At 42.2% G+C, this 72,089-nt stretch overlaps 1 protein-coding gene and 1 pseudogene across 2 annotated transcripts; one reads left to right on the forward strand and one right to left on the reverse strand.

Annotated features, from left to right (window-relative positions):
* The first annotated feature begins 4,131 nt into the window (after positions 1-4,131).
* Positions 4,132-35,985, forward strand: ZNF131 (zinc finger protein 131). Of its 2 annotated transcripts, XM_065874853.1 has the most exons (8): positions 4,132-4,322; positions 4,540-4,678; positions 5,660-5,761; positions 13,220-13,364; positions 24,368-24,728; positions 24,831-25,053; positions 33,423-33,553; positions 34,200-35,985. In XM_065874853.1, exons 2-8 carry the CDS (start codon positions 4,549-4,551, stop codon positions 34,884-34,886), a joined length of 1,779 nt encoding a protein of 592 aa, XP_065730925.1. In that variant the 5' UTR covers positions 4,132-4,322; positions 4,540-4,548; the 3' UTR covers positions 34,887-35,985. The 2 variants fall into 2 exon arrangements, with proteins under 2 accessions (XP_065730925.1, XP_065730924.1); XM_065874852.1 differs by lacking the exon at positions 4,132-4,322 and having other exon boundaries at positions 4,555-4,678; positions 24,368-25,053; positions 34,200-34,886.
* LOC136120973 (actin-related protein 2/3 complex subunit 1A pseudogene) lies at positions 30,494-31,697 on the reverse strand (annotated as a pseudogene).
* Positions 35,986-72,089: the final 36,104 nt, after the last annotated feature.

The following is a 72,089-nucleotide window of genomic DNA, read 5'->3' on the forward strand; positions in this document are numbered from 1 at the left end:
GATAGCAAAGATCAATAAAACTAAAAGCTGGTTCTTTGAGAAGAGAAACAAAATTGATAAACCATTAGCCAGACTCATCAAGAAAAAAAGGGAGAAGACTCACATCAATAGAATTAGAAATGAAAAAGGAGAAGTAACAACTGACACTGCAGAAATACAAAGGATCATGAGAGATTACTACAAGCAACTCTATGCCAATAAAATGGACAACCTGGAAGAAATGGACAAATTCTTAGAAATGCACAACCTGCCAAGACTGAATCAGGAAGAAATAGAAAATATGAACAGACCAATCACAAGCACTGAAATTGAAACTGTGATTAAAAATCTTCCAACAAACAAAAGCCCAGGACCAGATGGCTTCACAGGCGAATTCTATCAAACATTTAGAGAAGAGCTAACACCTATCCTTCTCAAACTCTTCCAAAATATAGCAGAGGGAGGAACACTCCCAAACTCATTCTACGAGGCCACATCACCCTGATACCAAAACCAGACAAGGATGTCACAAAGAAAGAAAACTACAGGCCAATATTACTGATGAACATAGATGCAAAAATACTCAACAAAATACTAGGAAACAGAATCCAACAGCACATTAAACAGATCATATACCATGATCAACTGGGGTTTATTCCAGGAACGCAAGGATTCTTCAATATACGCAAATCAATCAACGTGATACACCATATTAACAAATTGAAGGAGAAAAACCATATGATCATCTCAATAGATGCAGAGGAAGCTTTCGAGAAAATCCAACACCCATTTATGATAAAAACCCTGCAGAAAGTAGGCATAGAGGGAGCTTTCCTCAACATAATAAAGGCCATATATGACAAACCCACAGCCAATATCATCCTAAATGGTGAAAAACTGAAAGCATTTCCACTAAGATCAGGAACAAGACAAGGTTGCCCACTCTCACCACTCTTATTCAACATAGTTTTGGAAGTTTTAGCCACAGCAATCAGAGAAGAAAAGGAAATGAAAGGAATCCAAATCAGAAAAGAAGAAGTAAAGCTGTCACTGTTTTCAGATTACATGATACTACACACAGAGAATCCTAAAGATGCTACCAGAAAACTACTAGAGCTAATCAATGAATTTGGTAAAGTAGCAGGATACAAAATTAATGCACAGAAATCTCTGGCATTCCTATACACTAATGATGAAAAATCTGAAAGTGAAATCAAGAAAATACTCCCATTTACCATTGCAACAAAAAGAATAAAATATCTAGGAATAAACCTACCTAAGGAGACAAAAGACCTGTATGCAGAAAATTATAAGACACTGATGAAAGAAATTAAAGATGATACAAATAGATGGAGAGATATACCATGTTCTTGCATTGGAAGAATCAACATTGTGAAAATGACTCTACTACCCAAAGCAATCTACAGATTCAATGCAATCCCTATCAAACTACCACTGGCATTTTTCACAGAACTAGAACAAAAAATTTCACAATTTGTATGGAAACACAAAAGACCCCGAATAGCCAAAGCAATCTTGAGAAAGAAAAACGGAGCTGGAAGAATCAGGCCTCCAACTTCAGACTATACTACAAAGCTACAGTAATCAAGACAGTACGGGACTGGCACAAAAACAGAAATATAGATCAATGGAACAGGATAGAAAGCCCAGAGATAAACCCACGCACATATGGTCACCTTATCTTTGATAAAGGAGGCAGGAATGTACAGTGGGAGAGGGCAGCCTCTTCAATAAGTGGTGCTGGGAAAACTGGACAGGTACATGTAAAAGTATGAGATTAGATCACTCGCTAACACCATACACAAAAAAAAGCTCAAAATGGATTAAAGACCTAAATGTAAGGCCAGAAACTATCCAACTCTTAGAGGAAAACATAGGCAGAACACTCTATGACATAAATCACAGCAAGATCCTTTTTGACCCACCTCCTAGAGAAATGGAAATAAAAACAAAAATAAACAAATGGGACCTAATGAAACTTCAAAGCTTTTGCACAGCAAAGGAAACCATAACCAAGACCAAAAGACAACCCTCAGAATGGGAGAAAATATTTGCAAATGAAGCAACTGACAAAGGATTAATCTCCAAAATAATAAGCAGCTCATGCAGCTCAATAACAAACAAACAACCCAATCCAAAAATGGGCAGAAGGCCTAAATAGACATTTCTCCAAAGGTATGCAGACTGCCAACAAACACATGAAAGAATGCTCAACATCATTAATCATTAGAGAAATGCAAATCAAAACTACAATGAGATATCATCTCACACCAGTCAGAATGGCCATCATCAAAAAATCTAGAAACAATAAATGCTGGAGAGGGTGTGGAGAAAAGGGAACACTCTTGCACTGCTGGTGGGAATGTGAATTGGTTCAGCCACTATGGAGAACTGTATGGAGGTTCCTTAAAAAACTACAAATAGAACTACCATTTGATCCAGCAATCCCACTATTGGGCATATACCCTGAGAAAACCAAAATTCAGAAAGAGTCATGTACCAAAATGTTCATTGCAGCTCTATTTACAATAGCCCGGAGATGGAAACAACCTAAGTGCCCATCATCGGATGAGTGGATAAAGATGTGGCACATATATACAATGGAATATTACTCAGCCATAAAAAGAAACGAAATTGAGCTATTTGTAATGAGGTGGATAGACCTAGAGTCTGTCATACAGAGTGAAGTAAGTCAGAAAGAAAAAGACAAATACCGTATGCTAACACATATATATGGAATTTAAGGGAAAAAAATGTCATGAAGAACCTAGGGGTAAGACAGGAATAAAGACGCAGTCCTACTGGAGAACGGACTTGAGGATATGGGGAGGGGGAAGTGTGAGCTGTGACAGGGCGAGAGAGAGTCATGGACATATACACACTAACAAACGTAAGGTAGATAGCTAGTGGGAAGCAGCCGCATGGCACAGGGATATTGACTCGGTGCTTTGTGACTGCCTGGAGGGGTGGGATCGGGAGGGTGGGAAGGAGGGAGACGCAAGAGGGAAGAGATATGGGAACATACGTATATATATAACTGATTCACTTTGTTATAAAGCAGAAACTAACACACCATTGTAAAGCAATTATACTCCAATAAAGATGTAAAAAAAAAATTCCCTAATCCTAATATTTCTTTTGAGAGAATAGAATAAGTAAGTCTTGACTATCTCATTCTCACAAAGCCAATTTCAGAGGAATGAATGAATGACCCGATCACGTGAGGCTGATTATGGGTCACTGGCCATTTTAAGCGCGGGGTTTGGGGAATGGAGAGCTGCAGTAATAGCACCATGCGTAAATAATCTTGCAGCTACGGGTCCTAAGCCCAGCAAACACGTGCTGCCCGCCGAGCACGGAGAGGGCGGGCACCCGGGAGGAAGATCCTAGGCGGCCGGAACGTGCTCGCGCCCGTGGCCGCCGCCGCCGCCGCCCGCGCCGCGGCCGTCCGGGTCTCGGAGGGAGCCCACGTGCGCCGGCCGGACCCAAGCAGAGGGAGCGCCCGGGCACTCGCGAGGAAATGGCGGGCGAGGCGCTGTTCAGGGTTAGGGAAAAGTGTGGGGCGAGTTACGCCCCGACAGGGGAGAGTAGAGAAGGTAAGGCTTTCGGGACGGAAAGGAGAGAGGGAGGATCGTGAGCTAGGTAAGGCGTCCCGACCTAGGCCTTGGGAGGAAAGGGGGCGGGGGGGGGGGGCAGCGGTATAAAGGTACACCTGAAACTGGCTGGGAGTTTATTCTAAGGTCCGGGTCGGAAGTGCTCACACCTGGAGTCTGGCGCGGGTGGGTGGAAGGTGGAGCCCCACCCAGACAAAGGCAGGCCCGCCACCGGCCCAACCCCACCACAGCTCGACTTCCTCCTCCCAGCGCGGGCGGCCTGCCCTTCTCGAGCGCCAAATCCCCTCAGCTAGCTCCGCCCCGCCAGTAGAGGAGGGCGGGTGGGGGCGTGGCCCATCCACTCCCTCGTCTGCGCTCAGTCGGCGTCCGCGTCAGCCGGAGCCCGACGCGTTGACGCGGCACGTCGACGTATGTGACGCGCAGGCCCGGGCCGCTCCTCCTTCCTTGAGTGAGTGCCGGCCCGGTCTGGGCGGGGGAGAAGAGGGCGGGCGGGGGAGGGAGAGGCGACCCGGGAGTCGTAGTGGGCCGCGGGCCGGACCGGGTCCCGGGGCGGCGGGAGCCAGGGCCGGGCCGAAGGGCTTGGCGGGCCGTTAGAGGGCCACGGCGGCTGTCGGGTCTCCTCCCTTGCCGGACTTGCGCGCCCCGGAGCCCGGAGCCTCCGGCGCTGTGCCCACCCCGCTCCAGCTCGCGTCTCCCGACTCCAATTAGGTCAGGCTCGGAGTTCCGCGGCCGCGGCTCCGGCCCCCAACGCGCGGCGGCCGCCCGGCTCGCCTTTCTTTCTTCCCTCGCCTTCCTCTCCTCTTGTCTCACCCTCCCCCCTTCTTTTCGCGTTGCTGGGGTTTTGTTTTTTGTTGTTTTATGCTTTGGGGGTTTTGTTCCTCAGCCCGAGCTCATGGGTGTACATTATCATGCTCCTCTTTTGTAGAACAACCCGATGGCCATGGAGGCCGAAGAGACGATGGAATGCCTTCAGGAGTTCCCTGAACATCATAAAATGATCCTGGACCGATTGAATGAACAGCGAGAGCAGGACCGGTTTACTGACATCACCCTGATTGTCGACGGTGGGTAGCGTGGTGGGCCGAGGAGCGAATTTGTGGCTTCAGATCTTCTCTCCCCTTCCCCCATCCGCCTTTTTTATCCACCTTCTGTGGACTCCCTATCGAAAGTCTGCGGACGGTGTGCTCTGGAACCCGAGGACACTTATCAGTGTCCCTTCACGTAGACCATGCTGCAGAAGGATAGTCACGCTTTCAACATAATCATGGCATTTTAAGTTCTTGCAGCCTTTTCAAGTGTTCGCATTGTACACTTGAATGCAAGGTGGCGGGGATAGGGAGGATGTCTCTAAATGTTTGGTTAGTAGACTTCTGCTGTTAAGCTGCTTTGAGCAGTCTTTCACAGGAGTCATTTGGGAAGTGTTCTTTCTAGTTTCCCAAATGGTCTTGGAGGGAAAATGTGAGAGATTCCTTTGCAGCACTGGTACCCCCTTTGGTAACCCCCAAAATATAATGCGGTCTTTACCAGTCTTAGGAGTAGTCATTATAATGGATGCAAACCCAGCTTGGGTATCTTTTGTTTAGTGAAAATAGACTTCTTGAGGCAAGCTATACTTTATTATAGCCTACAGCTGGTCTGCTGTAGGTTGAGTTTCCAAATATTAGGCATACTAAAATGTTTTCCATAGCAAACACATCCAGCTTGGTGCTTATTCTGTGGCTTTTTCTTCTCTTTTCAAATGACGTATAACCTTTTGGGTTGTGTTTATATTTAGCAGTTTCAACTGAATAGGATATGCCTTTGACTTAAGTGGTACCTCCTGAAATGTTGTAAGGTGGCCTTTATAGAGCTGACTTAATAAGGCCCTTGAGGTAAAGATCCTGCTTCATGTCAAATTGAGATTTAAATTTGTGAAGATAGCTGTCCAGAATATAGTTTTATAATTATATTACGAAAGACCTATTTTACTTTAATTTCTTAACTTGTTTTATAGTTTTATATTTGATTTTTGTGAATATGATGATTTTATTTTGTTTTTTCTCTAGGACACCATTTTAAGGCCCACAAGGCTGTTTTGGCTGCTTGCAGCAAGTTCTTTTACAAATTCTTTCAGGAGTTTACTCAGGAACCTTTGGTGGAGATAGAAGGTAAATGCTTGTTTTAAATACAATATTTAGCAAGCATTATAATTTGATGAAGAAGCTTTAGGCAGTTAATTTAGCAAGGTACCATGGGAAACAGGCATCAATGGTTTCTATTCGGTGACTGGATAAATTGTTCTTTTGACACCTGAGAATTCTTACTTTTAGTAACGTGCTTCGTAAAATGATCTTCCAGGAAAAACTCTTACGTTAAATGGTTCGTCTCTTAAAGGAGTCTTTTTCATTGCTAATACCAGTGATCACTGTCTTTTGAAAACATGTATTAAAAGTGAATTTCCATCTTATTTAGTGGGCTTATGTTTCAGACTGGTCCAGATGCTGCAGGCCTCTGTATAGCAGCATGACACGCACAGTGTGAAATGGGCTGTCATAATATGGAAAAGGCTAGGAAAGATTAACTGAAGTAGCATTCAGAAGAAGTTCTAGTGGCTGTAGAAAGTCTAGGATGGAGGGGGGTCATCTACTAGATACTGTCTTAAAATAGAAATTTTTATACTTGTTTGACTTTTTGTAATAATAGCCCACCAAGTGCCAGGTATTATGCTGTGTAGTTTGTGTGCATTTTCTGAGGTTCACAGCAGTGCTTTGAAGTAAGTGGTTTTACTTCCAATTTACGTATCAGGGAGCAGGCTCTAAAAGGTTACTTGTCTGAGGTTGCCCAGCTAGCAAGGGATTCAGTTTATTCTATTAATTCTGCTGCTACGATACCTAGCCCTCTACCCCTCAATCCAAAACTGTGGGAAATAAATCAGCTTACCTACATAGATACAGGGTTCTTGAGTTTGGGTTTTGTATCTCTCAGTGTGTATATATTCTCTGTTATGAATGGGTTGCCTAGAAACAGTATTCCCTTGGAAAAATTTGGTGTCTAGGGGAGTAAAGAAAACATAGAGTTAAGAGTATTCTCTTATTTTGATAGTTCCAGCTTACCTAGCATTCTGGCTGATATCCATAGATAGATTATCTTTGATTATCTGTGATGGACAGAGCACAGGCATGATGGAAATCCTCAAAGCTTACTAAAGTGAGAATCCATCAGCCTAGATGGTATTTCTGTTACAAGCCAAAGTTTTGTGCATTTATTCACCTGAGGTACTGAGACCCCAGGCAGGTTACTTTATCTCAATTGCATATTTGCCTCTTCATCTGAAAAGTGGGTTAATAGGCTTGTACTGTTGTGCTAATGATTAATTGAAATGGCATCTGCAGAGTGCCTGGCGTAGTGTTTGGTGCACTGTCAAAGCTTAATAGATTGGGGTTGTTTATCAGATTTAATACCTATTATAATATACCATGCCAGACCCAGGAAATGAGAAATTGATTAATAAGACAGCCCTTAGAGAATTTGCAAATTTAATCATGGATAAGCAACAGTTAAGGAGTGCAAAAAATGTTGCAGAGAATTTTGTTGCAGAATGGTGTCACTAAGGAGGGAGGATGAGTGGTTTAGTTTACTTTAGAGAGAAGGAGGATTTCAAAGATGAGTCAACTTCTGGGCAGAATCTTAAGTTAAAAAATAAGTGGCCCAGGCTAGAATATGCATTGCTGGTGGAGTGTGGAGTACTGACCTACCTGGAGAAGTAGGGTCTTTTCTTCTGAAGGCTAATCACCTTGGGATTATCTCTTGTACTTCTGATGTGCTCTGTCCATTATAGTACAGGACACACAACTTTCAGTATTTAAACTGTAGAAGGTAAGAAAGAAAAATGTAAAAACATTCTTTCTGTTTTTGTTATTTGCCAGATTAAGGTTTAAAGAATCAATTTGGCTCAAATTGATTGTCTTCTTAAGCCCTTAACTTTGGAATTGCTGTACTATCTGGCTAGGTCACCTGGTTGTAGAGAAAGCCCTGGGCATGCATTTAGAAAACCTGACTTGTATTCCCAGCTTTACTGTTTGTCAATTGTGTAACATTGGACATCTTAGCTTCCTTTTTTCTCTTTTAATCTGCAGAAAATGTCAAGGAATTTTGGATTATGTCATGGGCATTATTTTTTTCCTTTTTTTTTTTGGTCTGTGTCAGGTTGTTGAGGCATGTGGGATCTTTCGTTACGGTGCAAGGTTTCTTTGTTGCGTGTTTGGGCTTCTCTAGTTGTGGCGTGTGGGTTTTTCTCTCTCTAGTTGTGGCACATGGGCTCTGTAGCTTGCGGCACGTGGGCTTAGTTGCCCCGCAGCATGTGGGATCTTAGTTCCCCAACCAGGGATCGAACCTGCATCCCCTGCATTGGAAGGTGGATTCTTTACCACTGGACCACCAGGGAAGTCCCTGTCACGGGCATTTTGAATATTATGTTTTGACCCTCTGTGTGCTGTTAGAATCATCTGGAGAATGCTTTTGGTTTTTGTTGTTGTTTTGATTTTGTTTTGTTTTAGCAGACAATCAACCTGATTAGGTTCAGACTGCCTTGTGTGGACTGTGGATCCAATTCCAATTTAGTTTTCAAAACTTTTGTTGTTTTGTTCAGGTCCCAGGTGTGCCGACCTGGGTGGTAGTCCACACCACAGTGTAATTCTCAAAGCCTTTGCTGTGCTGCCTCACGTCATTTTTGCACACGTGCAGCTGGGTGGTGAGCTCAAGACTACATACACAGATTTAAAGGACCTCTCTCCAGCTCCCTTCTGATGGCCTCTGTACTTAGCTCCCCTGAGCTCCCTTTCCTGGTCCTTTGGCTGGAAGACTAGGAGGTTAACCTTCCTGTGCTGTTGTACATTTTCTGCAGTGGAATCCATTTCCTGGATAATAACATGGTGAGAGAAGAAAATAACAAGAATTCTCTCCATGCTCTTCAGATGATAATCTCTTTCCTAGTTCTCAGCCAGAGAGAACTTTCTCTTAGGGTTGAGTTGCCTGCTTGGTGGCAACTAGCCATAGATGTGCAGCGTCAGACTGGGGCTTGTCTTGAGGGAGGGCTGAGAGAGAAATAAAAACCAGCTATTTTTCCCCACCCCCACACACTCTCCATCCCCTTTGCTGGTTCTCTAGCCGGAAAGAGTTTCTCCTGGAGCTTTTTCTGTCTGCATCTGCTACCCAGTTACCGGAGTTGGGCTGTCCTCAAGCTGGGTTATGTGGGAGGAAAAATATAAAACGAGGAAACTTACTGCTGTTCTTTGAGTTTTGATTTCTCTCCCCAGTCTCTTTGCTTCTGTTTTTTCTTCGGAGTCCTTGTATATTAGCTTTATGTATTCTTTTCAGAATTTTTAGTTATAATCAATGGACAAGATAGGGTGGCGTATACATTCTTCATCTTAGCTAGAACTAGAACTCCCATCTGTAAAATAGGGATGGTTCTTGTCTTTAGCCGCTCACTAGAAACACCAGGGGAGCTTTTGCAAGTACTAATACCCAGGCTTTTTCTCCAGATCAATTAAATCGGTCTTTGAGGGGTGAGATCCAAGCATCTGTATTTAAAAGTTCTCTAGGTCCTTGTTATCCAAGGTGTGGTCTGAGGATCAGTAATGCGTGGGCATCACCTGTGAGCTTGTTAGAACTGTAGACTCTCAGGCTCCACCCTAGACCTACTGAATCAGAACAGAATCCTCAGATGATTCCTTTGTACAGCAAAGTTAGGGCAGCACTGCCCTAAGACAAGTCCAGTATGCAGCCAGTGTTGAGAACCACTGCCTTATAGGGTTTTGTAAAAGCAAATGTATGTAAAGAGAATTTAAATTGAAATATGCTCTATGAGTATAAACTGTCATTAGATGCAAGCTGAGCCAGCTCTCTCCCTGTTTTCTGGGTCCCTGGTGAAGTAAGTTATCTTTGATTAGGACTGCAGGTTCACCTTTGATTTAAGTCAAAATTGTTGTCCTTGAAGCCAGTTGCATCCCACCTCAGCTTTGTGACTTGGATTCACACCATATAACATCTTCAGCAGACATTCACTCCCTTGTTCAGAACACAACAGCCTTCTCCTAACCCGAGCCTCCAATTTTCCAAATCCATTCTTTACTTCTCCTGAAATCACAGATCCATAAGCACCTAGTTTCTCTCAAACAGCAACTCTACCATCACGTCCAAAATCTTAGCCCCTAATATCAAGGACAAAACATCCAAGCACATATTCATACATCCTATTTGAGTAGGAGTTTTCCACCAGTTGAGGAATTCTATAAGACTAGAGAAATTCCAGAATGCCCACCCCCCACTTTTGCCTCTTCCTAAGGGGAAAAATGACTCAGGTCAAGGTGTTTATATTAACATTTTTCTTAGATACTTCCTGAGAAAAATTGTATATTATGAAAGGAGTAAGGAATTGAGAAAATGGGCTGAAATTTGAAAGTTACTAAACTAGTCCTAATAGAGTATAAAATATTTTTGCAGCTGTACATCATCTACCAACCCTTCACTTACCTGGGCAGGTGTTATAAGTTTGGTTCCCGTTAGCTAATTAAGTCAGTGGCTTATTCCTAGGACCAGTGTTGGACTGGCCACATAAGAAGCACTTAGGGTGGGCTTCCCTGGTGGCTCAGCGGTTAAGAATCCGCCTGCCAATGCAGGGGACAAGGGATTGATCCCTGATCTGGGAAGATCCCCAATGCCGCGGAGCAACTAAGCCTGTGCGCTACAACTACTGAGCCTGCGCTCTAGAGCCTGCGAGCCACAACTACTGAGCCCGTGCGCCTAGAGCTTGTGCTCTGCAACAAGAGAAGCCACTGCAGTGAGAAGCCCGTGCACTGCCACGGAGAGTAGCCCCCGCCCGCCGCAATTAGAGAAAGCCTGTGCACAGCAATGAAGACCCAGCGCAGCCAAAAATAAAACAAACAAATAAATAAATTTATTTTAAAAAAGAAGCACTCAGGGTGCTTATAAAAAGGAGTTCCCTATCCCAGTTTTGATTCTGGAGATCAGGGACCCATGCTTAAGTCTACAGGTGATTCTGATTAACCAAGATTGGGAACTAAGTCCACAAATTCTTGGAGGCCAGTTGCTTCTTGAAATTACTAATTTTTAGAATTTTCTATGGTAATCCACTGTGTGTATTACATAATACTCCCATTGGGGTCTGGGGCAATATCCTATAAGCAAATAATAATCCAGTGTATTATTAATAAGCAGCATAGCTTATTAATATTTACTCTAAGTGGGATAAAAATTATAAATAGCCTCATGTCAGTTCAGATCAAATTTTGCTGCCAAATTTATGGGAAAACTTCTGGTTTTAAGAGATTTGGGGGACTTTGGAAATATGAGTGAAAGATTGCAGTCTTGTAGTGAATGAGACATGGGTATTCAGACGCTTCCAAGCAGGAATGTTTCCTACCATCATCCTATTTAAAAATCTTTATCATGGACTTTGGAGTCAGGCCATCTGGGTTTGCTTCTAGTATTATCACTTAATAACTATGTGACTTTCACAAGTTACTTCTCTGTGCCTCAATTTCCTCATCTGTAAAATGGGGATTATAATAGTACTTCATAGGGTTGTCAGGAGGATTAAGTCAGTTGATGATTTGTAAAGTGTTTAGAGTCCTGCCTGATATGTATAGTAGGCATACATATGTGTGTTTGATTAAAAATCAAAATCTCATTCTGCTTCAGGAAAAATTTACACATTGTTCTTAGGAAAGATTTCTGTTGCCCTTTTAAATATTTGGTCAAAACACCTTAAAAAAAAAAAACAGCAAAATCTAGTTGTCTGTTTCTCAGGCTACTCTCATATAATAAACAACATGGTTAAAAGACAACCAGGAGGGGCTTCCCTGGTGGCGCAGTGGTTGTGAGTCCGCCTGCCGATTCAGGGGACATGGGTTCGTGCCCTGGTCTGGGAAGATCCCACATGCCGCGGAGCGGCTGGGCCCGTGAGCCATGGCCGCTGAACCTGAGCATCCGGAGCCTGTGCTCCGCAACAGGAGAGGCCACAGCAGTGAGAGGCCCGCGTACTGCAAAAAACTAAATAAATGAGACAACCAGGAGAAAAAAGATTAGGGGACCCAATAAATTAGCCATTAATGAATCCAGTCATTTTTAGTTTGCTTATTTGGTAGCATGTAACTTGGTCATATTACATTATATTTTATGGTGCTTCTCAATATTCAGATTGTTTTCAGGCATTTTGAAGATGAGTTTTCTGAGGCTCAGAGGTTCTGACTTGCCCCAGATTGCACAAGTCATGGAGAGACTGAACTGAAACTTGAAAGTTGGCTTCCTGAACGATATTTTTTCCTAACACATATAGAAGATGGTGGATATTCCACCAGTATTCTTACTGTTGTCCTGAAGGCCACATTCAGGTGTATAAAGTACATGGGAAGAACATAAAAATATTTTTTCTTTTCCTATTTTTTTTTCTTTTTTGGCCACCCAGGGCGGCTTGTGGAATCTTAGTTCCCCAACCAGGGATTGAACCAGCGCCCTTGGCAGTGAAAGCGTGGGGTCCTAACCACTGGACTGCCAGGAAATTCCTGTTTTGTATTTGTAATTGTGCATATTGTGTGCAGCTTGGTCTTGGCCATTTTTTTAGCATAAAAAAATCTATAAAAACAAGTTTTCTCTTTGTTCCTGTCAATAGCTTTTCATAGCCTTGCATTAGCACACTGAAACAATATTATATAGCATTGAAGAGCACAAAGAAGTAGAGTATCATTTTGGGCCAAAATTTAAACAAACTTGCAAAGAAAGCTTGGAATTGTGGAAGCTTAATTCTGAAAGTGACTTTGGCCTTTATCCATTTATACCTACTTTGTGTGCCTGCATTTTAGGAAGCATTGTGTTAGATACTGTGAGGTGGGTGTAGAGGCAAATTTCCGTAAAGTAGCTTACAGTCAAGAGTTGTCCATGAATTTTAACTATAAGACCAGGTACAGAGTTCAGCCTGAGGGAACTATTAAAGAGGTTCATTAAAGATGTGACATTAAAATTGGTCCTTCAAGGGTGGTAGGATTTGTCGAGGTAAGGTGATAAAGCATTCAGGATGGAGGGTGTTAAGGAAGGCAAGGAAATTCTTAGAAAGTGAAGGGTTTGTTTGAGGATCAGTATATAGTGTAGGTTTGACATAGTTTAAAATTTGGAAGGAAAAATAGTGGTAAGTAGAAAAATAATGTGAAGGACCTTGAAATAAAGGCAGAATGGTACTGAACTTTATTTGCTAAGCTTTTGAAAGCTATTGATGATTTTGGAGCTGAGTTGACACAGAGCTCCCTGGCAGGCAACATAGCATGTCTGATGTAATAGCCCATTCGTGTATTTGAGTGATAGATTTTACTGTTCTGTAAGAGCCTTAGGAAGTCTTTGGGAAAGATCTTAAAGTAGTTTGCTAGTTAGTGCTGAACTTGGCTACAAAATTATTATACTGTAAATGAGAATTCTGCCAGGAAATTATCTTCCAAAGTGACAAATACTAATCATTTTCCAAACACTGGGCTTCTATTTTTTTCTTTACTAAATGTTACAAGATTTGAATCAATGTGAGTACATGTTAATGCATGTCTTTTTTTTTTTTACAGGTGTTAGTAAAATGGCCTTTCGTCATTTGATTGAGTTCACATATACAGCAAAATTAATGATACAAGGAGAAGAAGAAGCCAACGATGTATGGAAAGCAGCAGAGTTTCTACAAATGCTAGAAGCTATCAAAGCCCTTGAAGTCAGGTAATTACTTATTTCCTTAATGGGGAACAAATAGTTATATTCAGTCATGTCCACCCTGACTGTTAGTCAAGAATTTATTATGTCATGTCATAAGGGACTGATTTCCTTAGTGAGGCAGAGATAGTTATATTCAGTCATGTTCACCCTGTTAGTCAAGAATGTATTGTATGTATCATGCTGTAAAGAACTGATGTTTTGAAATTAAGAATATGTATTTAAGGATCTATAAAGTTCTACTGGTTATGATCTTCACGCTTGATTTCTTGTCCTTATGTAAAAACTGTGCTAATATTAACTCAAGTAGCATCTTTTGTTTCTAATAAAATAAGGAGGACTAGGCATCTTTTTAGGAGTTCTCTGGGTTCCTATAAACTATTCTGTGGATTCAGGTTGTTAATTGTACCAAGACTTACTCTAAAAGCGGTTTGGCTTACAAAGATTAATATGGTACTGTTTAAAAATAAGTGAGGAGGGGCTTCCCTGGTGGCACAGTGGTTGGGGGTCCGCTTGCCGATGCAGGGGACACGGGTTCGTGCCCCGGTCCGGGAAGATCCCACATGCCACGGAGTGGCTGGGCCCGTGAGCCATGGCCGCTGAGCCTGCGCGTCCGGAGCCTGTGCTCCACAATGGGAGAGGCCACAGCAGTGAGAGGCCCGTGTACTGCCAAAAAAAAAAAGTGAGGAAATGGGTGAAGATATAAGAAATAGGCCAGGTGGAAGTGATAATCAGTGAAGTTAGAAATGTGATGGCAAAAATGCATGCTGTTTAAGTCTGTACACTTGCTAGATGAGCTGAGTCTAGCTCTGAGTTCTGAAGTACCTAGCGAAAAGAAAAAGGGGAAAAAAACACCTCAGTTACATTATTTATAATAAGATGAGAACAAATCAATTGCTTAGGAGCCATTCTTGGTATTAAAACACACAGTTTCTCATAGGAAGTTATTAGGAAAACATTAAGTGATATAATGAATAAAGACCTCAGCATCTTACATAATGAATAGTGGCATGGTAGTGTCTAAGAACAAGAGCTCTGGAGTCAGACTGCCTCGGTCTGCTATCAGCTACTCAGTTTCCTTATCTGTCAAATGGGGATAAAAATGGTACTTTCTACATAGGATTATTTGTGAGGGTTGAATGAATGAATGTGAAGTGGTTAGCATGGAGTCTGGCATGGGGGTTGTTATTATCTCCTGGCTTTGTTTCTTGTGACCCTCAATATAGGTCATTGGTATACACTAATGTGCAGTTTGGTAAAATCAGTTTCACATGGGACAGAATGATCTAGTCTGACTCACTGATGTGGTTCAGTCAAAAGATATAACTTAGAATAACTAAGAAATAATTGAACTGTAGTCATCCAAAAATACTATTTCTCCTAATGAGCTTTTAATTAGTTTGGTGACAGAGTTCAAGATTAGACTCTTCTGACAAGAGCGTGGTGTGTATATTTTCTCTGATGACTAGTGCTTGGCACATAGTAGGTGTCCAGTAAACATTTATGAATGGATGAACGGGTGCATGCCCATTAAAACCAAGCCAGCATTCTCCTGCAGAGAGAGCTAAGACACGGATAGCAAAATAGAGGTGTGTTGAGGATATATACCTGATTAGGTCATACCTTCTCAATGTGGAGGTAGACTAGGGGAATATATATGCATGGGGCAACATCAGATTTGTGGTTAAATCCTGTATGAGAACTTTTTGGAAACATGTTCTGTGTGGTCCCTTTGCTGCTCATGGTAGCGAGTAGCATCTTACTACAGGGAAAGTCCTGAGTAACAGAACATTGGAATATATTCTGTGACAACGGCCCAGGTTGGATTTGGTAGGCATTTAATTGAGTTCATGTGTCTAGTCATTGGGTAAGAACAGCTGGATACAGCTGTTTTACTATGCCTATTTAGAACCTTTTAGAAAGTTTATTATTATAAGACTGGGATCCTTATAATAATTATAACCGTCAGCGCTTTACAATATAAATATAGTAGTATGTTGAATTGTTTCATGAACCAGTTAGGCATGCAGTATACTCTGAAGAATTCTTCAGAAAGATAGCAGTATTACATATTGGCTGTTTATAATTGGCTGTGTATAATGTTATACAATTTAGGAATAAAAATTACATAATGTAGTTGTGTTTAAATCAACTGGTGAAGGCAACTCTATATTGAGTAGACTATTGTATAACTGTTTTGCAGGTATGGAAGGTGAATAAGGCTCTTCTCACATTTGCAATATGCAAATATTTTTGGAATATAGTGTACACTTTTTGAATGGCACTGAAAAAAAATACTAGGACCTTATTTTGCTGAAATTGCATCATTGTTTATTTAAAACTATAGGAGAAGGTTCCTGTTATTTGTTAGGAAGAAGCATTTGCCTTACAGATTTTTTCCTCCCCAGCCTTTTAAGATGTAATTTACATATAATACAATTCACCCATCTTAATGTAGAGTTTGAATTTTGTTAATTGTACACAGTAGTGTAACCACCACCACAATCAGGACATAAAAACATTCCCATCACCCTAAGTTTTCTTATGACCCTGCAGTCGACCCTGATCCCCAGCCCCAGGCAACCAGTGATCTGATTTTTATCACTGTGGCTTTATCTTATTTAGAATGTCATATAAATGGATTCCTAAGGCGTGTAGTCTTTTGTCTTTGACTTCTTCACTTAGCGTCATGTTTTAGAGGTTTGTCCATGTTGTTGTGGGTTCCTTTTTATTGCCGATTATTATTCCATTGTATGGATATACCATCTGTTACGGACATTTAGGTTGTTTCCAGTTTTTGACTATTACAAATAAAGTGGCTATGAATGTTTGTGTGTAGGTCTTTGGACATATGGTTTTATTTCTCTCAGTAAATACCTAGTATTGGAATAGCTGGGTTGTATGGTAGATGTATTTAATTTTTTTTTTAAGAAACTGCCAAACTGTTTTCCAAAGTGATACATTCCAACTTGCAGTGTATGAGAGTTGCAACTGCTCCACAGCCTTGCTAATACTTGGTATGATCATACTTTTTCATTTTAGCCAAGTTGGTAGGTATATAGTGGTTTTAATTTGCATTTCCCTAATGATGTTGAGCATTTTTTCATGTGTTTTTTTGCCATCTGTTTATCTTTTTTGGTGAAGTATCTTTTGCCCATTTTTAAAATTGGGATATTGTCAAGAACTGACAGGTGGAAGACTTTATCCTATTTGCAAGCTAATAAGTTGGCCTGCCACATTTTTATGGATGCTGGCAGAAAACATGAAACTCATGAGTCAGAAAGGACTTTATTTCTCTCACAGCATATGGAGCAGCATGAGTTTCATGTTCATATCAACATGAAGCTCAAGCTGCTCCCCCGCCCCGCCCTGAGTCCAGTGGGGAATGATGCAGTGGCCTTGGTGTGTACCGTGCTCACAGGGTTTACATCACAGTTGAGGAACTCTGGGCTTTAGGAAACCCAAATCTTTTATAATGAGCTGTAAGCAAACCTGCCCAGCTTTTGCCCCAGAGGGGCTGTTATCTTTATTATTCTGTATAATAAATGAACCTGCCCTCCACTCTGGTGGAAGACAGGCTCTATTTTCTAAGGCAATTTGCTGTACAGACAACCTTGAAAAGATAGAACAAAAGACTGCCAGTGTGTTTGTGTATAAGATATGCAGAAACATGAGGGATCCATGGAGCGTTTTCTTCTACACTGTTTTAGCTTCTGGTGAATTTTCCCATGAGCACACTACTCCGTGACCACTCTGATTAATGTGACAAATAGGGGACTGGGACCTAATCCATTCAGTTTTTCTTACACTGGATTTAATTAAGACAACTATCAGCAGCACTCCAAGTAGCAGGATGTGGCCACCCTGCAGTGCTAAGCTTAAGCGTGCACCTACCCCCGCTAAGGTTCTGCACGCAACCAACTGAACAAATCCCTAGACAGCCAGGTGGCTTTCTCCTTTAGTTTGTGTATTGACTTTTCCACTTAGCCCTAAACATTAATCTAAGTATAGCAAGATGTTTTAGCAATTGCACAGTCTGAGCATTGGTCCACAGGGGGGACGTCTAGGGCAAGTCTAGCCTCCGTAATAACACTGGCTAGTGATTTGAGGCTGACATGAATACCTTCCAGAGCCCAAGTAGTGTCATTGATCACATTGTCTTGAGTCAGGCACAAATTTTGTACCACCTTTTTTTTTGCACGATATGCGGGCCTCTCACTGTTGTGGCCTCTCCCGTTGCGGAGCACAGGCTCCGGACGCGCAGGCTCAGCGGCCATGGCTCACGGGCCTAGCCACTCCGCAGCATGTGGGATCTTCCTGGACCGGGACATGAACCCGTGTCCCCTGCATTGGCAGGCGGACTCTCAAGTCCCCACCTTTTTATTTGGATGACTCCCATTGTAGAGAAAACTGCCCGTAGGGCTTGCATAAATAAGTCAGTTATTCCTCCAGGACACTCCCCCAAGTAACCAAGGGTAGCCTCACTTTTGGCCACCCAGGCGGCATGTGGGATCTTAGCTCCCCGACCAGGGATTGAACCCACGCCCCCTGCATTGGAAGTGCGGAGTCTTAACCACTGGACTGCCAGGGAAGTCCCAAGGGTAGCCTCATTTTGGAGAGACCTCCATGGTCATCTGAGAACTAAAGTGATCTACCAGTGGTGTTTCCCTAAACACTGGATGGTCCCTTCTTCCCACCTCAGAGTTGCAAGGCATACTTTTGGGAGGGAAGGAAGTTAGTACCTGGCTTCCATACAGGAAGTATAGTTGTTTGTGCCCCCAAAGGGGGACCTTCATCAGTCAGGGGCACAGGTTGACATTGTCACCAACGTTGTCTCCCTCTTTCTCAGCTCAGAATGATTGGGTCTAGGCCTTGTTTTTGGACTGAATGTCTGAGGGCAGCCAGTTTGGTCTGTTCTGTTTATCCTGAGCACCTGGATGCCAGCTGAATGGCAGTCAGCCACCTCGCGAACTGAGCCTCAGCTTTGGGAATGGTAGTGGGCCAACGTCTCTTGTTTTGCATGGAGCATGCAGGATGCTTGGCCATCCCGCTGCTGTTTGCAAAATAGTTCTCGGTAAAGTTAAGGGAGATTGGTGATCCAGTTGTCAGAGCCCTCTGGCGTGGGATGGCAGATCCAGCACGTTGCAACAGTTGGGGAGAGCTGCATGAGAGCCTCTTCCTACCTGAGGAAGGCTCTAAGAGTGGTTCTGAAGAACAAAGATTTTTAATGTCCCTTCTTCCCCCATACCTCCTGGAGTCTAAGAGGTTTCTCTCCAGGTTCCAGGGTGGTGGTTCTCCCTCCACCTCCACAAAATCAGTGTATCCCATTCTAGTAGCTGTAACTCAATCCCTTTTCCAGTCATCTCCTCCCCTTACCCGGACCTTTCATCTGGAATGGTCAGGGACAAGAATATTTTATAAAACTTAAGAGACCCGTTATGTCTCCCACTTTGGCTCACAAGGGCCAATCTGATTGTACTTGGCAAGCAGTATATTCAACCAAGTGGTCTTTATTCTTAGGATCTAAGATGATGTCCATTCAGTAAGAGAATCCAGATGGCTGAACTTGAACTAGGTTTGAATCTGCTAGGCCCACTTTTGACCAGGCTGTCCCAGGGTTGCCATTAGGCAGAAGGAAAAAGATCGTGTCTGAGAATGGTCGGGACAGATCCTGAACTTCCATTTAGGTTTATGTAACTTCACACCCCATTAGGCTTGATCATTACCCAGGAGGCAGCTAAAAACAGATGATCCTTTTCCGGGTAGAGCTCAGTTTGATGACCAAACTGCCTTACTAGGACTTTTGGACAAGGAGGAAGTGAGGGAAGTAGAGTCTGAAATCTTTTTGAGTCAGTAATTGATGAAACTATTGTAATTCTCTACAATATCAATATCTGTGGATGGCAGGGAGCTTGGAAGTTTTAACAATACCTTGACTAACAGCCAATTGAATAGCTTTTGGTGCATCATTATCAGACTGCAGATGGTCCGGAAAGCTAAACATATGACACAGCTTAGTTTCAAGAGCCATCTGGTGTGGCCAGAACCAACTGCTCAGACTGGAACAGCAACAGTGTAACCTGAAAAAGTGTCAGTAGTTGTGAGGCATCAGGGATAGCCCTGAGATGGGGTGAAAGGTCTAGTGTAGTTAGTCTGCCAGGTACAGTTGGACACAATGCCCTGTATGATTTGGCCTCATTCACCATGAAACAAACAGGCCAACTTTGGCAGGTGTCACAAGTCTGACATGCGGTAGCAACTTCTCCATCAGAAGCATAGGGTCTTTGACTTTCTGCTCAGTCTCTGATGCTGGATGTGTCACCATGTTCAGAATAATGTTGGGCCTAGGTGGCAGTGATGGAAGTCTGGGCAGTGTAGGTTGATAAGCAACTTGATTCCAGTTGGTATCAGAGAACAGGCTTTTACCATGAGCGTCTAATCAGTTATCCAGAGAGTTGAATCAATAGCTGCTCTTCGTTTCCACAGTTGTGGAAAGATGGGTGTCTAATCTGCCAAGACTTGCAGGTCTCCCAGACAGCTTGGCCATTGCAACAGCCCAAGAGTCAGTAAAAATACAGCAAGGCTCATAGTGGAGAGTGTCATCCAGAGCGACAAAGACAGCCTTGAGTTCTGCCTTCTGAGCAGAGCAGCCATGTCCACTCTTGGTTTTGCAAAGTTGGTGCTAAGGCGGAGCATCCGCAGCAGCCCAGTGAGTACCATCAGCCTTCAGCTTAGCCAAACCATCAGTGAATCAAAGACCCCATTGATCTGGTGGCTTTCTTTGGGCAGCAGCGTGGGGGAGCTACCACTTTCTCATGTAAAGCCGAGAGACCAGCTGCTTTCTTGACTGTCACTGTTTCTTTATGACCAGTGAGACTTGTTGGGCACATCTTACCTTGCTAGTCATGAAATCTTAGTTAACACACTCCCAAACGGCAGTATCAGGCTAGAGAGCCTCAAAGTTTCCATGGATCAGGCTTCACTTTTAACAAGAGTCCAATAGCAAGCTAATCCTTTCTTGTCAAAGGGAGTGTACCTTGTAGCCATGTCAGGGAATTGGCAAGTCCAAAATCCAGGGAATACCTTGGGGTGGAGACCACCTCCCTTTGCCAGAAGCTCTAATCTGCAAAAAGCGTCAGTCTCAGAGACTTAACAGCTCAAAGAGGTTGTTAGGGTTTTGGGGCCCGAAGGTAGAGACTGTGCCACAGCTTGATGGAAACTTCCAATTCAGCCTGTTGTTTGGAGCCCCACTTAAAAGATGCTGTTTTGCATATTGACTGATATAATGAAGAAAGTAGAATGCACAGGTGAGGCACATATTGTCTCTAGTACCTAAAAAGTCCAGTAAGATGCTGGGTTTCATTTTTGGTGGGAAGAGGGAGGAGGTGAAAAAACAGGTTTTCTTTTACTGCTGCAGGGGATTGAGTGTTGTGAATCTGCCTGTCTAGTCCCAAGAAACTTTACCTGGTGAGCAGTCCTCTGAATTTTGTTGGGATTTATCAGCAACCTCTGCTGGTAGAGGTGTCAAAACACTACGTCAGGGCCTTTGAGACTGAGACTTCTGGCTTGCCAGTCAGTAGGATATCAACAGTATAGTACAAATTTTAGATATCAAAAGATAAGACACTTGTGCTAAATCCTGACCCAGCTACTGGTGGCTAACATTAGGGGAGTTTGTTCCAGTAGCTCTTCTCTACATCTGGCTCTTCTCAATTGGGATGTTCCATCTCTGGTATTTACGGGATGAGAAGTGGTAAATGCACATGCCATACCAATCCCTGCTGTGCATTCAGATGTCAAAGCAACAACAGTATGTAGAATCAGGCCCACCCACAGGGTCAGGACAGCCTCCCTTTCCTGCTGTGAACCTTGCCCAGGCCCCATCAGTTGAATGTAAGCGCCTCCTCTCTGTGGAACCAGGTGGGATGGTGAGTTGGACACCTGCTGGATAAAACAGAGCCACGGAAGTTTGAGCCTCTCCCATTCTTGAGTTTTCCTCAGCGTACTTGGATGCATACATCGTGTCTTCACTGTTCACCCTTGGGAACAAGGAGACCTTGGCTCCAACCCTAATTATCTTTTCCAAGCTGGTGAGGTCAAGTTAGAGGCAACGGGAAGGTAGAAGGGGGGGAAGTGGTATGGAGGGAGAAAGTGATTCTCTGCCAGTGAGCAAGGTTCATTTTGGTTTCAAGCAGCACTGGAGCTGCATGTGGCTCAGCCAAACAAACCTCCAGTGTTTTCAGCCCACTCAAAGCCCTCTGTCAGGCAGCAGAGTCATCACTACTGACACTATCAGTGTCAGTTTGGGGGACCCCTTGATTCAGTAGCCCCATCCACATGGATTTCTAGTTGGGGCCATGTCATTTATGCCTTTTAGCTGACTCAGACTTCCACAGTGGTGGCTTTTTTTCAAGAGTGTAGCTTAATCTTGGACATTTGCTGCCCCACTGTCATGATAACATCTCTTACACTTTTTCCTGGTCTAACATAAAAGGGGGCTTTTCAGCAGGCCTGACCAAAGAATTTTATATTACTTTGGATCCTTTTTTCATTCCCCAGTGACTCATCTTCATCAGCATTATAAACCCAGTTGGGCAGGAAGACTCTTGCTAGTCAATGCCTCATCGTAGGAATTTGCTTCAGAGAAGTCTCTCCAAGAGCATCCACAGCACCCTTATGGCAGCCAGGACCCACTGCAAAAAAAACTCAAGCCTTTTACAGTCATCTCCAAATAGATCTCAGGTGGACATGACAAACTGCAGGAGGAGCTGAGCCCTGAGATGGCCCAGGTGTTGCAATTCTTCCTTGCTCTACAAGCATTATGTTGCCCCCTCATCTCCCGTGTGGACCAGCCAAAGTTCTAATGACTCAACTGGTTTCTGCTCATAGCAGTTGTGAATTTCCCTCCTGGCACACTTGGTTTAGGTACATGTGGCAGTAACTTGTCTATAAAGAGGCAGAACCTTCTGTCTCCACCCTCCTACTCCCTTTGAATCTTAGTGTTAATTGTTACTGTGGGCAGACTTCAGGCTGACCACCCAATTGGCAGGGAAGTCCTCCGCTGCCTCCCCCACCCCTAGCAAGTTTGCAGCAACTGGGACACCATTCCAGCAGCTGTCCTTAAACTTACTGCCCAGTACTCATCCTGTAACCACCTTCTCAGTTTTTCCTCATTAATAGGTGTCTTCGTTTCCTGGGGCTACCATAACAAAGTACCATGAACTGCATGTCTTAAAACAACACGAATGTATTCTCTCACAGTTTTCGAGACTAGAAGTCCTAAATCAAAGTGTTGGTAGGGCCATGTTCCCTCAAAAGCCTCTAGGGGAGAATCCTTCCTTGCCCTTTCTAGTTTCTGGTAGCCCCATGTGTTCCTTGGCTTGTGGCAGCATATCTCCAATCTCTACCTGTATTTTCACATTGCCGTCTTCCTTCAGTGTTTTCATATGGCCTTCTCTTCTTTGGGTCCACATGTCCCTCTTCTTATAAAGACTTAGTTAGAGTAGGGCCTGCTCTAATGACCTCATCTTAACTTGATTGCATCTGCGAAGACAATTCTAAATAAGGTCGCATTCACAGGTATCAGGGGTCAGGACTTCATCATATCTTTTGGGGGCACACAGTTGAACTCAGAGCAATAGGCAAATAAGGAGAGGACCATTTATTGCCCAGTTGACCATACAATTTGGTAAACAGGTTTACTGCCAGCTCTAGTAGGCTTCCTCAAATTCCGTTTGCTCTGTGAGGTCTCATCCTTCCTGTTCCAGAAAGCCTTGTCTTTTTCAGCATCCTGTTCTTGGTTGCCAAACTTCGGCAAGATCCGTGAGAGATCTGAGTGTTTATCCTACTTGCAAGCCAAGAAATTATCCTGCCATGGTTTCATGGATGCTGATAGAAGATGACGGGTCTCGTAGGTCAGAAAGAAGGACTTTATTATTCTCTGCACAGCAGGCAGCATGAGTTTTCTATTTGTGCCACTTTTCCCTTCCTTAAGTCCCACAGGGGTAACGTAGAGTGGCCCAGGTGAATGCTCTGCATGTGGTCGTTTTCATCACAGCTGAAGGATATCCAGCTTAGGAAACCAAAATCTTTTAGAATGGGCTGCAAACAAACCTGCCTGACCTTTATCCCACAGTGGGGAACATTATTATATTGGACAGTAAGTAAAGGTGTCCTCTTCTCCAGTGGCAGCCACTCTGTCTTCCCAGGCTGTTGGCTCTTCAGCAAACATCCTTGAAAACTAGTCCAGAACCAAAGCTGTCAATTCACAAGATACGCAGAAACGCAAGGGACTCACGGGGAATTGTCTCCCGACAGTTGTCTTAAGCCGTTGAGTTTATTGAATTGTACGAATTCTTTTTGTATTCTCTATATAAGACCTTTGACAGATACATGTTTACAAATATTTTCTCCTGGTCTATGGTGTGCCTTTCTGTTAACTGTGTATTTCAAAGGACCAAGTTTTTAATTTTGATGAAATCCATTTTATCAATGTTTGCTGAAAGTCTCTGCTTTCTGTGTGCTATTTAAGAAATCTTTCAATGTTGCAAAGATTTTTATCCCGTTTTCTTCTAGAAGTGTAATAGTTTTAGTTCTTACATTTAAGTCTATGATTCATTTTTAATTTTTTTGTGTATAATATGAGAGTAAGGGTCAAGGTTTATTTTTCCCATATAGATACCAGTTGTTCCAACACCACTGTTTTATATTTTCCCCATTAAATTACTTTGGAACCTTTTTTCAGAAGTCAGCTGACTATATATATGTAGATCTATTTCTGGACTTTATTCTCTTCCATTAATCTCCATGTGTATTCTTTCACCAATATCACATTGTCTTAATTTTGTAGCTTTATAGTAAGTCTTGAAATTGGGTAGTATAAGTCTTACAGTCTTGTTTTCTGCCTTTCCATACAAATTTTATTATCAGCTTATCAGTTCTTCCAAAAAGCCTGGTAGGATTTTGATTGATCTTATAGATTTTTTTAATCCATACATTGTGTATTTCAGGAACAAAGAAAACTCAGCTCCACTAGAGGAAACTACCACAGGAAAAAGTGAAGCAAAAAAAAGAAAGATTGCAGAAACTTCAAATGTTATCACTGAGTCATTGCCGTCTGCAGAATCTGAACCTGTTGAAATCGAGGTGGAGATTGCTGAAGGCACAATCGAAGTGGAAGATGAAGGCATTGAAACGTTAGAGGATGTGGCTACTGCCAGGCAGTCCATAAAGTATATTCAGAGCACAGGTTCCTCTGATGATTCCGCTCTGGCATTATTGGCAGATATCACCAGCAAGTACCGTCAAGGTGATAGAAAAGGGCAGATTAAAGATGAAGATGGCTGTGCCTCTGACCCCACAAGCAAACAGGTAGAAGGTATTGAAATTGTGGAACTTCAGCTGTCACATGTGAAGGACTTGTTCCATTGTGAGAAATGTAACCGTTCATTTAAATTGTTTTACCATTTTAAGGAACACATGAAATCACACTCCACTGAGAGTTTCAAGTGTGAAATATGCAATAAAAGGTATCTTCGGGAGAGCGCATGGAAACAACACCTCAATTGTTACCACCTTGAAGAAGGTGGAGTCAGTAAGAAGCAAAGAACTGGGAAAAAAATTCACATATGTCAGTACTGTGAGAAACAGTTTGACCACTTTGGACATTTTAAAGAGCATCTTCGAAAGCATACAGGTAATTAGCAAATACTTTATGTTAAAAGTATAGATTTTCCACATTCACTTGAAGCTAAGTGTCTAAATCCTTTTTTCTTATTTTAATTATCACCACAGGAACCACTTCCTGTGTTCCCTAATGTGCCGGCTGAGCACACAGTGTTTTTATAATATTCGTTGAAATATTTATGCTTTCAAAGCAAAATCAGTACTAATTTTGAAAGTAATTTTCATTCTTACATCTTGGCAATTTTTATAATTTAAAAAAAATACATAAAACAGTTGTGATTCTTTATTAACGGTTATACATTATGAGATTTTAATTACAGTGAAACTTCACTGTTAACTGTTTTTACTTTCCCTGCCTTATGTTAACAGATTACATAGATGGGTACATTTGCAAACAATCCCAAATATGTTTATACCTTTGCATACATTTGGTTATCTGTTTTGACCTGGCAGATAGTAAGGCAGTATTTGTCCATCTCCTTCATCTCTCCAAGGGCAAACATGTTAGGACTGGTGCACAGCCAGGGAGATGAAAAGGGTAAGGTCTCTGTACTCTCCTAAGAGCCATCCCAGACGTGAGGGAGATGTCCAGGGAGTCTGCCTTAGAACCTCTGGCCCTTCTAGTTCTGCATCCATCCCTGAGCCTATTTTTCTCCCTGTCAGAGTCCCTGTCCTTGGTCCCACACCCCAAGCTTTCTCTGCTAGGTCTCCTGTGCCATACACAGGAGTTACCACCACGAATGACTTGGAATCCTGGGGAGTCCCTAAACCCACTGTGACAAAGGTGTGGGGAAAGCAGTTGCTGCAGAGTGCTAAGTGTCAGACTTCTGGACATTTGTTCCCAAGTTCTTACTCTGTGAGATGGTTAAGGCTGTTGAGACTATTAATACAGTGAATACAATATAGTTATCCCACACTATTCAGAATCTTTCTCTTTGATGCTAGAGTTTGGAGAACTTTGGATGAAATTTTTTCGTAGATCCCTTGCTGTCCAGAGTTGCTTGCTACATACTGCTTGAAACTGAGAAAACATAGATTCAAATAGTGTGGGATCCCTCACTATTCAAACCCTTGTTAGTAATACTCAGGAACTGGATAAATAAGTGAACAGCAAGGGAATCTCGTAATTTACTTAAAGGCTCACTATGAATTTAGAAGGCTTTAAGGTAACTAATTTGGGGTAACTAATAGGCATTCATGAAATCTTTGGGGGAAATGCCTTCTGGTTTTACAAACATTATATGTAAAGACCTGTTGTATATTTGGAAACTGCCTAAAGGTATAGTTTTTAGTCCTTAAAAAACAAATAAGCACCTATGTTAACGGTCTTCTGATGAACATGTTTGTGGTAACTGTGGATTAGTTTTGCAAAAGCATTGGTGTACCTGCAGCACAACTTGGTAAATAAATGTTACTTGGTGACTAGCACACTTTGATAGGAGTTTCCAGTACCCCAACAGATAATCACTTCTATATTATTTCCTATCAGTGTGAAAGTAGAAACAATTGTCACTACCTAGTGACTTACCTGTTTGAAAATAGGACAACGCAAACCATTTTGGAAGTTTTTAAATATGCTTTCCAAGCCCTGCACATTGTATTTTGGATTAAGCAGAAAAGTATAGAGCTGAATCACATTATGGTTGTTTTTTTTTAATTATTTTATCCATTTTTGGCTGCGTTGGGTCTTCGTTGCTGCACACGGGCTTTCTCTAGTTGTGGCGAGCGGGGGCTACTCTTCGTTGCGGTGCGCAGGCTTCTCATTGCGGTGGCTTCTCTTGTTGCAGAGCAGGGACTCTAGGCGCACGGGCTTCAGTAGTTGCCGCACACGGGCTCAGTAGTTGTGGCTTACAGGCTCTAGAGCGCAGGCTCAGTAGTTGTGGTGCACGGGCTTAGTTGCTCCACGGCATGTGGCATCTTCCTGGACCAGGACTTGAACCCGTGTCCCCTGCATTGGCAGGCGGATTTTTAACCACTGCGCCACCAGGGAAGCCCCACGTTATGTTTTATGTCTGTGTTTCCCTTCAAAATGATGTGAGATAACTTAAGTAACTTAGTTAAGTAGTTGTTACAAATTACAGAACCAGATGCCCTTTGAAGGAACAGTTTAGTATGTAAAGCAAACTGAACTTTTATTGTCTTTTTTAACCTCGATCAATTATTGTACTAGTAATTAGTCACAAGACAGTAGCATATGTGATCAGTGATTTAGTAAATTCAAGAGGAACATAAGTAAAGTTTTTTTTTTTAATTTATTTATTTTTGGCTGTGTTGGGTCTTCGTTTCTGTGCGAGGGCTTTCTCTAGTTGGCGAGCGGGGCCCACTCTTCATCACGGTTCGCGGGCCTCTCACTATCGCGGCCTCTCTTGTGGAGCACAGGCTCCAGACACACAGGCTCAGTAGTTATGGCTCACGGGCCCAGTTGCTCTGCGGCATGTGGGATCTTCCCAGACCAGGGCTCGAACCCGTGTCCCCTGCATTGGCAGGCAGATTCTCAACCACTGCGCCACCAGGGAAGCCCCCAGGAAACAGTTTTTAATTGTGTTTGTGTTAATAAAGGGTGGATCATTTTTCACTTATAACAAACTAAGTGTAAAGATAAATGGTCCCGTTCCTGTTTCCTACTCTCAACATACACACCCCCCTCAATATCATATTTCGTATACTTTCATTAGTGCTTTGGTTTCTTGTATGTTCTTAAAGCATGCACAGTAATCCACGCTTGATTTGCAAAATTTTGGCTGTTACTTGTCCTGAATTACTTGTTTCCATTTGGAAAATAGTGATGATAATGCCAGCCTGCTAGGTCATGGAGATAAATTTTAGAGTCCCTGCCTTCAAGGAGTTCAAAGTTACGTTAGGGGAGACAAGCAGGCCCAATCAGCTAAGTGCTGATAGAGGTAAGCACAGAGTCTTATGGGAATGCCTGCTTGTGCTGTTTATGATGAAAGAGACAAGGATGGCTTCCTAGAGGGTTTACCCTATGACTCCCAAAGGAAAAGGAGTTAGCCAGGAGATAAACGTTCCAGACAAAAGAAATTAAGTGTACACAGACATAGAGGAGAGATAAGTCACTCATTTGGAGTACTTGCTAGCAGGTTGTTATGACTGGAGGATTGGGTCCGAATGCCAGGAGATGCAGCTAAAGAGTTTGGAGGGCTGACCATGTGGCGTGCACTTAGGCATCATGGACGATCTCCCAGTGGTTCAAGGACGAGAGAGAAAGTGATGGGAGATGAGGCTAAGATCATGTAGTTATTTTCATTTAAGTGCTGTAAATGAGTTTGGATTTTTATCTTGAAAGACTCTGGGTTACTTTAAATAAATTTAAGCCAGGGAGTTTTCTGATTAAATTTATGCTTTAGAGAGAGAGAACTGGCAGGATAGATTGGAGTGGGTGAAGCCTACTGGGTCTAATTCGAAGGCTGTTGGAGTAATCTAAACAAGGATGGGGGATTGAATAAAGGCAGTAATAGTGAAAAAGGGTTGGAGATACAACATTAAGTAGGCAGAATCAACAGGGTTTGGTGATTGGTGAGGTATAGGGGTAAAAGAGAAGGTGACTCCCAGCTTTCTGATTTGGGTGGCTACATGATTGGAAGTTTATTAATTTAGAAAGAAAAATATAGAAGGGTAAGATTTGTGGGTGGGGGGAGAGAGCCAGATATATTGACAGATATGCCTGTGGAACACCGCATGTGAAAGAATCCAAAGATGACCTGTAACCATGTTTTCAAGTAATTGTTCCCTAGTTGCCCAGAGAGGTAGTGTGGAATTGTAGGAAAAAATCTGGGTCCGGAAACCATAATTAGATTCAGGCTCCAGTTTTTTGTGTTTTTTTGTTTTTTTTTGTTTTTTTGTGGCCACACTGCGCAGCTCGTGGGATCTTAGTTCCCTGACCAGGGATTGAACCCTGGCCCCGGCAGTGAAATTGCCAAGTCCTAACCACTGGACCGCCAGGGAATTCCCAGGCTCCAGTTCTGACATTTGTCGGTTTGATGAACTTTATCTTTGGGCCTCTTTCCTTGTCTGTGTAAATAAGAATAATGACACCTACTTTACAGGGTTGTGACAAATAAGAGAAAATGATAAAAGCACTTGGAAGACTGTACTTTCTACACATCTAAAGTATAATCAATCTCTTACAATTCCTAGATTTTATTGGGCTTATTAAACTAACTTTTTAAATAGCAGAAGCTCAAAAGATGTGCACTGAAAAGTGAATCTCTTTCCTACTTAAATAGATATCCCCAGAAGCAGTTACTGACATCGTTTTCTTATTTGTCCTTCCAGATATATTCTTTGCATTTTCAAGTAACCATAAACAGGCACACACAGACGTTTTGAAACAAACAAACAGGAGCATGCAATACAATGTTACGCCATTTAATTTATCTTGAACTCTTTTTAATGTGTGAAACATTCATGAATCTACTTAATTTTTTTCACTGTGGCTGCGTGGTATTTCAGTGTTTGGGTATACCATAATTGACTTAACCACTCCTGTGGATACACTTTTAGGTTGTTGCTAGTCTTTTACTATTACACACTGCGCTGCAGTAAACACACCTGTACATAATCTTTGTGTACATGTTCAAATAACTTAATTTTTGACAGCAGAATTGCCAAGTCACAGAATATGTGCATTGTAAATCTTGGCAAATATTATCAAGTTGCCCTTTAAAGAGGTTATGACAATTTTCATCTGTAGGCTTCATTTATAGTGAAAAATTATACACTATTAAAACTATTCTAGTTAGCAGTATCTCCCAACATTTGGGGAGTTGTAAAGGAGTTTCTATACCAACAATAATTCTAGGTGATTAGGTCTTCTCTCTCAAATTAATTTTTTCATCTCATGAAAATTATATAAAAAATAAGCTATAATTGTTTTGTCAGGGATAAAACACAGCTCAGAGTTACTTGACTGTGTCTGTTCCACATGAGTATGAGGGTCATGTCTAGGACCAGATCATCACTGAGGTTCCACCTCTGAAATCTTAGTCCTGTTCTCTACAAGCATCATCCTGTCTCTTGAATTCTCACTGCTTTCCTTACTTTGACTGTGGGAGTCTACCTCATTTAGCCTTCCTGTCTTTCCATACCCCTTTCCACATTCAGTATTTTTATTTAATTTTTTAGCGGACAATTTACATACCTCCCCCACCCCTTCCTTTAAGTTAGTGTGAAAATTTTCCATAATAAACTACTTAAAGAGAAGCTTTGGTCAAGAATGGAATGAAATAGCAGAACAAAACCCAAATCACTGCTGCTCTTTAAAAAGCCAACACTTTCACCAATTGTCCTCAAACAAAACACACAACAAGGTTTGCGCCATATGTGTCTTCAGTGTTTCCTGGCGGCCGGCTCTCCTGCCCAGGATGCAAATGGCGCAGCTGCCCGGTGCAGCCTGTCTGTCCTCATGCTGGATCTGGGAGGCTCGCTCAGCTTCACATTATCCGAAGGCCCTGGATAGAAGACTCTAAGGTCTTGAAATCCCAAATGGTCATGGCTCCATCGATACCAGTAGTGCAAAATTTGCGACAATCTTGCTTGTCCACCTCATAAATAGACACTTGAGCGATGCTGTTCTGGTACAGCATCTCCAGGGCCGTGTTGCGGTCCTCGGTTGTGGCCCGTTTGTCCATGTTGAGGAAGCGCTCCGTGGCCGACATGTTGCGCTGGATGCTCTGTTTTGGGATGTCTAGCTTGGAGGTGAAGGTCAAGCAACCGCGGTCGGCGCAGCTAAAGAGCATGGGGCAGCAGTCACGGCCGGCGGCCACGACGCCGTTCTCCGAGACGAAGTGCACACTCAGGAGGGGCAGGAACTCTGTCTTCAGAGTTGAGACCTGCACACTTTTTGAGGCATCGGCAACAGACACGGTGCTGTCGTGGCTGACCCAGGCCAGGCGGCTCCCGCTGGCGGAGAAGCTGACCCCGTGCACCCAGCCGCCAGTGCCACTGCCACCAAACTCTGACATCAGCTGACCAAAAGGCATCTTGCTGCCCCAGGGTGTACTGGCTGGCTGGCTTCTCATCCACTTCTTGAATGTAGGCAGAAAACACTCTGCCTTTGAAATCACAGGATCCTGCTGCCAGCAAGACGCTGTTGGGATCCAATCCAAGCTGAGGACCATGGAGCGAATGGGTTTTGGAATGTGCTTGCTTACCCACCAGTCATTTTTGGACTCAGAGTAACAAACAGAAATGAGTTGTGCCCTGCTGCCCACAGCAAATTTGTTCTGTAGCGGGGACCACTTGACAAAAGTGGCTGCACGGTTAATTCTCAGGATCACCAGGGTCGGCTTCCAGACACCGTCTTTCTGACTCCACACGTAGGCATTGCGGTCAGCCCCACAAGTGACGACGTGGTCACTCTTGGGAGCCCAGTCGATATCTGTGATGTGTCCGCTGTGCTCCTTGAGTTCATGAGCTTTCACCCGCTGGCTCCCGTTCTTCTCATAGATGTCGACTTCGTGGTTATTGGGGCTAAGGGCAATCTGGGTACGATCCCTGTTCCAGGCATGACAGGTGATTGGCTCTAGTAAAAACTGACGCAGGGACATTATCCTTAGTGCCTTCGAAGGACAGAAAGCTGGGGGTCGGGGCCGTCCGAACGGGCTCGGAGCGTTGAATTCGCGGACTCTGGTCAGTCAATGCGAACAGGCTCCGGCAGGCGCGGGCGGAGGACCGAGGCCCTGCTCCCTTTGGCTTTTGAACCCTACATCCTGGAATTAATTATTGCAGTCATTTACTTCTGCTCCCTGCTGAGCACTGCTGGAAAAAATTCTTATCAGACCTTAAGTTAGGCCTTTTGGTGTCTGATTTATATCTTTCCTAATTGGCATTCTAGACCTTCAGTGCAGCACTCAAGACCTCTGCCCACACCCCACCACAGCAGGTGACATGTTTATCTGACTTCCTACCCCCAACCTAGCTGTGTTGTAAACTATGTGGTTCCTCGTTGTCTCCTTCTGTTTTATTACAGAGAAAGATATTTCTCTTTTCTTCAAGGCCAATCCTGAATCCCACACCTTGATGTCTCCTCCAAGACCATGTTTCATCTGTCATTCCTACTACGCTCTCCTTCTCCGTTGGTTCCTTCTCCTTTAGCAAATAAGTAATGACTCTCTTCTGGCTTAGAGAACCTCTTATTGACATGTCCCCCTCTAGCCACGTCTCCTCTTTACTTCCAAGCCTTCTTGAAAGAATTTCTGTACTGACAGTTTCCATTAACTTGCCTCACTCATGCTCCCTTATCCCACTGTAGTGTGGCTTCTGATTCCACCATACCACTCACAGTGTTCTTGCTAGAGTTATTCCAATCCCCTGTTCTTATCCTACCTGATCTTTCTGTTCAGTTAGGCGCTGTTTATTACCTCATCTTCCTGAAATTTCTTTCTTAATTTTCCTCAGTGTTCTTTCCTTCTACTTCTGGCTATTCTTTTTGTTTTCTTTGCTTGCTTCATCTACCTGCTGTTTTAACTGGATGTTTTATTGGATTCTGTATCTGTATGTCAGTCCACCCTCTGTTTAGCTCCAGCTTTGTCTATGTAACTGTCTACCAGATTTTCCACTTTGCTTTGAGTACCTCAGACTCACTGACTCAAAAATGAATTTATAATCTTCCCTAGCACATCCCACTCCAAACCTACTGGGACTTCTCTGTTCTTTATTCTGGTTGGTATTCTAAGCCAGAGATCTGGGAGTCAGTATGACACCTCCCTCCTTACCCCTCACCTGCCATGCTGTTTTACACTTCTGTGCCTCTGCCTAGAATAACCTACTTCTTTCCTGTCCTTCGCTCATTCCATTCCAGGCAGAATTCATCACTCTCCTCCTCTGTACTGCTGCAGTCCCATTTCCCATTGCCCTCTTCTCTGTAACAGGCCTTCTGTGGTGCATTGCATTTGTTTATGTTCATGTATTTCACCTTCCTGAAATACTCTGGCCTATGATATGAAGTTTTTAAAAACAAGGACAGTTTATCTTCATTACCTAGCACGTGGCCTGGCAACACAATAATTGCTCAAAAGATGCTTGTGGAATGGAGAGGGGTGCATGTCCCCAAAAAAGAAATTGACCTTGATTTTTATCTAAGGGAAAATATACAATTTTTTAAGAAATGCAAAAACATGGAACAATATTCAGATCCAAATTTTATTTCTTTGCCAGAGCACAGATATAATTACAAGAATCATTAAAAACTTACTATTTCCACCTCTTAGAATAGTCTTTTGGATGTGGTGGAAACATCTGAGTTATAAATTCTGATCCTTCTTTCAAGAAGGTGCTATTAGAATTAACCAAAAAGAAAAAGCTTTTTGCATTTTCTGTTTTTCTTAATTTGTCAATATGATTTTTTTTCTATTCTAACAGGTGAAAAACCTTTTGAATGTCCAAATTGTCATGAACGATTTGCTAGAAATAGCACCCTCAAATGTCACCTGACTGCATGCCAAACTGGAGTGGGGGCAAAAAAGGGAAGAAAGAAGCTTTATGAATGTCAGGTATGTGTGGGTGTATTCCGTCCTTAGCAAAGGAGTCTGCGTTTGAAATCATTAGAAGTGAAGGGTGACAGACCTAGAGCAAAGGTATAGAGCTGACAACTTTAGAAAGAAATGAGAGTAAAGAACATCATTGTCCTGCTTTCATAAGTGGGAATAGTAATAGTAGTAGTTTTTGTTTTTACCCAACCCTAGATGATACCAATGTCAATAAAACTATGTCCTAAGTAACATAGTCTGAAACTATGGTTATTCTTAACCATAGAACAATCATTAGAATTCAGGAGTGGGGTGGAAGAGGCAGACCAGCTATAATTGGCGGCTCTTCCATGATTAGTGTGTATTTATCCCACATGGTGAAATTGTTCTTAATGTTGATATCACGGAAGAAATTATAACAGTGTTACTTTATAGTCCTTTAATATAGGCAATATTAAAATGTTTCCCCAAAAGGATTTAAGTTGTTAGCTAATCAGGTAAAACATCAAATAAACAAAAGAATTATGAAATTCCCTTAGACTATGTTACACATGTCATATTTATAACATTTTCAGAAAAATCTTCAACTTTTTTCTTATAGAGAATAAATGCATCCATATTTCCTTCAGTTTGAATATAAGTGTTAACACCAAATGTTTGGTTATTTCAGGTCTGTAATAGTGTGTTTAACAGCTGGGACCAGTTCAAAGATCACTTGGTAATACACACTGGAGATAAACCCAACCATTGCACTTTGTGTGACTTGTGGTTTATGCAAGGAAATGAATTAAGGAGGCATCTCAGTGATGCTCATAATATTTCAGAGCGTCTAGTAACTGAAGAAGTTCTTTCAGTAGAAACACGTGTGCAAACTGAACCTGTGACATCAATGACTATTATAGAACAAGTTGGGAAGGTGCACGTGTTACCATTGCTTCAGGTTCAAGTGGATTCGGCACAAGTGACTGTGGAACAGGTCCACCCAGATCTGCTCCAGGACAGCCAAGTGCACGATTCACATATGAACGAGCTTCCAGAACAGGTCCAGGTAAGTTATCTAGAAGTGGGTCGAATTCAGACTGAAGAAGGTACCGAAGTACATGTAGAGGAGCTGCATGTTGAACGGGTAAATCAGATGCCAATGGAAGTACAAACTGAGCTTCTAGAAGCAGACTTGGATCAAGTGACCCCTGAAATCATGAACCAAGAGGAGAGAGAGCCTACCCAAGCAGATGCTGCTGCGGCGGCCAGAGAAGATCACGAAGATGCTGAGGGTTTAGAGACCAAATCAACAGTGGATTCCCAAGCTGAAAAGTCAGAAAATGAGAACAGAACACCTATGCCAGTTTTAGAATGAAATAACAAATGAATATATTTTTAAATTTATGTGTTGAGTTTTTGAACTGATGATGGGCAGTGTGACTGTCCTTAAGCTAACAGACATGTGGACCAAAGTTAAGCTCGTTCCTGTTGTGTTGAACTGTTTCTGTTGAAACAAACTGATTTTCCCCCACTTGATGCCACAGAGGAGGGATCTTTTCCATAAGTGAATGGGAAGCTTTGAGAAGTATATTTCTGGAAAACTGAAATGGATTATATTCTTATTATATAGTTGGGTACGAATGTATCTATTTTCATTGTGGTAAGGGTTCTCCTTTCTCTCTTTGCCCAGTCATGTCCTTCCTCAAGTTTTTTTTTCCCCCATATTGTAAAATCAAACGTAAAATCATTAGAATACAAGTTTATGTATTCTAAGGCATGTTAGAACATTTGAATATATAGGAAACACAAGGCTGCATGAAGACAAGTGCATTGTTGCTGTGCAGTTACATCTTGGCTTCTGGCTTGCTTTAGCTGGAACAACACTCTCGTCTACCCTGACAGTCACAGATGTCATCTCTGCGACAGAAATGGTGGTGGTGGCGGCAAATTTCTAGAATGTTTAAAAACCAACCACACCCATGTGCCTTTTCAAATTCAACTAAACTTCTGTAAAGCGCCTCTGGGTCTTTCAGAGTTTGTGTTGCGAGGAGCAATGTAGGTCATGCTATAGCACTCGGTATTTTCCTTACAGTGACAGCTACCGGTTCTTTTTCACTTCAGTTAGATTGAGAAATTTCATTCAGTGGCGGCTGAAGGGCCATTTTCAATTGGGAAAATTCACTCATATCTGTGGTAAACTTTATTTTGATGAAAAGTTGCACTAGTATTTTACCACCAGATGAAAAAAAAGATGAGCATCACTTAAAAATTAATGTATTTAAAAGTACAGAGAAAAAACATGTATATAATATATTAGGCTTTGTTTTGAATGAATCTTTTTCCCCAATCCTTAATGTAAAGATCTTGTGCTATAACTTTTAAAGCCATACAAATAAGAGTGCTAAACTGTGGACTTAAAAGTAGGTGTGTAAATATTTTTAATCAGTATTACTTGGAAAATAAAATATAACAACCACATACACCAATATGCTATTTTCTTTACCTGTTAAATATTGGGAGATATTTACATTTTTAAAGTAAACTTTAAAATTATGTGTTCATGACTCTTTTTTCACCTTACCAGTGTGGAAGTTGGTTTGTGGTCAGAGATGTCTTCTCATCTGTATTAACATGACTGATAACACGAATTGAGATATAAAATTCTCAGTACACATCTCCAGTCCCCAAAAATCAGTTCAAAAGAGGAAGGAGGAAGAGGTTGATATTTGCTCTTCTGTATGGTGGAGCACAATAGCCAATGGGATTTTAGTACAGCCTATTTTAAAAATACTTTCTCCACTTACTAGTGTGTTAAATTTAAAAGATCAATTCAACATGACTTTTAGTAATGCTGATGTTAAATGGTATCACATTTTATGAAATTACTGAAGAGGATGGCTTTACGCAACTGGAGAAGTCATGGATTTAAAGATAATAGGAATTAGAAGGTGGTTTTTATTTTAGGATCAAAGTGTATGAACATTTCCAAGTCTGTTCTCTTTGGCAGTTGGGTATCTGCTACAAAGCTTATATTTTTATTTATATATATATATTTTTTTTCTTTTTTTGAAGTCAGAAAATACTGATGATAGAATTATATCATATTGAATTTTTCAGTTTGCCTTAAGATGTCCACGTTCCTGAGTTAGTTGTAGTTTAAAGAAATGTTTACATTCCTGACATAACAGTGGTCTCAAGTATATAAATTATTAGTTAGTATCTAGTGAATTTTGAATGCTGAAAATAGCTCATGCTGTGCCCTTAAGCCAAGGTATGAAACAAGGTTTATTTTTAAACATAATCTTTCTAGAGCCCTGACCACAAGGTAGAGATCAGGGACAAAGGCACAGCAAAGCATTAAAATTATCATTTGAGTTTTTAGATTTGGCAAGACCTTTCAGAACAGGTTTGAGGCACAGGTATAGTTCATTTTACTTTTCCCAAAAGTGAAGGCTGTATCAGTGTGCTCCAAATGCCAGTAAATTTGATTGCAGAAGAGAGAAAGCTACCCACTGGTGGTAAACCTTAGGTTGACTGGGACTTGGCAGTTCATAAAGCATTTTACAGTAACAGCTATTAAAAACCATGATGTATATTGAAGTACTGAACTGGGTATTTTGTTCCTCTCACTTTACTCCTACTGGAGTTTTTAGCTAGGTCTACAGTGTGACACCTGGGCAGTAGTGCCAGACATTGGTCATCATAGGAATCCCAAGAGCACTGGAGAATGATAGGAGAGCCTCTTCTATCTCCCCTACTCCACTGTTCCAACAGCAGTTCTTTGATTATCTGACACCAACTGGGTTTCCTTCAATTCTGACAGTACCAAGAGTTAACGTAGATTCCAGAAGTTAGAAGTACCACAAGATTGCCCCCACTTCAGACACCAGCCGACAATAGAGTCCCCAGGGTACCCACACTTCTGCCTGGCCAACTACAAATTAGGTGTTCCCACCCCTTCCCAGGTTCAGTAATGTGCTCGAATGACCCAGAATTCAGGAGAGCACTGTACTTAGGAGTGTAGTTTTATTATAAAGGATACAAACCAGGAACAGATGGGAGGAAGGACATGCACAGGGCAAAGTTGGGGGGAGAAGTGTGCAGCACTTCCCTGTCCTGTGCTGGTGCTGCACCCTCCCAGCACATGGGTGTGTTTACCCAGATGCTCCTTTAACATTGTTAAGTTTCATTACCTAGACATGATTAAGTTATTGGCCATTGATTATTGAACTCTCTCCAGCCCCTCCTACTTCCCTAGAGATCTTGGGGGTGAGGCTGATAGTTCTAGCCCTCTGATTCATATGGTTGATTCCTCTGGTGACCAGAGCCTAAAGTCACCTCATTACATAAGCTCAGGTATGGGCTTGTTAGGAATAACAAAAGACGTAACTCAGGAAATTGCCAGGGTTCTAGGAGCTTAGTGCCAGGAACCAGGGACAAAGACTGAATACATACTTTTTTATTATACCGTATGTATCATCTGAGATTCAAAGGAAAACTAACTGAACCCTCATGTCAATACATTTAAAATCTAGAAATCTTTTGGATATGTACAAAAACAGAAGGATCTTACAGTCTTAACCATTTAAAAAGGCTGCCATCCTCATCCTACTATTGAAAGTAGAAATATTTTCATGGAAAGGTAAGTGCTTCTTCAACTACATTCAGTTTTGAAGTAATATTTCAAGATTAGAGAAGTCCATGAGAGTCTTCTAATTACCCACTTTATACTTTGAATAAGCAAACAGTATTGACTGAGGCCTAGATGTAGATAAAGTGTCAACCAGTAAATCAAGTGGATTTTAATGCACATCTTCAACATGGGTTGATTGTTCTAAACGAACAAATGAACAATTAAAGACCAAACAAATGGTCTTTAAAGTGTTCACATGGAAACAGTTTTATAACTGTCATGTAAAATTACAAGTAAATGACCTCTTAAAAGTTTACCCTGATTTTGTTGGAGGTAACATAATAGCTTTGAATTTATTAACACTAACCACTGTGTTTGTTATATCAGGAGAGAGAAACCTAAGCTGAATGTTTTTCATGTGTAATGTGCTGAGCTGTGCCATGGCTCTTAAAGAATTTGTCATAAAGGATTCAAGTGAGAAGCAGAAGGAATTAAAACTATCACCACCAATTACTGAGATCCATTATATTTGGAGGCCTAGAAGTGTATTGCTTTAAAACCATAAATGTAGAGGCTGTCATTATCATAAATGTATGCTGAATTTACAGAATATCTTAAAACTACTACATGTTCTATAAATGTTACTTCATTAGTTCTGTTGACATGGTACGTAGGAAGGCAGCATGTGAATTCATAATTTTTTTCTCCTCAACTTTCCCACAACCTAATACGACACTAAATATGACACATACAACTGAAGTGATGCCCACCTTGATATTTGTACCAAAATACAGCCTAGGAGAGAAAAATCTTGTAACAATAGCGTCATTTGTGAATCACTTATTATATGCCAAGCACTTTACATTTAATCATCTCAATGACCTCATGAGGTAATTAACATTATTAGCTATCATTTTACAAATAGAGGAAACTAAGAGGAGGAGATGAGAAATAGCTGGTAGAAAGTGGAGCCAATATTTGAAACCAGGGAGTTAGACTCCACAGACTACACCCTTGATCACTAAAATAGTTACCTCTGTATGAGATCTGTTTGTGGCTGACAATATTGGATTGCACAGAGCATAAGTCAAACACCCATTTTCCTTTTGTAATTTACATCAGCCCTTGATGGGGTTGGGGTGGGGGAACAGGAGATCAGAAAAGGTGGCAAAACACATGGAGCAAACTGCCTTTTGGTAGCTCCTTGCCAGTCTCCTTGCCTTGAGACCACACTATCTAGGCAATGGTTCTGCAACAACAGCATGCATCAGCATTTTGTTAAAGCGCACAATTCAGTTGGTCTGGGTAAGGACCCAAGAATTTGCATTCCTAACCTTCCCAGGTAATACACTGGGTTTAGTCCTGGAACCACACCTGGAGAATGGCTGACACAGAGTACCTAAAGGAAGCACAAATGACTAGCCAGTGGCACTAACTTGTTTTGAGGGTCTCTTCTTTTTTTGTAGCGTAGTCAGGTGCTACTCAAAATATCTTGTTACTTGTTGTTCATGTTTACTATTCACGTAATGGACTGGACTAAGACAACAGTCTTGGATTTTTTTGTTTCAAGAGCATTCTACGTATTCTCAGTAATGAATTGCCTTTATAATGTTTCTGAAATGAAAATGCCACAAAGACATGAAATGTTAGAGAATAAGAAATTAGAAACTGGAAAATCACAATAATTGAATAATTTTGCTTCCACTGGGTAACTCAAATATACTTTAGAGACAAAACAATAGCGAATTGTCTGCTGAGGAGCAAATGTCAATGTATGAATTCACCTAAGAAGAGCTAGATCATTAACTGGTTGGGAGTTTGGTAGACCACCCATATTAGAGCAGTAACTGTGTCCTCTGAAATAATAGTTATCAATTAGATACAGCTATGAAGCACTATGGAGGGAATAATAGGGGTTCAGAACCCTAGTCCAGTTGAAATGGTGCTTATGAAAAACTAAAGACAAAAATCAAACAAAAGTAACTATTTGATTCTGACAACTTTTCATGAGATAATTTCACTACAGGATCAATGGGCCCAAAGCCTTCATCTGTTCACTGTCCAACTGTAAATAATACCCAAGTGCTGATTATAAGAAAATATCAAAATATCACACTTATTGCTATACTTGGCTACATAGTCAAAATTTTGGAGTATAGTTGCTACTATAGGGAATCTCAGCAACTCAAATTTTTTAATGAAAATTACTTTTATAATGAAAACTTTTTATATGAAAATATCTCAAGATCACAATTTTGGGTTTTTTCTCTCCCCCTCTCCCTCCCACATCTCTCTCTTTTCTCTGTTGTACTTTACCTTTAGAAAGAAAGCTCAATATTGAACATTAATGACTAAATGATGAGGCAGGGAAGTCTAAAGTGAATTAAAGTATGCAGTATATCAGTAGAATTTAAGCCTGACCGGCAGAAGGAGTAGTGGCACCTCACTCAGCTGCTGAAATTTACAACCTTTTTTTCTACTTTGTTGTTGTTGTTAAATTATACTTGCTCAAGTAGAAGATTCACCTATATTAGAAAAATAAGAAAGTTAAAAACTACTCCAAGACCCATTAATCAGAAATAACTATTGTTAACATTACATGAATATCTGTCCATATACATATGCACGAGAGAGAGAGAACTTTTACCCTGCTAGCCTTAATTCTTTTGGTTTAATTTTGCTTGAATTTAACAGAAATAAGAAGGGAAGCAGGATACATGGATAAACCTCAGATAAATGTTTCTTTACTACTAGTCCTTTAAAGGTTCCTATAAAATTAAGGAAAAAGGGATTTTAATAAATACTAATTGTCAGTGATTCAATTTGATTTGCTAATTATATTTGCATTGTCAAGGCTTATAAAGTCAGTGTGCAGATTAAACAGCTGATTAATTACAGCACAGAGAGAATTTGTGAAATAGAAGACAGAGCTGAAGAAATTACCCAGAATCTGAAAGAAGGTAAAAATCTGGAAAATATGAAAAAAGGCATGAGCTAGAATGAGGGGGTCTGACACACATAATGTTCAACTGGAAAACCTGAAAGGAAGATAAACATGGGACAGGGATCATATTCAAAGAGATATTGTCTGAGAATGTTTCTGAAGTGTCTGTAAGACATGAAGTCTCAGACTCGGGTAGCACACAGAACCTTAACAGCATAAATAAAACAAATTTTCCTGGAACAGGATATACCTTTTGAGTTACAGGTTCAACTCTACAGCAATATGCAGTCTTAGAAAACTTTTGCTCTGTGTCGGCTCCCAAGATATGTCAAATATCCCTACCAGGAGAGAGGAAGGAGAGTGGAGGTAGGAAAACCCCATGAATAGCCCAGGTTCACATTCAACAGGGATGCTATGTATCAGGTAACTTAATGACCAGAAAATAAGAGTAGAATGTCCCTATATGCCCTAGAACAGCACTAAAGGTGGAAAGATCCCTCAAAACCTGAAATAAAAATAATAGCTACCATTTATTAGGCATTTATTAGAGGAGGTTCTGACATTTGGGCTCCAGCTACTTAGAGACTGTGATGAAAGGAGTAGACAGATACATTGTCAGTGGGGGGTCCTCCTGACTACCACCTGAGCCCATGGACTCCAGATTAAGAAAACCTAGTTTACTGTTTTCCAGAAACGTTGTCTCAATTCTCACAACTCCCAGATTACAGGTGAGGAAACAGACTAGAAGGTGCTTGAAACCAGAGTGTCATATAAGTAGTAAGTAACAGAGCTACCAGTCAAGGTGTAGCTTTATGACTCAAGAATCTAAACTTTTAGCCACTGTCAATGTTACTCAAAGTATAGAACAAGGACCTCCTGCATTAGAGTCAGTTGTTCCTAAGAATGTTTTTGACTTCTTTTCCACTAACACAAGGGAGCAGGGTTTAGCAAACTAAATTTTAATGAGCTCTGCAATAACATGAAACTGTCTATATTGTCTTTATAGGTCTTATAGTTTCATTAATTCTTTTGGAAAATAATATTTTTCTGACATTAAAATTTTTCTCTGACATATACACCCATTGTAGAAAATGCAAACAACACTGGAAAGTATTAAGATCGTTTAAATCACCTGAGATTCTGCCACATAACCAAAAACATTTCCAATGTCTGGTGTAGTTCCTTCTAGTTATATATATCACAGATTTCTGTCATTCTGTTTTGTAACTTTTGCTTTCACTTAACATGTTGAAAATATTTCCCCATACTATTCAAAACAAGAAATTTTAACCTCTATATATTACTGTTACATTGTAATCAACCTATTGTTGAATGGCCCTTTCTAGGAGAAAAACAACACTTTTTTCAAATGCAGAGAATTGAACCATGAGGTCAGCCCTGTATGGCTGGGTATCCCGGGACTCCCAAGGGAAGGGAAGGCATGAAGGAAGGGTTTATGATTTGAAAGGGAGCAGGCCCTAGCAGCATGTCTGCAAGAGAAATTGGGGTATAGGGGTCTCCTGGAATGGAATCTGGCCAATGGACTTTAAGAGAAGTGGTTTCTGAGGCTGAGTTTTAAGTTTTCCTTTTCTATGATAGCCTAAAGTTTTCAGTAACCTCTTAATTCTCTAGAATCGAGCATCGGCTTTGCCCTCTGGTGCTGTACGGGTCCGTACACGGTGGGAGGGCCTATGACAGAGTACATGTCAGGTTGGGAGTTTGAGGCTCTTGGTATCTAGGCAGTTTCTTTATGAAATCCTGCTCTGTGTATTGTCATGTTGTAGGATTCAAGGAGTATTTTATATTTTAAAAATATGCAATGATTTATCCTGTATTTTATTGTTTTAGAGAGACTGACGGCATGTATTAAGATTACTCCTTTTAAAAAAAGTCCTTTTGTCTTTTGAGAAGTCCTCCCTTTAAAGTCACACTTTTCTCACAGAGAACCTTTATCCTACACAGGTAGATGACCACTCTTACAAAACAAGGAAGCAATTATTCTAGGTTCTCTTGGTTTTCCTGCCAATCTCAATGATCAGTCTGTGGAGCTGTCCAAGGTTTTATTTCTTGTCTTTCCTGTTCTGGCCCCTTTAATCATCATACAAAGAGGCAGCAGAGGGTAGTAAGGAAGAGCTGCAGACTCGTGTGACCTTGAGCCAGTCAAATAACGTTTCTGGGCCTCAGTTTCCTCATCTATCAAAACAGGGATGGTAATAAGAGCACCTAACTAAAAAGGTTATTGTGAGGATTTAATCGGTTACTCTTTGTGAAAGTGTCACAGTTCCTGGCAAGTAGTGAAAAAAGGAATCTTTGGATACCCTAATTTCTACCATAAAAGGGTTTTAAACTTAGGTTATTTTTCTCCTCAGCTCTTTCGATTTTGTAAATACACCCTGGTAATCATCAATTGAGGATGCCGCAACAGGAGGAGGAGGAAAGAGTGTTCACTGAGCTGTGACTTAGGGCTCCTAATCATGGCTCTGCCATTAACTAGCTGTGTGGCCCTTGTTAAGTTAATTGACCTCTCCGACTTCGATTTCCTCCTCTGTAAAATGAAGGACTTGAACTTCAATAAATCATCTCTATGCTTCAGTATTCGGTGAATCGCATTCCCTCCTTGTTTGTAGACTGGAAAAATATTTGGCACCTACCATTAGCCAGAGAGTCATAGCTGCGGAGTACACAGGAAGTTAGGGGTCCACTGCCTAAGTGGCACCAAAGGAACAGGGCCTAATATATGCAAGGACTCCACGCTGAGGGTGGCATTAGCGCTTATTTCTGCAGAGCCTAAACCCTGCCAGACTCACCTGAAGGAGCCGTCACTCTGGTTTGCTAGAAAACCCCGTTCTGTTAGGAAGATTACTGGGTCGCTGTCTCCCAAGGACACGGAAACCTTTTTTATCCAGAGGCTGGAGTGGCTCAGTACGAAGCGTGAGTTGGGAGCTGTGTCAACCCTCTTTCGGCTGTGTGGCCACTTCGCATCCGTGCTCTAGGAGGCGTCCTCTCTGCGGCAGGGCCAAACACCCTCCTCGAGTGTCTGCGACGGGTGTCCCCGCGCCGCGCGCCCCACTCCCTCCAGCCCCTCCCGCCTGGCTGCCATAGAAACCGACCTACGAAGTCCAGGCCCGCGTCCCGGTACCCCGCGGGCCTCCCCTTCCTCCACCTCCGTCGGGCCAGCCCCCCGCTCCGGATTGGTCCTTCGGGAAACGCTGCGGGGCGACTGGGTCCCCTCGGAGTAGCCCGGGCCGGGCCGGTGGGCGGGGTTTGCCGCGGCAGCCGTCCGTCAGGTCAGCCGCCCCTGACAGCTCCGGGAGCCTACAGCGCGGCCGCGGCGCCCCGACACACACGCACCGCCCGCGCCCGCGCCAACCACCGGGAGCGCCTGGCCGGGCGCCGCGCAGCCGACTCCGCGAGAGGAGCTCGCCACCAAGGTAAGCGAGGGCTGCGGGGCTCGCAGCCAGCACCCCACCCGGCAGCCCCTTCCTCCGCCAGGCTGACGACCTGGGTGCTGAGGAGGGACGCCTCTCCTCCCCGTGACCCGAGGGGAAAGAAAGACACAACTCCTGGCGGGGGTGGGCGACTTGAGGTTAGGAGAAGATTAGGTGCTTTTTAGGGGCGCCCCCTCCCAGGCCCAGCGCGCCTGGGAGGAGAGCGCGTTGGAGGCGGAGACCGGGGTGTGCCGGCGCATGGGGCCCGTGCCCGGGGGCGTGCACCTGGGGTGCGTGTGCGCCTGTGTCCCGGAGTCCCGGCTTGGTGCGGGCACCCGTGTCTGGGGGCGCGCCCTGAGCCTCGCCCCGCGCACACCAGCTGCGCGCCACCAGCGCTCCCGGGCGCAAGCCCAGAGCTCGAGAGTTTGTATCGAGGGCCGGGGACCTGCGTGACCCCGGCTGGCAGTGAGCAGTGGAGGGAACTGACAGTGAACGGCTGTGGCCCAGAGGAAGGAACCCTCCACCACCACCCACGCCACGACGCGCCCTAAAGAAAAACGCTCCTTTTGAAAGACTGTACAAGTAAGGAAGAACCTGTCTCCTCTTCCCTGAGGTCCCTTCAGGAATATTAGGAGCTCGAGGATTGGGCGATGCGACCCGGAGAGGATCGCAACAGGGTCTTTAAAATGCCGTCTCGGATCAGCTTTGTGTGCCTCACACAATATCGGAGCGGATGGAGAGGTCCAGGCAACAGATAAAGGTGCTCCTAGCCCTAATAAGGGTAGCGGAGGTTCAGCCCTCTGCACTTTTTTTCTTCCTTTCTCTCTCTCCCTCCTCCCGGCGTCCCTCCAGGCCTGTCTCCCCAACCCCTCCCCGTTTTCGTCCTCCCGACTTTATTAGACAAGAGGGCTCTCTGTTAGACCCACCCTCCCCCACCCCATTTCAAACCAAGAGCGAAGGAACCACATTCTAAGCTCTCACCCGTGCAATTTCAGACAAGTTTGGAAGTTAAACAAATCGCCTTTGCACTCGAGGCCGCGGGAATCCAAAAGGGAAACAAACAAAACCAGACCGAAAAATCGATTCCAAGTTAAATCAAGATTGCAAAGGGGAATCTAAAACGAGTATTTGTTCATGGCGATAGGATTTTTTTTTAATGTTTGAAAAATATGTATCACTCAAGTTTGCATCATCAGTATTCAATTTGATTCACAGAAGAGCTTCAAAAGATGGTTTCTGTTAGTGTTGCAAAAGCACTTCTAATTTTGGTTGCCATGGTAACTGAAGAAGTCGCCTGGCACTGTTGAGAGGCTGCCTGGCTGGATCCAGGAACTGTTCTTGAGGAGATCTCCCCACGTCGCCTCATGTTACCATGGTAATAATAATCGAGCCTGTAAGATACTTGTTTCTTTAAAGTACTAAAAGCCCAAGGCATGTCGTTGTTGTTTAATTTTACCTTTTCAGAGTGTTCAATTTGTGAAACAGATCTTCCCTCTCAGACAGCTGAGAGTAAACACTGCCCTCCAGCCAATCAGTCCCACTGGCCCAGCTCCCTTCCCCCAGCTCTCCGCACTAAGGACGGAGGCCGAGGAGAGTGTTTGATGCTAAAGGAATCCTGGCCTGTGACCAGATCTCTCTCCCCATTAAGCGTTAAATTTGGAATCCTAATTAGCTTTCTAATTAGAAGAGGGGGGAATGTGAGTGGGAGGCCCAGAAAGAGGCTAATAGGGAAAAAGCTAAGTCCAGCTCTCCACGGACTGGTGTTTTGTGTGCTGTTGAATTGCCTAGTAAAGTCCTGGTAGGTTTATTTTTGGCTTGACCACTGTTAAGTGGTAAGCCTGTAAAAACCTTCAGAGAGGCCTCATTCTGTGCTAGGAAAAAATGTGGATTGATATTTAGTTTGAGGTGTGTGCTTTTTTCTAACAACACTGCATTTAAAATAAAGACAGTTTTGTGTGAAATCTCAATTTCCCAGTAATAACTACAGATAGGCCATAGAGCCCTTTATGCTCTTGGTTTGGCCTTAGGTTTTCAGTTAAAAAGGCTTAATTTGGGCGGAGCAATGGTCCCATTCAAATACTTTTATTAGTAAGTGTTGATGTCTTTAAAGGACCATAATATTTTACACATTCACAATTCCTGAGCATTGAATCCTATAAATTAAATTTACATATTGATAGCATATGACTGGAAAATTTGAAAGCCCCTAGACTTACAGTTAAAAAAAAAAAAAAGAATTTGTCTTAGTAGGTTAATGTTTTCAGCCAAGTATCTAGTTCCATTTTAAGCAACTTAAAAATTAAAATATAATGTAAAATCCAACTGCATTCTTTGAATCTCATTACAGTATTTCTCTAGGGACTAAAGAGCCTTAATTCATTGGCTGATTTTCTTTCAGTTGTTGAAAGGACAAACTGTTTATAAAATTAGTCTCGTTCTATGGTTGTCACTTCCTATGGCATTCTAGAAAAAGTTCTCTAGAATTGAAGTTATATATTTCAAGAAAAGAAGAAAATATTCAGATTTCTTATGAAGACAATAGTCTACAATTTGAATTAATCAGATCACAGTTCTTAAATTACTTTTTTCTCAAGAACTTCAAAGATAGCTCAACCATTATCATACAGTATACTGAGGAATATTAACCAGTTTTATGGATGGGCAAGTTGTGTTCTAAAGACTCAAGTCATCTCAGCTAACTACTTGGAAAATTAAGAGATGAAAACTAAAATCACCTGGCATGTCTATGACATGAGTATCAGGTAGGACTTAGAGAAAATCTAGGTGAGAAGAGAGACAAGGTAGAGTGGCAGGAAGAATTTAAGATAATGAGAAAAATAAAACAGTAGGGAAAAAGTCTTAAGTGAGAAGAAAACTCACAGATTAAAGGAAAGGGAGTAAAAAGAAAAAGTTGAGTGTAAAGAGAGTTGCACAGAAAAACAAAAGAAAAACAAGTTGGAGAACAGGAAGCTCAAAAGAACTCTACTCTTCATCTTCCATGGAGAACAGAGAATCTGATGCTTTTCCAGAAAGCCCCCACTATCCTATTTAGCAAAATCCTCCAACCTCCAACTTAGAGGATCTCTGGGAGGCCTGAGTGGTGGACCAAAAATCTCTCTGGGTCACTGCTTCCTCAGTAGTATGGGCTGAGGCAGCCTTCCCATCTGCTCGCTAGACCTCCTTCTTCCCAATCCTTAAGCCACTAAGAAAGCTTTCTACATTTACACTTGTTGGGATCATTTAGTTTGGATAATTTGTAGACACACTTGATTATGTAATTGCAATTTTTAAACTTTAAATTGCAAGTTTCACTTTTAAAAATCGCTTAAATTGTTATCAAAGTAAGGCATTCATCTAATTTTGTGAATTAGAGCATGTGAAAAGATTCTAACAAAACAACAGTCCCCCTCCTTGGGAGACTCTGCTCTTAGCTGTTTGATCACATACCTCCCCATTTCCAAATAATTCACTTATGTGGCTGGTCCTTGAGTTACCAGTTTTAGACAGAATCTATTTACTTTCTCTTATTATAGGGGAAGATATAGCTCTCTTACTCCACCCGTCCAACTTCCCCTTCCTCCATTTCTGCAACATAGTTGGTGGAAGAAAATCAGCCAGAGCACCATTCGTATAACCCTTTATTTACAAATACCAGGCAGGGGAGAGCTCCATAGAGCATCAGGCTTAGGGAAGGAGGACTAAATGTTTCCTAGGACTTTAGCCAGAGCAGCCAAAGTTCTGCTAACTTCAGAAATAGTTGGTCAAGGATAGAAAAGGGAGAAATGGCTCTTTTGGATTAGTAGCCATTGTTTGAGTAATTTGGATTTTATACAGGGGAACGGGGAGGAAGATTCAGGGGCTAATGTCTTTTGCTAGGACAGTGAGGAGGAAGAGTGCAGGAGACAAGGACTTGCACACCTCTCCGTGGAAAATCCTGCCCTATCGTGCTTCTCACAAGTGACATCGCAACGTTAATTAAATCAACATTGTGTTTGCATTGCTATGACTGTGTGATTATTGTTCACTGCAGGGCCAAATCATGAACAATGGTTGTATTTCTTTTTCTCTACAACTATTTTGAGGAAAATAGTTTTTCATTTGTTTACTTTTTAGAACCTATCGCCAGTTCTTCTAGTGGCTCTTGAAAATGCCTCTCCTGGGTATTTTCCACACAATGAAATGCATCGGCCAATTGTCTTCTTCTGGGACCCACTCCAGCCCTCCAATCAACTGAGACCCCTCAGTTCTCCAGTCTGAACCAGTTTTCTAATGGCCCTGACACCCACTGGCATTCCAAGATTTCTCTTTACCTTCCTTCTGTGCTCATTCCCTGTTCCCACTGTTCTCTTCTTTCTTGGTTTATGCTTTCATTTTATGGAGCATCCATTTTGCTAGCTTCTTAAGAAAGGGTACAGGAAGTAAATTTGGGGGACCTTGCGTGTCTGGAAAAGTCTGTTTCACTCTCACACTTAATTGATGGTTTGCCTAGGTCTAGGATTCTAGACGGGCAATTCATTCCTGCAAATTTCCAAAGATGGGTTTATTGTTTTCCAGCTTCCAATGTTTCTGAAAGTTCATTGCCATTCTGATGCTTGATCCTTGGCATGAAATCTGTTTTTTCTCTTTGGAACCTTGTAGGACTCTTTCATTGTTTTATGAAATTTCAGTAAGTATGGATTCACTTTCTATGGATTATGTTCAGATACTTGGTAGAGCCAGGAAACTCATGTCCTGCAATTATGGGGAATTAATAATGTAGGCATACTTGGGAAATTATTCCATTTTATTGGTTTCTTTTCCTTGTCATGTATTGATTATTGTTAATTGTACCAACTCAGGATTTTTAGCTTTGAATAAATTGGTTGCTGCCCTTTGGAATCATGCATGCTGCCAGACCAGTTTCTCTTTTTTCACCACTTTTGGTCTTTTAAAAACCGATCTCTACTCTCATTCATATAGTATCATATCCTTAGCTCTACTAATAGTTTTGGTACTCTTTGGGCATCTACGTTACGGTACATATTGGTTGGAAGATGTTAATCTAAGCACAAAGACAGCAGATTTGCTACAGACTAATCAATGATGTGAAGGCCAAGCCTAAAATGATGGTGTGGGTTTCATGACCTTTCATGTCAACTATTGGTAACCTGCAGAGTAAAATATCTCTCTAGAATATAGACTTGTTCACCTTCACATTTTACAGTGGAGGAAACCAATCCTGAGATGTTAAGTGAGGAGTCATTTCTCCTGACTCCTTTCTAAACCATTATTCTTTCACCTTGTCTCCTCTCTCTGCTTGACTACCTTGTCTTATATTTCTTTTTCTTTTCATTTCTTAATCTTCTTTTCTTTAGTATAAAGAAATAAAGAAATACTATAGTTCTTTACTGTAAGACATATTATATTCATACATAAAGTATATATTCTAAAATAGTACATATTCCAGAGGCAGCAAGAAGTAAGAGTTGGGCTTCCCTGGTGGCGCAGTGGTTGAGAGTCTGCCTGCCGATGCAGGGGACGCGGGTTCGTGCCCCGGTCCGGGAGGATCCCACATGCCGTGGAGCAGCTGGGCCTGTGAGCCATGGCTGCTGGACCTGCGCGTCCGGAGCCTGTGCTCCGTGTCAGGGGAGACCACAATGGTGAGAGGCCCGCGTACCACAAAAAAAAAAGAAGTAGGGCTTAAGTCTAATTCTGGAACAGCTTGCTGAGTTTGAATCCTGGCTCTGTGACTCACCTACAGTGTGACCTCGGGCACATTATTTTACCTCTTTGTACCTCAGTTTTGGGGGCCTATAATAATGGTACCTACCTTCTAGGATAGTTGCGAGAATTAAATGAGTTGATTCATGTAAAGCTCTTAGAACGGTGCCTGGCATACAATAAATATCAATGTCGCTAGTATTCTTGTCAGAAGTACAGAAACAAATGTTAAAATGAAAGAAATAGGGGCTTCCCTGGTGGCGCAGTGGTTGAGAGTCCGCCTGCCGATGCAGGGGACGCGGGTTCGTGCCCCGGTTCGGGAAGATCCCACATGCCACGGAGCAGCTGGGCTCGTGAGCCGTGGCCGCTGCGCCTGCGCGTCCGGAGCCTGTGCTCCGCGGCGGGAGAGGCTGCGGCAGTGAGAGGCCCGCATACCGCAAAAAAAAAAAAAAAAAAAAAAAAAATGAAAGAAATAATTATTATCTTTAATTCTGTCTCTACTACCATCTATAATCCCAACTAGAGAGATGACCATGGTTAACATTTCCGAGGGTTGTTTCTTGGTAGTTAAAAATAAAGCAAAAAAAAAAAAAAAAAAGGCATATTGTACATACAGTTTTAATGTTGCTTTTTCCACTTTATAGTTTAAGCTTGACTGTTCAATATTCTTCTGTGTGGTATATTTGCTTCCTGTATTGGCCCTAACACAGAGCCTTGCAAATTAGGTTCTTCATAAGTACTAACTGACTGGGAAGCCAACTCTTCCTCCTGGACCCTTTGGGTTTGGAACAGGTGTAAAGAGGTCTTCCTGTCATGAATTCGAGAAGACTCAGTTACCTTTAAGACAGGTCTTATCTTTCGCTAGACATTGAAAGCATTCTGGCATCTGAAGAATCTGGAGATGGCATCAGAAAAGTGTGGATCAGAACAAAATGAAGGGATACTCACATGAAAAGATGACAGAGGAGGAGAGGGAGGGCTGGGTGACAACCAGAATGGAAGCGGTGGGGTGGGACTCAGTGGGACCATTAAGCATGGAGGTGTGGGTCTCCCCACCCGCACGGCAGAGACCACATGGAATGTGGACCTGATATTTTGATTTTTTCCTTGGAACCTCAGCAATTAAGTGAGGCTGGGAAGCCAGTGAAAAGGCTTCTGTGGGCAGACACATCCTGAAAGCTGAGGCTGCTTTGATCTCCTGGGAGATCCGACATGATCTTCCCCAGTGCATGACAGTCACCAGTCTGCTTCACTCACACAGGACCTATGTAGCCAGAAGCAGTCGACTTAGCAATGTTTCCAGAGTTCTGGAATTAAGCCTTGAGCAGCCCCAGTGAAGATTCATGCCTCTTGAGAGCACTCCATGTAACACTGAGACAAATTTATGTTAGCGGGTTTGTGTTCTGTCATGTTGCACGTGCTAGAGAATTACTGTCTTCTCGGGAAGCAGAGAAGTTCTTCAGAGGCTTGTGGTCTGGGTGTTGGGTTTTGGATGGAGATATATAGAAGGTGATGTAGAAGGTGAGGAGGAACGCTTCTGTCTTGCCTAAACTCAGGCTTCCTTAAGAGTCACCCTCTCTGTATAGCACATCACATCCATGTGAGAACTAGTCTGTGTGGTTTGGTGACTACTGTCTGCCGAGAAAAGTAAAAAAGATTTAAAACAATAAAACAGGTGACATAGTTAATAGCTATAGGAAACAGGATGCAACATTTTTTTAAAGGTTAGTATATAGCAGTGCTAAGTTGGTATATAGCAGTGCTAAGTAAGTAGACTCTGGGTTTAAAGCTGTTTGTCTCATTGATGGAATGTTCAGTGATAGTTGAAATTTGGTGACTTAAACCTTTTTTGTTCAATGCTAGATTAATTGGTGAAAGTTGCCCATCAGAACAGAGACTAAGATGCAAATACAGACTATTACTCCCATTCTTGGCTAATAAAATACACTCTGATCATATTTAATTATGATTAAGTTTTTTTAAAAAACCTTTTAAACTTTTCTGAACTTCTAGTTTAGACAAATACCCTTTGGACATAATCAACAGCACTAGTTCTTGTAGCAGACAGTGAGGTACAGATTTTCCTACCTTTTACATTGCCTCACATTCAATGGCCATTAAAAAAAACAACAACCCACCTTTCACTTTCTGTTTCCGTGACCTACATTTCCTTATCTTAGCACTTGCTTAGTCACAGGGGCAAATTCTTTCAGGTTTCATCTCATTCAGGAAGTTTTCCCTGAACATTGACCATACCCCACGTGTTCTCTGGGTGCCCACCCTACCTGCACATATGTCTGGCCCAATGCTTTGAACGTTATATTTAAATTATCTGTTTTAGGTGTCTACCTTGCCCCACTAGCTGATGATTTAATCGTACCTATGTGCTCTTGGGGAGGACCTCGTACCCACTGGCTTAAAGTAGGCAGGCACTTAAAAATAGTCTGCTGACCTGGATATTTCATCTTGTTACTGGAGGAGTATCCCACAGCCCTAGCTCTGAGGGAGGAAGAGAAACTGGGCTTTCCAGCCCCTACAGCAGAAGAAGGCAAGGAAGGGAGAGTTAATAAAGATGTTGAGTGAGCCAGCCCACAGTGACTGCCACAACATCACTGATTGATAGGGTGACCATGTGTCCCAGTTCATCAGGGAAGGCTCTGGATTACATCTGTTGTCCCAGTGTGATTATTAATAGCACCCCCTTCTACTCTCAGAAGTGTCTTGGTTTGAGTGACAAATTCTGTGTTCACCCTACTTACTGAGCACTTGCTATATATTGTAGGCTCTCATTAAACAGTAGCTATTAATAAGGGAGATAGACCACAACCATAAGATAAATAACAAGCCAAGATTACATGTGGTGGTCTAACAGCACTTCATAGGTCTAACCGTTTTGACACAGTCTGTGGCTGGTTGATCATCAGCTCCACCCCTCCCACTCCCATGTTTCCTACTGAAACAGGAGGGAAGGGGACAGGGCACAACCTTTAAAAGAATGACATAGCCATAAGACATGACAAAAACTGTTTAGAACCAACTAGGTCCAAGATGGTGGAAGAATCGACTTCCAGTGGACCTTGAGCCTCATTATACACTCATTGTAATACATTAGCATTTAATGACACACCCACCAGTGCCATGACAGTTCTGAGGCTAACCATAACAGGCCAAAAAGTGGGTGGCCCAATTCCTGGAAATCCCCGCCCCTTCCCTGAAATAGTTGGAATAATCCTTCCACTTATTAGCCTATGAAATTACCTAGCCCATAAAAAAAATAACCACTCCATATTTCGGCACCTCTCGCCTTCTGAGATGGCCCACACTCCATCTGTGGAGTATGTTTCTCTCTAAACAAATCCACTTCTTACCTATCACTTTGTCTCTCACTGAATTCTTTCTGCAACGTCAAGAACCTGAGCTTCATTAAATCCTGAGACCAGATGTGTAATCTCAATTAAAAGACCATAGGTTCAGGGACTTCCCTGGTGGCACAGTGGTTAAGAATCCGCCTACCAATACAGGGGACACAGGTTCGATCTCTGGTTCGGGAAGATCCCACATGCCATGGAGCAACTAAGCCGTGTGCCACAACTACTGAGCCTGCGCTCTAGAGCCCGTGAGCCACAACTACTGAAGCCCGCACTCCTAGAGCCCGTGCTCTGCAACAAGAGAAGCCACAGTGGTGAGAAGCCTGCGCACCGCAACGAAGAGTAGACCCTGCTCGCTACAACTAGAGAAAGCCCGCGCGCGGCAATGAAGACCCAACGCACCCAAAAAAGAAAAATAAAGACCATGGGTTCAAGTCCCAATCTGAGTTGCATGGTTTCACTATGACCTCCTTTCTAAAGAACATCTCTTAGGTTTTGCAACGTGATTTTCCTATCACTTTTATTTTTGAAATGAAAGACTTAGAATGTAGAAAATTTGCATGTTCAATCATCCCGACTAGTTTTTGTTTAGATTTTCCCTTGGGAAATCATGTTATCAAATAGCTGAATATATTAGTATTCCAATGTCACACTGACACTTTAAGGAGTAACCATGTTATAGATTTTGACATTTCAGTTGCCTATTGAAATGGTGATGCTGGACTAATGTCTTAAACGTACCGAGAGCTCCTATTCCTGACCCATTCCAGGCTTCCACCTCTGACCACCCTTAATGTGGTTTATAATTATTTTGGAATTTTTCTTCCTTGGAAGTTCTCACCTCTACCTTCTCTGCTAACCTCTCTTCCCCATTCTTAAAAACGCATTTATTTTTATGAAGTCTTCCTCAGGTAAGATCTTCATTTTCTCAACTTTTCACTTGTCAGAAGATAGAATCATCTGCTGAGCACTTCCTGATTGAGCTAACTGACGGAAATGTTGAAAAAGTTACCTCCCCCGTTTTTTGCCCAGGACAACTCATCGCCTTCTTGGAAAGTTGATTAAAACCCTACACTTCTGGGCTTCCCTGGTGGCGCAGTGGTTAAGAGTCCGCCTGCCGATGGAGGGGACACGGGTTCGTGCCCCGGTCCGGGAAGATCCTGCATGCCGCGGAGCGGCTGGGCCCGTGAGCCATGGCCGCTGAGCCTGTTTGTCTGGAGCCTGTGCTCCACAAGGGGAGAGGCCCCAACAGTGAGAGGCCCGCGTACCGCAAGAAAAAAAAAAACCTACACTTCTGTGGCTGTTCTAAATGACTCATGTTAACAGTTTTGCTCATACCTCTTTCAGAAGGCATGAAGATGTTTGCCGTTCTGAAATTTGGAGTTGAGAGCAGGTGTACCAATCTAAAGCAGGAAATTGGAACAAGCCTGTTCCATGTGTTATGGAATACACGACGAAATATGCCGTTTTAAGCATACTCATACACAAAAACAAAAAACAATTGAGATTTCCATTGAAATTCACTAAGTTTGTATATTCATTTAGGGAAGAGTTTACATCTTTATGATATTGAGTATTCTCTGATTAAACATGGTATGTTTTTTCCATGTATTAGTTCTTCTTTTATGTTCTCCAATAAGCTTTCATAATTTTCATGATTTATGTCTCTCATCTCCTTTGTTGCATTTATTCTTAGGTATCTCATGAATTTTTATTGCTACTCATATGAATGGAATATGTTTTATTATTGTTATATTTTTTTATTATTGCCAGATTATTATTGGTGAATACAAATGTTATTGAATTTGCACTGATTTTGTCTTCAGCAACATTGTTAAACTTATTTATTAGTTTTAATCGTTTGTGAGTAAAGTCTCTAGGATTTTCAATGTTTAAAATTCTTTGTTGGGCTTCCCTGGTGGCGCAGTGGTTGAGAGTCTGCCTGTCGATGCAGGGGACGCGGGTTTGTGCCCCGATCCGGAAAGATCCCACATGCCACACAGCGGCTGGGTCCGTGAGCCATGGCTGCTGAGCCTGCGCGTCCGGAGCCTGTGCTCCGCAACGGGAGTGGCCACAACAGTGAGAGGCTCGAGTACCACAAAAAAAAAAAAAAAAAAAAAAAAAAAAATTCTTTGCCAGCAAATCAGAACAGTTTTGTTTCTTTTCACTATTTAGTTCTTGTCTTCTTTCATTGGCCAGAGGCTCCAATAAATATTGAATAGAAGCAGTGTTAGCAGACAGCCTTGTCTTCTTCCTGATTTTGTAGAGAATGCTTCTAATATTTCACCATTTAAAAAGATGTCTGCTGTAGGTTTTGGCAGATAGACTTAACTTGGTTGAGCCAGTTCCCCTCTATACCTAGTTTGCTAACATTTTTATTAATAATGAGAGTACAGTATTTTGGTTTTTAAATTTAATTTTATTATTGATTTTTTATACAGCAGTTCTTATTAGTTACCTATTTTATACATATAAATGTATATATGTCAATCCCAATCTCCCAGTTTATCCCACCACCACCACCCTTCTTCCCACATCTCCCTTAGTGTCCATACGTTTGTTTTCTACATCTGTGTCTCTATTTCTGCCTTGCAAACTCATCTGTACCATTTATCTAGATTCCACATATATGTGTGAATATACGATCTTTCTGACTTACTTCACTCTGTATGACAGTCTGTAGGTCCATCCACGTCTCTACAAATGACCCAATTTTGTTCCTTTTTATGGCTGATTAATATTCCATTGTATATATGTAGTACATCTTCTTTATCCATTTCTCTGTTGCTGGGCATTTAGGTGGCTTCCATGAACTGGCTATTGTAAACAGTGCTGCAGTGAACACTGGGGTGCATGTGTCTTTTTTTTTTTTTTTTTTTTTGGCTGTGTTAGGTCTTTGTTGCTGTGCACAGGCTTTCTCTAGTTGCGGTGAGCAGGGGCCTACTCTTCGTTGCCGTGTGTGGGCTTCTCATTGTGGTGGCTTCTCTTGTTGCAGAGCACGAGCTCTAGGCGTGAGGGTTTCAGTAGTTGTGGCATGTGGGCTCAATAGTTGTGGTTTACAGGCTCTTAGAGCACAGGCTCAGTAGTTGTGGCACATGGGCTTAGTTGCTCCGTGGCATGTGGGATCTTCCCAGACCACGGCTCGAACCCATGTCCCCTGCATTGGCAGGCGGATTTTTAACCACTGCACCACCAGGGAAGTCTGCATGTGTCTTTTTGAATTACAGTTTTCGCTGGGTATATGCCCAGTAGTGGGATTGCTGGGTCATATGGTAATTCTATTTTTAGTTTTTTAAGGAACCTCCATACTGTTCTCATAATGGCTGTATCAATTTACATTTCCACCAACAGTGCAAGTGGGTTCCCATTTCTCCACATCCTCTCCAGCATTTGTTGTTTGTAGATTTTCTGATGATGCCCATTCTAACTGGTGTGAGGTGATACCTCACTGTAGTTTTGATTTGCATTTCTCTAATAATTAGTGATGTTGAGCAGCTTTTCATGTGCCTCTTGTGCATCTGTATGTCTTCTTAGGAGAAATGTCTGTTTAGGTCTTCTGCCCATTTTTGATTGGGTTGTTTGTTTTTTTAATATTGAGCTGCATGAGCTGTTTATATATTTTGGAGATTAATCCTTTGTCCATTGATTCATTTACAAATATTTTCTCCCATTCTGAAGGTTGTCTTTTCATTTTGTTTACAGTTTCTTTTGTTGTGCAAAAGCTTTTAAGTTTCACTAGGTCCCATTTGTTTATTTTTGTTTTTATTTCCATTACTTTAGGAGGTGCATCAAAAAAGATCTTGCTGTGATTTATGTCAAAGAGTGTTCTCCCTATATTTTCCTCTAAGAGTTTTAGAGTGTCCAGTCTTACATTTAGGTCTTAATTCCACTTTGAATTTATTTTTGTGTATGGTGTTAGAGAATGTTCTAATTTCATTCTATTACATGTAGCTGTCCGGTTTTCCCAGCACCACTTATTGAAGAGACTGTCTTTTCTCCATTGTATATCCTTGCCTCCTTTGTCATAGATTAGTTGACCATAGGTGCATGGGTTTATCTCTGGGCTTTCTATCCTGTTCCACTGATCTATATTTCTGTTTTTGTGCAAGTACCATATTGTCTTGATTACTGTAGCTTTGTAATATGGTCTGAAATCAGGGAGTCTGATTCCTCCAGCTCTGTTTATTTCCCTCAAGATTACTTTGGCTATTCAGGGTCTTTTGTGTCTCCATACAGATTTTAAGATTTTTTATTCTAGTTCTGTAAAAAATGCCATTGGTAATTTGATAGGGATTGCATTGAATGTGTAGAATGCTTTGGGTAGTACGTTATTTTCACAATATTGATTCTTCCAATCCAAGAACATGGTATATCTCTCCAAATGTTTGTGTCATCTTTAATATCTTTCATCAGTGTCTTAGAGTTTTCTGCATACAGGTCTCTTGGCTCCCTTGGTAGGTTTATTCCTAGGTATTTTATTCTTTCTGTTGCAGTGGTAAATGGGAGTGTTTCCTTAATTTCTCTATCAGATTTTTCATCATTAGTGTATACGAATGCAAGAGATTTCTGTGCATTAATTTTATATCCTGCAACTTTACCAGATTCATTGATTAGCTCTAGTAGTTTTCTGGTGGCATCTTTAGGATTTTCTATGTATACTATCATGTCATCTGCCAACAGTGACAGTTGTACTTCTTCTTTTCCAATGTGTATTCCTTTTATTTCTTTTTCTTCTCTGATTGCTGTGGCTAGGTCTTCCAAAACTATGTTGAATAAGAGTGGCGAGAGTGGACATCCTTGTCTTTTCCTGATCTTAGAGGAAATGGTTTCAGTTTTTCACCATTGAGAATGATGTTTGCTGTGGGTTTGTCGTATATGGCCTTTATTATATTGTGGTAGTTTCCCTCTATGCCCACTCTCTGGAGAGTTTTTATCATAAATGGGTGTTGAATTTTGTCAAAAGCTTTCTCTGCATCTATTGAGATGATCATATGGTTTTTATTCTTCAACTTGTTAATATGGTGTATCACATTGATTGATTTGCGTATATTAAAGAATCCTTGCATCCCTGGGGTAAATCCCACTTGATCATGGTGTATGATCCTTTTAATGTGTTGTTGAATTCTGTTTGCTAGTATTTGTTGAGGATTTTTGCATCTGTATTCTTCAGTGATATTGGTCTGTAATTTTCTTTTTTTGTAGTGTCTCTGTCTGGTTTTGCTATCAGGGTGATGGTGGCCTCATAGAATGAGGTTGGGAGTGTTCCTTCCTCTGCAATTTTTTGGAAGAATTTGAGAAGGATGGGTGTTAGCTCTTCTCCAAATGTTTGATAGAATTTACCTGTGAAGCCGTCTGGTCCTGGACTTTTGTTTGTTGGAAGATTTTTAATCACAGTTTCAATTTTATTACTTGTGATTGGTCTGTTCATATTTTCTATTTCTTCCTCATTCAGTCTTGGCAGGTTGTGCATTTCTAAGAATTTGTCCATTTCTTCCAGGTTGTCCATTTTAATGGCATAGAATTGCTTGTAGTAGCCACTTATGATGCTTTGTATTTCTGCAGTGTCTGTTGTAACTTCTCCTTTTTCATTTCTCATTTTATTGATTGAATCCTCTCCCTCTTTTTCTTGATGAGTCTGGCTAAAGGTTTATCAATTTTGTTTATCTTCTCAAAGAACCACCTTTTAGTTTTATTTATCTTTGCTATTGTTTTCTTTGTTTCTATTTCATTTATTTCTGCTCTGATCTTTATGATTTCTTTCCTCCTGTTAACTTTGGGTTTTGTTTGTTCTTCTTTCTCTAGTTCCTTTAGGTGTATGGTTAGATTGTTTATTTGAGATGTTTCTTGTTTCTTGAGGTAAGATTGTATTGCTGTAAACTTCCCTCTTAGAACTGCTTTTGCAGCATCCCATAGGTTTTGGATCGTGTTTTCACGTCGTGTCATTTGTCTCTAGGTATTTTTTTATTTCTTCAGTGATCTCTTGGTTATTTAGTTATGTATTGTTTAGCCTCCGTGTGTTTTTGTTTTTCACGTTGTTTTCCCTGTAATTTATATCTAATCTCATAGCGTTGTGGTCAGAAAAGATGCTTGATATGATTTCAATTTTCTTAAATTTACTGAAGCTTGATTTATGACCTGAGATCTGATCTATCCTGGATAATGTTCCATGTGCACTTGAGAAGAAAGTGTAATCTGCTGTTTTTGGAAGGAATGTCCTATAAATATCAATTAAATCTACCTGGTCTATTGTGTCATTTAAAGCTTGTGTTTCCTTATTAATTTTCTGTCTGGATGATCTGTCCACTGGTGTAAGTGAGGTGCTAATCTCCCCCACTATTATTGTGTTACTGAAATTTCCTCTTTTATAGCTGTTAGCATTTGCCTTATGTATTGAGGTGCTCCTATGTTGGTTGCATATATATTTGTTATATCTTCTTCTTGGATTGATCCCTTGATCATTATGTAGTGTCCTTCCTTGTCTCTTGTAATAGTCTTTATTTTAAAGTCTATTTTATCTGTTATAAGTATTGCTACTCCAGCTTTCTTTTGATTTCCATTTGCATGGAATATCTTTTTCCATCCCCTCACTTTCAGTTTGTATGTGTCCCTAGGTCAGAAGTGGGTCTCTTGTAAACAGCATATATATGGGCTTTGTTTTTGTTTCCATTCCACAAGCCTGTATCTTTTGGTTGTAGCATTAAATCCATTCACATTTACGGTAATTATCAATATTATGCTCCTATTACCATTTTCTTAATTGTTTGGGGTTTGTTTTTGTAGGTCCTTTTCTTCTCTTGTGTTTCCCACTTAGAGAAGTTCCTTTAGCATTTGTTGTAGAGCTGGTTTGGTGGCCCTGAATTCTCTTAGCTTTTGCTTGTCTGTAAAGCTTTTGATTTCTCTGTCAAATCTGAATGAGATCCTTGCCAGGGAGAGTAATCTTGGTTGTAAGTTCTTCCCTTTCATCACTTTAAATATGTCATGCCACTCACTTCTGGCTTGTGGAGTTTTTGCTGAGAAATCAGCTGTTAACCTTATGGGAGTTCCCATGTACGTTACTTGTCTTTTTTCCCTTGCTGCTTTTAATAATTTTTCTTTGTCTTTAATTTTTGTCAGTTTGATTACTATGTGTCTCGGTGTGTTTCTCCTTGGGTTCATCCTGCCTGGGACTCTCTGTGCTTCCTGGACTTGGGTGGCTGTTTCCTTTTCCATGTTAGGGAAGTTTTTGACTATAATGTCTTCAAATATTTTTTTGGGTCCTTTCTGTCTGTCTTCTCCTTCTGGGATGCCTATAATGTGAATGTTGGTGCATTTAATGTTGTCCCAGAGTTCTCATAAGCTGTCTTCATTTCTTTTCGTTCTTTTTTCTTTATTCTGTTCCGCAGCAGTGAATTCCACCATTTTGTCTTCCAGGTCATTTATCCTTTCTTCTGCCTCAGTTATTCTGCTATTGATTCCTTCTAATGTATTTTTCATTTCACTTATTGTATTGTTCATCTCTGTTTGTTCTTTAATTTTTCTAGGTCTTTGTGAAACATTTCTTGCATCTTCTCGATCTTTACCTCCATTCTTTTTCCGAGGTCCTGGATCATCCTCACCATCATTATTCTAAATTCTTTTTCTTGAAGGTTGCCTCTCTCCACTTCATTTAGTTGTTTTTCTGAGGTTTTATCTTCTTCCTTCATCTGGTACATAGTCCTCTGCCTTTTCATTTTGTCTGTCTTTCTGTGAATGTGGTTTTCTTTCCACAGGCTGCAGGATTGTAGTTCTTCTTGCTTCTGCTGTCTGCCCTCCCGTGGATGAGGCTCTCTAAGAGTTTTGTGCAAGCTTCCTGATGGGAGGGACTGGTGGTGGGTAGAGCTGGGTGTTGCTCTGGTGGGCAGAGCTCAGTAAATCTTTAATCTGCTTGTCTGCTGATGGGTGGGGCTGAGTTCCCTGCCTGTTGGTTTTTTGGCCTGAGGCGATCCAGCACTGGAGCCTAGTGGCTCTTTGGTGGGGCTGATGGTGGGCAACGGGAGGGCTTATGCCAAGGAGTACTTCCCAGAACTTCTGCTGCCAATGTCCTTGTCCCTTCGTTGAGCCACAGCCACCCCCTGCCTCTGCAGGAGACCCTCCAACACTAGCAAATAGGTCTGGTTTAGTCTCCTATGGGGTCACTGCTCCTTCCCCTGGGTCCCGATGCACACAGTACTTTGTGTGTGCCCTGCAAGAGTGGAGTCTCTGTTTCTCCCAATCTTGTTGAAGTCCTGCAATCAAATCCCGCTAGCCTTCAAAGTCTGATTCTCTGCGAATTCCTCCTCCCATTGCCGGACCCCCAGGTTGGAAGCCTGACGGGCTCAGAACCTTCACTCCAGTGGGTGGACTTCTGTGGTATAATTGCTCTCCAGTTTGTGAGTCACCTACCCAGCAGTTATAGGATTTGACTTTATTGTGATTGCGCCCCTCTTAACATCTCATTGCAGCTTCTCCTTTGTCTTTGGATGTGGGGTATCTTTTTTTGTGAGTTCCAGTGTCTGCCTGTCAATGATTGTTTGGCAGTTAGTTGTGATTTTGGTGCTCTTGCAAGAGGGAGTGAGTGCATGTCCTTCTACTCCACCCTCTTGAACCAAATCCTCACAGATTGCTCGAGTGTACAGTTTTATCGAATGCTTTTTCTGCACCTGCTGAGCTGTTCTTTTATTTTTCTCCTTTAATTGATTCACATGTCAAATTAAATATACACATCTTCTATTGTTAAGCCATGCTTACCTTCTTGGTAAGCTGGTAGCTGGTCATACTTTTATAAATATACTGCCGGATTTCATTTACTACTATGTATTTTACATTTTTTATATTTATGTTAGGGAGCGAAATTGGCATATAATTTCACTTTTTTGTGCAGTCTGCTAAATTTCAACAGGTATTCTATTCCACGATGGCCTGAGCTGTGATCTAGCTTGTTTCTTCTCTGGTGTATACATATACAGCAAGTATTGCTGTGTATTCTTATTTATTTATAACTTCCATTGAGGCATTTGAACTTGTTTAGCAATAATAATAATCATAGTGAACCATTTTGATCTTTCTCTGTGTAGGTTGTCATCCAATAGCATAGGGTTATCTAGAGTTTCATCAAGTCAGGTCAGGTACTTGCAATGGGGAAGGCAAGTCTATTACGTAGTTGTGAATAAAAGATACTTCCATTTGTATATTTACTGTCACTGATATTTATCAGGCCCAGTGGTTTATTAGAAAACAAAGCACTTTAAAGACTCTTCCTTTCTGATTCTCCTGTCTACCCCTGCTGCTATCTGTAACTCATGCCCAAGCTTGGACCTCAGGGCAGCGGCTTGTTCCTTTGAGCGTTATGTTCTACTGTAGTGTAGACCACATGGAGGCAGCCAGTGGAATCAGGAGGGCCTGGCGTCCATGCTGCCCTGACACTCACTTGCTCTCTGAGTTTAGACAGATTCCTCAGCCTCTATAAACTTTAGTTATTTCATCAGTGCAATGAGAATTTTAATATCTGTCTTACGGGGTTTGTCATAATGACTAATCAATAATATAAAAGCACAGTGTCTGGTATATAGTAATTGCTTATAAAAGTAGCTTTTAGTATACCTTCTCTGTCATATTGAATAAAATGCTAGTAAGACTATGCTAACACCAGCTAAAAGCATGACTGCTTGCAGTCATCCTTCCAAAGGTGCTATTTATTTGTGGTTTATAGGTTTATGTTACTTCACCTTTCGTATATTGTTTTAATTCTTTATTTTAAAACAAATATTTTTTTGGCACCTACCATATCCTAGGGCTAGATGCTGGGGAATATTAAGGATACAAGGTAAACAAGCAGCTGAGGTCAGTCTAGAAAGGCCAAACACAATTAGAATATGAGCTGATAGGTTATCAGATATGAGATAGCAAGACAGAATATCAGGATAAGATCTGAGAATATCAAGAAATGAATTTCAGTGGGAGTGATTAGGGTGGAACAGCTAACTCTGTCTGGTCTAACACCAAGAAGGTGATACTTCAGCAGGGTCTTGAAGCCTGAGTGAGACAAGGAGCAAGTGTGCTCCAGTCAGGGCAAGTCGGGTATGTCAGGCTACCTGGGCATGAAAGAATATTTTACGATAGGGATGGTAAAATTTTAGGAATAAATTGCATAATAGATTCAGATCTCAGAATTCCTTTCAGGGCTGCCTATTTAACTGTGAGTCTTTGAGATTGGGACAAGGGACGAGGGATGCCTTGGAATCCTGGGTAAACACTGATCCTCTAGTGTCCTAGTGGTAGGATTTAATTCACCACTAATTAGTGTTGGTTTTGGCTCCCATGGGGAAGTGTAAACACAAAGAAGGCAAGGAGTAGGGAGAAGGGCAAAGGCAAGTGCATGGGTGTGTCTATTTGCAGAACCATTTTGGAGGAACTGAGGAGTGCAGAGAAGGTCTTGAAAATAGAGCAGGGATTATTTCTCATGCTTTAAAACACAGCAAAATCTGCTGGGGGCTACTAACGTGTCACACCCTTAAAATAAAAACAGAGGGAAATGGAGCCTTCTTTACTTGTACTGTGATCATTTTAACCTCAGTAGCCTTCCAAAGGGAGACCGTAATCGGGTTGTTTTTATTGTCTGTGGGCTGGAGCAAGCGTTGGTCTGTAAACATTGGATGCCTCCAACTCAAATAATCTACTTAGGAATGTCTCCCCACATCGGAGGTGTGCTTCACTGGGAACCTTAGAGTGCTGTTCAAAAGCAGTAGGGCATCTCCTCAAACTCACAAAGTTTCAGAAATTTTCCAGCCAGAGGTGCTCGGGTGAGGGGCACTTGTAACAAACCTGCCCTTGTTTTAGGAGACAGCACTTGAAGAGTTTTGGTTTTTGTTCGGTTGTCTTTTTTAGATTTTTGCCTTATCTTCTTCATCATACAACAGTTGTTTGTGGTGGGTTTTTTGTTTTGTTCAGCCAGAGAAGGATGTCTGTTAGAGAAATATCTGTATCTTCCAAGATCCACACTACCTTTTAAAGTATCTGTCCGATTCAAGTCATTTCAGCCAGCATTTATGTACTCCTCCTGGGTACTGGGTGCCCAGAATCCTGAAATTAATAAGATTGAGGACCTGCCCCATAGAAACCCATGTTCCACTCAGGAGGACAAATACGTACCCACGTAACTCAAACACCAGACAGGATTTGAAGATGTTGAAGGAAAATGTTGGAGTTCATGGGGGAAAACAAGAGGAGGAGCTAAATTCTTGTGAGGAGTATCAGAAGGAGAACAGAAGGGAAGGGAAAGGAAGGGAAGGGAAAAGAAGGAAAGAGAGTGGAATGTAGTCTTAATTTGAATACGTAGAATTTCAACCATTAGGTGACTGAAATTAAGAAAAGGAATGAAATTAATCTCTTGTAAAACAAGAGTTTAAAATGATTTTTCTGCTTACCAACAAAATAAACCTGTTTTAATTCATTGATTAATTCTTCTACTCCGTAAACATGCATTGAGTACCTATGATGTGCCAGGCACTGTTCAGAGATAGAAAAGGAATAGAACATCTTTGCTCTCAGTTCCTTCATTGTCTAAACAGGTAGACAGAGATGTGCACACAAACAGTGACACCACAGAGAGGCAGATGTACCCAGAGGGATGCATGAAATACTCTTGAGAGCCCCGTGGGTGTAGGAGAGTCAAGGAAGACTTCACGGACGGATGGAGTTTCGGAGGTTTGATGGTGAATGGGTCATGGAAACAGTCCCTGTAGAGGGCATGTCATGTACAAAGGGAGAGAAGCATGAAGCAGCCTGGGATGTTTATGAGACCTCAGGTGTTTTGATATGTCTCAAATATAGGGTTATAAGGGATGAAAAGTTTGGCTGGGTCTGGAAATTAAACTGACAAGAAGAGGATACAAATTTATTTAATATACATCTTATGTGACATGGGAGCCTTCATAAAGAAATGAAGACCCAAAGAAACAGGCCTGAGTGTTTTACACTGGGTTTGATGAAGACTTGACAGTCATGGAGGAATATGATAGGCTAAGGAGTACGAGTTGAGTGTAGTCAACTGGTAGAAACTTAGCAAAGCCTCTTTGTTAGGATTCTTCCTTGTGACCCTTTGTCTTCAGAGATAAGGCTGCTCCTTTCCTCCAGGTATAGGGAGAGCCCATCTCACCTGAGGGTTGTATAACATGTTTCAGGGAAGAAGGGCAAGGCGAGAAGAAAGTCAGAGTGACTCTCCTGCTTAAAATACTATGGGGCCGGGCTTCCCTGGTGGCGCAGTGGTTGAGAGTCCACCTGCCGATGCAGGGGACACGGGTTCATGTCCCGGTCCGGGAAGATCCCACATGCCGCGGAGCGGCTGGGCCCGTGAGCCATGGCCGCTGAGCCTGCGCGTCCGGAGCCTGTGCTCCGCAACGGGAGAGGCCACAACAGTGAGAGGCCCGCGTACCGGAAAAAAAAAAAAAAAAAGTGGATTCCAGCACAAAGCATGACGTGACTCCCAGCTGAAGCCAAGCCGAGATGCCGGGGTCTGGGCCTCAGGGCAGCGCTAGCCCCCCAGGGTGGCGGCCACAGCAGCACCTACCCCCCTATAAGGCTCCAGGGAGGAGCCACTAGGAGGCCACTTCCTCCCTCTGGCCCCGAAGGGCTCAGCCCCTCCTCCTCACAGCTGTGATCTGCTTTGTGGAGAATTTACAAGACGAGGATGACCTACAGAAACCGTAGGAACTGTGACCGTACATCCTTTCTTATAACTCTCTGTGTTCAGTGTCCCACCATAGAAAAGTTCGTATCCAGAGGGAGCAGGTACGCCACGTGGAAGGGGGTCTGCGCTAGGAAGACAGTCAGGAGGGCGGGGCAGGGAAAATGCCAAGACCGGGACCTTGACCGTGACCGGCGTGGAAACCGTACGTGATGTCAGTGGATCCAAGTGGAGGTTGGAGAGCTCCCCTTGCTGTGCTGCGGCAGCTGCCCCTTCCCTCCCGGTCCTGCTGCCCGCAGGCGTGGGGCTCCCACCATCCATCTGCGGTGGCGCTGGGCTGGCAGGGGCAGCGGGTGGGGGGGTGGGGAGGAAGGGAGGGAGAAGCTCCCTGCCCTCGCCGCTCCGGGGCCGCCCTCCCGAAGCTGAGGTCCTCCAACCTTCAGACCGTGATGGAGTACTGAGATATATAGTTTCTCGGAAAGTTTGAGAAACGGAATCAATAACGTGCTCGTCCTGGGGCCCGACGGCGCGGGAGGACTCGGGCGGCTCCCCAGCTGCTGCTGCGGGTTGAGCGAGAACTTCCACTACTGGGACAGCGCCGGGCCGCACACCTGCACGCTCAGGCCGCCGTTCTGGGCCCCCGTACGGGCATTCCAGGCAAAGGGTGCTGCCCACGTGCTGCCCACGTGCCCTCAAACTGCTCACATTTCTGGTCTCAGGACTTAATGAAGCTCAGGTTCTTGATGTCTCATCGGAGAAAGAATTCAGCGAGACACAAAGTGATAGGTAAGAAGTGGATTTATTTAGAGAGAAACACACTCCACAGAGTGCGGGGCATCTCAGAAGGTGAGAATGGCCTCCTGCAGTCGTTTTAATGAAGGATTTTAAGTGGGAAAGCAATATCTACATTTTAGAAAGATCCTGCAGGTGGTCTCCTGGAGAATAAAGTTGACTGGGCAAGACAGGAAGTAGAAAAGCCCGCTAGAAGGCAGTTTCAGCCAACTAGGTACCAGGTGGGATTGAGACCTTTAAAGACCAACACCTTCATCATTCCCCACATGCAATTCAAAATTTAAGCAAAGCTAACCATAAAATAAGGATAATAGAACCCAAGTTCTGATTTTTCTTATGATGATTGTTTAGATGCATTGAAAAAATTATGTCAAATATCAAAATATTTTAAGACTTCTATTGCCTCTTCTCTTTGGTGCCCTGGTCTGCTGGTGCCCTAAAGCATGTGCATTGCTGTGTCTTGTGGGATCCAGCCTGCCCAATACAGGCGGTGGTCAGGATGATGGGTAAAAAGACTCGGGTGGTTTGAAGTAGGAGAATCAACAGGACTGAGTGATGGATGAGGGGAAGAAAGAAGCCAGGGACGGCGCCGGGACTTCTGACTTGGGTGGCAGGGTCGTGCCCTGCCTTTGGATTTCTACTGCTCATCATGGCTGACATTTGGCCGTGGCCCCTCCCAGGCAGGCACCCTTCCAGCATCTGTTCCCTCTACAGAATGCCTCCATCCTTTGCACTTAGTCCAGGCTCCAATGGGTATTTTAAAATGCCCTCATCCGAGGGCCCCCAATAAATCCCTCACAGACTTTAAAATCCTCAGGACCAGATTCAGCCTCTGACATAACCACCGTTTCAGCACAGCTCTGTTATGAGACTCCTGACACAACCTTGGCTCAGATAGGAGGGCTCAGCAGGGGCCCCCATTCCTTTCACCCATCTCTCATCCCCCCCTTGTAGGTGGCTCCTCTGTGCAAAGGTAACCTGGTCCCCTTACTTGCTCTGGAACTGTGGCTCAGTGACAAAAGGAGAAGATGCAGCCTGTGGAGACACAGCTTTATCCCGATGACATGCATCATGTCATCAGCCACTGCCAGCCCCCAAATCTGTCTGGGAACAAAAGGCCCCAGGCAACAGCTAAATATATCTCTGGGATTCTTTCTGAATATTCTGAAATATCCATAACTCAGTTGGGAAGAGAATTCCCCCCATGATCCTGGGACTAGAGCTCATTATACTGTTTTCTTCGGGATTCCCAAAGCCCTAATTCTGAGAGAAACAAAAACAAGTGCAGGGTGCACACCAGCTAATATTCTCCATGAGGGCTTTAACTCCCTCTTCGTGTTCCTCCAGGCCTGGTGTCAGATACTGGCCCCATAGTGCCATGTATCATTTTCATCACCAAGATTGGAGCACCCCCTTCTGCCTGGGGGTGTATTCTATAGTCAGTTGGTAATTATGTCACCATTTCAACCACTTGACACAAAGTGCCAGGTTTCATTTCTTTCCAAGTCACCCTACTTCTGAACTCACAACTCCGGAAAATCTCAGCTTTGGAATGCTGGACTAGACCATGCCACGTGGGTAGGCTAGTTTACTGTATCAGAGATGAGTTACTTTTACATACACATTCACCAGAGAGAGGCCGTGTTCCCCAGAAATCGGTGGAGGTACACGTATACTTTTAGTCCTTAAGCCAAGAAAATCGCCGTCATAATCAAAAATAGTCCAAATAGCGACAACAACAAAAGCACACACTGAAGTATACAGGGTGAAATGTGAAAGAGCTTCTTGAATTCTCCACCTCCTCCCCATTTCATTTCCCTCCTCCTTGGCAACAGTCGGGTACTGCGCATCCAGAACTTTTCCTGCACTTTGTAGATATCTTTCCCTATGTGTGCATAGATCGCCACTTAAATGAAGTGACTGTTATCATGAAGCTCTCAGAGATGTGCCCATTTCATGGATCCGTACATACCCCTTATCTTTACAATGATAAATAATTCATAAAATTCAAACTAAAGTAGTACAGGGCAGGGAGGAGGGGGGAAGTGTGGGCTGAGAATCACAGCAGAAATCTTCTTGATGCATAATTCAGAATCTTTCCGTGTTCAGTCTTATGATCTTTTTGCAGTTTTATACATTCGAATAATAATAATACCTGATCTCTAAAGCTCATGCTCTGTTTGTGGGCTGCCCCCTGAGATGAGATCCTTGTTATCTACTTTCACTCACCTCCTTGGGGAAATATTTTCAGCCTGAAATACCGGGTCAATTAGCAAGCACCATGGAACAGTATGTAATTCTCAGAACTGGCTCCAGAAGCCTCCTGGCTCCCTGGTGGGTGCCCCTTAAACTGCCTCGCCAACACTGTGTAATCACTTCTTCTTCAGCCAGCCCCAGGTTGTTCCTGCTCTGGGGAAGAAAGCGTCTCTAATTACATTTGCCTTTCTCTTCCTCAGTGGCCAAGGTCCTCTGTGCAGACGCCCGTGCTCAGCAGTTCCTGGAGCAGCAAAGGCGCAGCCAGACAGAAGGGCCCTTCCTCTCCTTTTAGAAAGCAGTGAATTTTGCTTTTCCAAGCCAGGTAGGCCTGTGTGATCTTTGACTTCATGGCTCATGTTCTTTAATGGATTTACATTATTATTTACTGTTACTCCCTTCACACGGAAGGCCAGTTTGGTATTAATGTATTTTCTCTTCATGTAAAATCCAGAATGACTGCTTATACCTACATATTTATGAATTTCCTGCCTCCCTAGAGGATGTTCTATTTCTCATCAAGATGAATATTTAGTTGATTTAAAAAAACAACTAATCTTTGATCCTGGTATACCTACTGGTATCGACATGTAAATACCCTTTATTACCATTTTCTTTCCCGAGAGCATTTAAAAATGTGGAGATGCTGTATTTTCTATGGGCTAAATTGCTCTTTACTGAAGACCTTAGGAATGGTTTTCTGTGAAGTAAGTTGAGGGAATGTCCTTTATGGAAACCGGGTGGGGGGTTTTCCCTGTGTTTGCTCCTGGTTGGTTTGAGGCCAGCCTCCTATGAATTTTCTTTTATTTTATTGAAAGTTTATTTTATTTTTTTTATACAGCAGGTTCTTATTAGTTATCTATTTTATACATATTCGTGTATACATGTCAATCCCAATCTCCCAGTTCATCCCCCCTACCCCCACCACCCACCCCACCACCCCACCCCACCACCATCCCCGCTTTCCCCCCTTGGTGTCCATACTCCTATGAATTTTAAATTGTTCATGACAACAGAACAAGAAAAAGCTACAGCAGCTGAGCTGGCAGATATAGTAGCCATGGAGATAAAAGCGCTGCTTTTTCCCCTCTGGGATGCAAAATTTGTGTTTGAATGTGAATGACATCTTGAAATCAATGCATTTGGTACAGTTCAGTAGTAGAATAAAGAATGGTGTCAGAGATTGGGTAGAAAGATAAGGAAGTGTTCACTTAATGAATGAAGGCTTTTTGGAAGAGGTGGGCCAAAGACAAAGTATTTTGGGAACTAGGGACTAGTCATGTAATCTCTCTGGCCCTTGTCTCCTAAGCCCTAAAGTGAAGGGCTGGGAGGGAAGGACCACTGAAGTGTCCTCCGTTTCTAACATTCTGTAATTCTTTGTTCTAGTCATTTTGGACAGTGTAGGCAAAGAACAGCAGGCAAGATCTAAATAAAAGTCTGAAAGGGGAGATAGCTGTTAAGAATGCAAGCTGGAGCTTCCCTGGTGGCGCAGTGGTTGGGAGTCCGCCTGCCGATGCAGGGGACACGGGTTCGTGACCCGGTCCAGGAAGATCCCACGTGCCGCGGAGCGGCTAGGCCCGTGAGCCATGGCCGCTGGGCCTGCGCGTCCGGAGCCTGTGCTCCGCAACGGGAGAGGCCACAACAGTAAGAGGCCCGCGTACTGCAAAAAAAAAAAAAAAAAAAAAATGCAAGCTGGAGGGACTTCCCTGGTGGTCCAGTAGTTAAGACTCTGCACTTTTCCACTGCAGGGGGTGCAGGTTCAATCCCAGGTCCTGGAACTAAGGTCTCACATGCCGTGCGGCGCAGCCAAAAAACAGAAAGTGAGCTAGGATGGAAGATATGCGCAGAAATGTGAATGGCAGAAAGGGAACATGAATGGTCTGGAATCAGAAGGTTGAATGTAATCCAAAAATATGGTCAAGGTAGTAGGAAAAAGATTTGAAGGCAGCTGGCTGGGTAGTTTGCATTAAGTGAATATTTTTTAGTGTAACATTTTAATTCTCTTAATTGTTTCAAATGTATTTTAACAACTTTATTAAGATGTAATTCAAATACCATACAATTGACTCATTTAAAGTATACAGTTCAATGACTTTTAGTATATTCACAGAGCTGTGCATATTTACATCACCACAATCAATTTTAGAATATTTTCATTACCCTAAAAAGAAATGTTGCTCTGCTTAGCCAGTGTCCCCAACTCCTCCCTCTAAGCCCTAGCCAACCACTAATCTACTTTCTGTTGCTATATATTTGCCTATTCTGAACACTTCATGTAAATGGGATCATACAATATACGGTCCTTTATGACTGCTTCTTTCACCTAGCAGAATGTTTTCAAGGTTTGTCCTTGCTGTACGTATGTCAGTACTTCATTTCTTTTTATTGATGAATAAAAATAAATAAAATAAATAAAATAAAAATCATATAAATGAATAATTATAACAATATGTTGTTTTATTTTTAACATATAAAGATACAATAGTTGTAACAATAATAGTACAACAAAGAGGAGGAGGGAATGGAGCTATTTTATTTATCCATTCATCAGTTGATGGATATTTGGGTTGTTTCTACTTTTTAGCTATTATGAATTATGCTGCTATGAACATTTGTATATAAGTTTTTGTGTGGACATGTTTTCATTTCTCTAAGGTATATACCTAGGAGAGGAATTGCTAGTTTATGAGATAACTATATTCAACTGTCTTAAAAACTGACAGATTGTTTTTCAAGGCGCTGCACCATTTCACATTCCCACCAACAGTGTATGAAGTTTTC

Source organism: Phocoena phocoena, chromosome 3, assembly GCF_963924675.1.
Source record: "Phocoena phocoena chromosome 3, mPhoPho1.1, whole genome shotgun sequence".
Classification (NCBI taxonomy): domain Eukaryota; kingdom Metazoa; phylum Chordata; class Mammalia; order Artiodactyla; family Phocoenidae; genus Phocoena; species Phocoena phocoena.

Bases quoted from the DNA above. Each gene is read 5' to 3' on its own strand.
- ZNF131 (XM_065874852.1), top strand. From the start codon at position 4,555: ATGGAGGCCGAAGAGACGATGGAATGCCTTCAGGAGTTCCCTGAACAT. The intron at 5,762-13,219 runs GTAAATGCTTGT...TTTTTTTTACAG, and splicing joins ACCTTTGGTGGAGATAGAAG to GTGTTAGTAAAATGGCCTTT. The intron at 13,365-24,367 runs GTAATTACTTAT...TGTGTATTTCAG, and splicing joins ATCAAAGCCCTTGAAGTCAG to GAACAAAGAAAACTCAGCTC.